The following is a 61116-nucleotide window of genomic DNA, read 5'->3' as shown; positions in this document are numbered from 1 at the left end:
ACACATAAATGCACACAAACACATATCCATGGAATTGCCTCTCTAATTCATTCCCAGAGGTCTTGACCACAGTTCAACAAACGCACACTCACTTCTCTTTCCCGTGCACCTCAGAATTCAGTTGTACCCAGGCTAGCACACCGTGCTATGAGACAGCTGTCCCTCAGCCAGTACACACCCACACAGACGCTAAAGCACAACTATAATGCCATAAATACTCTTACCCTAACTATCTGTACCATTTCCACCATGTACAAATCTGTATGCCAAAGCCTTGATGTCACACAAGAACACTCTTTCCTTTCATCAGTTTCTGTCCTCAGAGGTTTTGTATCTCACAACCCCCCCCCCCCCCCAACCCATTCACCAACCATGTATAGAGATTTAAATTGAGAGAAACTAGGTTGTGGTGGAGGTGAGGGGCCCTAAAAAGGCGGCCCTAAAATACAGTCTCATCTGTGGAGTTCTTTATCCTGTATGAAGTCATGTCAACAATGTAATGCACATTACATATTTATTTACAGTGGTTTTGATAGTTGGTCTGTGAAACCTAGCAGAAATTCTAAAAAGATTCTTCTTCAAATTTTGCCCTCCAGGTGTACGTTACGAATGGGGTCGCTCTTACTGTTATGCATCAGAGTCAGCCCTATAGCATGACACAAAGAGTCAGGACCATCATTTAGGAGAATAGGGCAGGGGCTGTGATAGAAGTGTCTATGACATATATTACATATACATATAGTTAACACCTATGTTCAGTAAGGAACTTTTAAATGGTCTCATTTGGAAACTTACTTTGAATGCCATTGCTAGGAAATGTCCTAGAAATGAATACCATTTCCAATAACAATTTGAATAAATAGCTTTCATCCACATCTGCTGTAATGAGGTGGTTACCCTCAAATGTGTCACCAGACACTGCATTTACTAATCAATGAAAATATTTTTTGAAGTCGCGTAGACACACCCAACCACCCTCACAACACCGGTGGGTCCGGCCAACAACAAACAGTCCCTAGGGCAGTCGGCCAGATGTGTTTTATCTGTGAGGTGAAAGGTCAAGTAGAACAAATCACAGAAAGTCATTAGCGGTAGCAAAACAACTCTCTTTGGCCCCACAGATACGCAGCGGCCTGTTCCCCTCGGCTCCAGTGATGCAAGACCGTAACCACTGAATCAGCCTAATCTGATTTGTTCCTTTATTACACCTCGTTCATGTGGATTAACAATAACGTGGCCACTGGGATTAATAAGCGGAATGAATGTGAAGACAGCTGCAGATGGTCCTGAGGTCGGGCACACGCGCCCTGCAATTAACCGGGATGCTGCCGTTTATGTGTGGAAGAGTAGGCAGAGGACCGGTTATCTGCCCAGTAACAGAAAGACTCTGTGCTGCTGCGTCTTCCGTTCAAGCGCGGGTCTTCCTGTTCCTCATAGGTTGCTATTAACCTTCCATGTTCTACATCCGTACCTGACTGTGGGGAAACTAAAGGACATTCCTTCTAACTCAAGCATCCTCCGAATGAATAAATAATGCAAACAAATGGCGGCAGTCTAGGTGGGCAGTGAATAAAATGCAGCTACATATCACTGAGGAAACGCCAGTCTCGTACTTCACCTTTATTATAGTATTGATCTCAAGCACTTTCAAGGTGCTTCCTGTGGAACCATAATTAACCTAAAGCCTCATACTGCTCTCCCCCTACTCCACTGTTTTTTAACCTGAAGAGTGTGTTGTGATTTACAGTCAGTGGATTATTTGGGGCTCATGTATTACAAAATCCTATACATTTCCTGTGGCAGATTTAAGATGTAGGAGTCTGTAAATACTAATTTGCAAATTAATTATTTAAACATGACATGATGAGAGAATGTTATTTGCTACATTTTGTGTTAGAAGCGTATGTGACTCTGTGGTCTTCATTTTGTGAACAGAATTTTACATCAGATTTAGTTCAAGTTACTATTTAATTGAACAATCCAATTACATCTGTTTAATCCCACCTATTTAACCGTCCTCTCACTATAATTTCAATATCTGCTGTTGGCCAGAACAGGATGGGTTCCCCTTTTGAGTCCCGGCTTCCCTTGAGGTTTCTTCAGGGAGCTTTTTCCTTCTCGCTCCTTCACCATCACACTCAGTCTGCTCATTAGGTGGTCCAGACCTGGATTTCTGTAAAGCTGCTTTGTTGCCGTGCTTCTCATAAAAAGTGCTAAACAAACTGAACTGGACATGGTAAAATTCTGATTGGTTGGTTCAGTATGACAAAGACAGCAGGCAGCATGCATACTGAGACACTTTTTTTTTTTAAATCAAGCACAAGAATGAAGGCAGTAACTTGTTTTTAATGTGGGAAGGAACCTGAGGCCTAATTTTGCCTTTGTGCTTGTCTTTTGGTTTCTGATTGCTGGAATCATTTGAGTCATCTTTTTGAGTTTGCCCTGCACCCACACATCACATCATTTGAACGAGCACACAACAGAGAAATCGGTCGCACCCAACCAGCTGCAGGTACTTTACTGTAATACCGCTTGACAGATCATCTGTAACTGATTGTTGTTACTGTAACTTTGAAAGCACAAGTCAAATATTCGTTGATTGAAGTGCATGTTTGCCACATAGCTCGATTCATTCCAACCAAGCAGTCTACTTTCCTGAAACCACGTTTTAACCTTGAGATGGAAGTGAAGGTATGAGTGTCTCCTGGGTGAACACCAGCACAGATTCCCATTTAATACACTCACAAGGCCCGAATGAGACATGGGCAGTGGGAGTGGGGGGGGGGGGGGGTAGGGGGTGGTGTGGTTGAACTACAATAGCTCAGTAGCACATGCTCTCGAAGCGGGGGGGGGGGGGGTAAGGTGGCACCCGGAGCCCCCAGAGAGCGACTAATGAGGCTGATGATTCACGCGTCATGCACCCTGCAGAGTGGCCCCCATATCTGCCAGGGGGAGGGGGGCTCTCAAGAACATCCGTGCTTTTTCCCCACGCAGTTCTGGGTTTGAGTGAATGAATCAGCATGCGAGGGCTGGGCTGTTGGGGGAAAAAAAAGGAATGACATCCAGTGAGAGGGTATTCAACTTCAGCACTGGATACCCACTACCCAGCTTGTGCTAACACACTCAGTTCATATGCCGTTCTTCTCTCCAACAGGGGAAGCAGGAGTGGTAGAGAAAAATGCTATCAGCTGCCCATGGTCTGCAGAACCCCTAGCATATGACTTTCTTTTTTTCTTTCAAAGAAGAGATTGCAACAAGTTTTAAGTATGTTGTTGATAACATGTTCACCTAAAATCAGTGATGTTTGTTCCACACATAGGTGGAAACAAGCACTCTGAACTAGATCATTTGATTTATTATACAGTTTTGGTAAGCCTACTTCAAAACCCATGAGCTGATGATGGAAATTAACTTCGCAGTATTCTTATATCTGTAAACCTACGGTTTTGCTATATTTGGTTCCAACACACCTTGCTCTAATACCGAGGTGCTCTCGTAAACCTTGATTCGCTGGATTAGGTGCATTATTGGGGCCGGAACTTAACTCTAGCACAGTTGATGATATCTGCTCACGAGGAACAGAAGTTTTTAAGTGAACCTAAACACACGTATCTGTCAAAGCAGGGTAAATATTTTATAGTAAAAAAAAAAAGGTCATTAGTAGTTTCAAAGTAACCCGCGAACCTGAACTTACCTTTGCTCTGCATGGACTATCCCTGAGAGACCGCATAACGTAGCTTGCGAGGCTCAGGAACTAGAGCATACTCATGCTCCAGTCATCTGGGCCACTGTCACTATACCACTCTGCTTTTTGTTTCATTTCGTCAAACAGACCGGCAAATTCCATAAAGGAAAACTGGTGTTCTTGCACCTAGTTCGATTTCTAGCGAGACTTTTAAACCGAAGACATCGATGATTGGGTGCTCTGCAGTCACGCGGTATGCAGTCGCTTTGCCCTGCCTCGAGCTCAGTCCGTGAACGCGAGCTCGCTTGCTTGCCTGTCTGCCAGCGCTAACAGCGGTTCTATCTGGATCCTCCTCACAATTATTGTTAATTGCTGAAACCTTTTTCTTCTTTTCGAGAGACATTTTTCCATCATGGGCGACAAAAAGAGCCCGACCAGGTAAGAGACCGCCAATATTTTGACGTTCTTAAACGATTTATGGTTGTTCGACTGTGTTTCTGTGCCGTTTTGGGGTTGATATTCGGATGCTTTCTCGGGGAGCGTTTCTCCTTTTTCAGTTTGTGTGCTACAGCTCGAATAGTGCAGCTATGGCGGCTTCTCTTCCTACCCTGACTCTACCAGCTAGTCACTCGTAGACAAAGGGAGATTTACAGAGGATACGCCTGGCCTCGTCGGAATTTTTTTGTGTAACTGCCAGCTTCAGTTCGTTCGAAGTTCTTGTTCAAAAGGACATTTTTGACATTGGAATTAATGGTCGATATCGTTAGCTAGCTCGGCTGCTGGCTAATGTTAGCTGGTGAGCCTTAGTACAATCGGACCGTTTTGAGTATTATGTCTATGCTAAGCCGAGTGAGTGTTAGCGCACTGAAAACCTTTGCTAGTTAGCAAGCTAGCCTCTGGAGTCAGGGTTCGGTGGTATGAAAAGCATAATCGGTCACTGCTGTAAGTTGGACTCTGTATTTATGCTACTTTAAATCCTGTAAGACTTGCATATTATTAAGCCTTTGGAGACCCAGCTTACACAATTGGTGAGCACTGTGATATGACAACCGTTAAGTTGACCTTATTTGATTTTTTTGTCTTATTTCCAAGGCCAAAAAGACAAGCCAAACCGACGGCAGATGACGGCTTTTGGGACTGTAGCGTGTGTACGTTCAGAAATAGCGCAGAAGCTTTCAAATGCAGCATCTGCGACGTACGGAAGGGCACATCTACAAGGTATGGCATTATTTACTTGTGTCCTTTACGAAAGGCTGTTGACGCAAATCAGGTTATCAGAAATGCCCTCTACTACGATACGGAATGAAGACCAAGTCGTTTACTTGTTGATTTTGTTGCGTTATGGTAACTACGGTATACCTGAACGCTGTCACTGAGAGCTGATCTTAATTATTTCAAGTTGCAATGCATTTCAAACTGTCGCAGCAGCCTTTTTCATATGCTGGGAAAATTGCAAAATTGTGGCGTGCTTGTGCACTTCTTTGTGTTTCACTGTTGTGTAAAGTAAGCAGGACATCATCTGACTGCCTGATTACAGTTGTGATAGTCTGCTGCTCTTCAGTGTTGCGCCCCACCACTGCAGTTTCGTGCTCAGAAAATGCATAGCTCAAAAAGCAAGCCATTGTCTGCAGTGTAATAAATGGAATATCTGTGTATTGTGTTCACATTTGTGGCCTGTGTTTTAGGGCTTGCATTGGTAATAATCAGCAGAGTTTGACTTTAACGCATGGTCAGGTGGTTTTAATTGTTTTGTTCCTGCAGTTCACCTATTTCAACCTACGAGCCAAAGTATGAGAGACAAGCTGATACCATATAAATATGCGTGTTTGGTTGAAGCTTGAATTATCTTTGTAGTTTTCAGTCGCTCATTCAGAAAGGCATAAATAATTGGCAGTGATAACATACTTCTCTACTGGAACAGCTGTGACACTCAATGTGTGGACACTAACTTTTTATAATGAACCTGATAACCTTAGGTTTTAATAAATTACCGTTAACATTCATTATCCAAGGTCATTTATAAATTCATCAAACAATTTGTAAGTTAAATGTAATAGTTCCTTAAACAACACAATGCACCTACATCAAGTGTTGATTCTGTAATATGTGTAGTTATTGACACTCAACGCTCTACCGAATATGGTGTTTTTGTTTTTCACAAAACCGTCATCACCCTCTTCTCATAAATCGTACAAACAACGAGTCCACACGTCTGTGTGTGGTACTGTGTTTAAGGTTTTTGCGGACTCGCCAACACTTCTCATCAGCTGACTGATGTGGTGTCTATGGTGATGAGTAATATGTGGCCCTGCACAGGAATCCCCATGCTCTAACCTTTTCAGCATTGGTTTTACACTCAACGCGTTACTGACATTTGGGGAAAAGTGCATGTACATGCGTCGAGGGCGGGTGGGGCGCGGGGCAGACAGACACCCAACTAGCAGCGTAACTGTCGATAACGCTAATTTATTCCTTCCTGAGCCGGATGAAACAAAATGAAACATGTAGAGAGGTTCACAGTAAGCAGATGTGTGATTTACGATTCTGAAAGGAAATAATGCGGGACGCGTCAGCACGGCTTGCCGCTTCAACCCCAGCCTCCCACTGCCCTCTGTCTCTCGCCGTCTGCCATAACCCCCGTCAGCCCTGCGAACAGAGACGCGTGATGTCACAGAAGAAAGCCCCTTTGATCTGTGCTGTTAACCTTTGATGGACGTGATTGTTTGCTGATGTAAGGCGCCTGGCTCTCATTTTAATGAGCTCTAATTAGCCACCTTGTCCTCGTTTTGATCTGCTGCAGCGGCTCGTCGCAGAGAGTGCCTCAGAGAGTGCCTCGCAAGCAGCAAAGCGACATGATCAAGTGTTGGTGGTGTTTTCCTCCTCTCGCCTTTCTTGTCCATTTCACTCTCTGAAAAGGCCTTTGTGTTGTGATGACACGTTTCATTTGCCAATCATTTTACCTTTGTAGGTGTAGCGAGTTCAGAGAGTGACCAGCCCTCAGTGAAAGGGCATGCATTTATTGTCTTTTTATGCATCCCTTAGTGATGCTAGATGTTGGGCAGTTTCAGTTTGACATGCTTACAGATTCGGTGCAATGGAGGAAAACATTCTGTCTAAAGTCTCGCTGTCAATGTCCCAGAGTTGTCCTGAGATGACGGTCGTGATTTAAATGGCAGTTACAGGAGTTAATTGTGCTCACCCAAAGCATACCTTCACAAGTTCCTTCACAAGCCCAAATGAGGTCAAATAGATAACAATAATGGACATATTCATTTTTTTCAAGAATGAAGTTGAAGTGTGATTGGTACAAATAGGGGTAAAAATGTTTTAGAAGTGGTGCTTGTGGGTGTATGGGAGCAGGTAGAAACCTTTGCCCTGAGGAGCTGTCTTAAGTACGCTGTCCCCTTCTGCATGCACCACGCAATGGAGACTGCCACCTTGTATTAACATTACCCAAGGTTATCCAGGGTCATGCCGTTCGGTGGGAGCAAGTTGAAGAATCCTGCCACAGGCAAGACACTGGATGAGGGCCAACACAGCTGCCTTTCGTCTCCGAATGTTGGGAATTGGCACACGCAGTGCCGCAGGGCTCAGGCTGTGTGATTTCAGTATGAACCCCAAATATCAGAGCAGCATCAAAGAGACCTCTGGACGGGCCCCCCAAAAAAGTTCCAAACGGCTGCTTGCATACGTGCCACCCGTGGACCATTCAAAATTTGTATTCACTTTTTTTTTTGCCTGCTCCCAGACCACGAACCGCCATGTTTTAACAGCACATCGAAACCCTGAGAGCGGACATGAAGAATGCGACACCTCGCTTCCATATCGCCTTTCATGCTGGCTGCTTCTCAGCATGTGGAACAGTCTCTCGCGAGGTTTCAGGAAGCGTCCATTAGGACTTCTTAAGTTGATGGATGTGCGCGATCGGAGGGGGATGTGCCAGGCGGGCTTTGTGTTACCTTGATCTTGGGCGAGGGTGTACATTACTACTCCTTCCCCTGCAGATTCCTGCCGGCTGGCCCGCTCTGGCCTGCACGCTTGTATGTTTTATGTTTGTTTCGTGCTCACGGGGAGTCTTTGGAGTATAGAGTGGGCTTTCTAAAGTTACATGGAGGCTGTTCCCAAACCCCGCCTTGAGTTTAGGGTTTTTGGGGTTTTTGTTTTTTTTTCCTCCCCCCTTTCAAACATTGTACTTTCCCATATGATCTGCAGCTCACCTCTGCATTCAGATAAGTCACTGAAGTAAATGTATTAATATTATATATCTGTGCCTAATAGTTCATAGTATAAATGCTGTGTCTGTGTAGTTGGGGTTTTGTTAATCTACCTATCCACCACTCTGTTTTCCCCAGAGCAAGACTTGTTGGCTCTCCCTCAGTCTGTCAAACTGCAGGCATACTTTCCAAGCCAGTCATTTGAATGCTATCAGTCTTTGACAAGTGTGATGTTGGTCTACAATGTACAGTCAAACACAATAAACTGCAGTTTGCAGGTGACTGTAATAGAATAGCCAGACAGATGTAATATAAAGTGTATAGGCTAATAACGTAAGAATTTGATGCCATCTACTTGGCAGCAGTGAAGGATTCGTTCATAATTTGATGGGAAATAGAGGTTTTAAGCGCTTCGTTCTGGATGGAATAGGCTAGTATTGATACTTAAACACTACCTGCTCGTGCAAAGAGTATGGTGGCAGGCACAGATGGGTGTATGTGTGCTCATGTGTTTGTTTTAAAATAATTGAGGAGGTTTATAATCCAGGGATTTTTATCTCTTTGACTTGAACACAAATTGTAGAGGATAATGGAATTATATAAGCAGTGCATGCTGTCATACTCCATTTTTGTGTGACACACACACACACACCCCTCCTTAAACATCAACACTTCTGCTTATCCAGCATTATTTGCCTATGTATTTTATATCTGCTTCTGCAAGAATTTTTATGATGCCCTGATGTGTTAATTAGGAGATTAAAACTTGTTAATGAGATCTCAGGAAAATTTGAGTAAACTTGTTTAATAGCCAGAGCAGACATACTACATGAGCAAGTCAGGTGTTAAACACTTCAACAGTGTAAGTACTTCTGTTTGATACCTTCAGTGGTTTAAATGGACTGCTATAGTACTGCTTTCATTCTGTGCTGCACCTGGAAAACATACAAGAAAAAAAAACAATGTAACAAAAGAAAACTTCTAACCAGGAGTGATTTTTATGATGGGCAGGGCTAAGTTTGACTTGTCCATTTTAGCTGGTCTCAAAATTCTAAAAGCTGTGATTGATGGCAGTGCTGCTGCACAAAGTGTCTTTTCAATTTTAGTGTTCCTGAAGCCTTCGAGTCCAGCCACAGTCTAGGAAAGAGCTTTACGTTTGTGCATCGTCCATTTGACATATGGGAAAGCATTCACTTTACCAGTTGGTGCAGGTGGGAGTCTGAGTGTGGGTTATGAAGCGAGCGGAACTAGAGAGATCAGCAGGGAGGGAAGGCGAGGTTAGGCATTTGGCAGGGGGGGGGCGGGTTACGAGACCCAGCAAATGAGTTGGAGCCACACTGCACTTGCCAGCCTGTCCCGTGAATCGGTGCATTGAGAGCGAACCAGATGACGAGGCACCAGGGAGAAGAGGAGGAGAAGAGGAGAGTGGGACCAGGAGAAAGGGGAGAGAGCGAGAGCGAGCGGGAGAGAGCGAGAGCGAGAGCGAGCGAGAGCGAGAGCGAGCGAGAGCGAGCGAGCTGGACCGTGCTGCGTGGGGGTGGGGGTGAGTGTGCAGCACGCTGGGTTTGATGGACGGTGGTGCGGGGATGTGCTCACTCAGCCGAGAGGCTCCCAGAGGGAAGGCAGAATGGAGCACATCATTACCCAGCATAGGGAAGCGCTGGGCTTGCCCTCTCTCTCACACTCACACACACACTCACACTCTCTTTCTCAGCACTCTTTCTCTCTCTCTCTCTCTCTCTCTCTCTCTCTCTCTCTCACACACATGCGCGTATGCACACAGTCTCTCTGACTCTCTCTGTCTTTCTTTCACACGTGCACACACTCAGACTCTTTCTCTCTCACACTTTTTCTCTCTCACTCCCACTCTTTCCCCCCCACCCCTTTTCCTCACTCATTCACTTTTACTCCCCCTCCTGCCACCAAACTTCGACACGACACTTCAGTCATTCAGTGAAACGGAGGGGGAGGTTGTTTATCCGAGCCATGCATGCATGAAACCACAATAGGCGGTGACGTGCAGTGATCATGGATAAATCACGTAAGTGAAACTGTACACAAACAGTGGTATTATACCTATCAAGCCGGTTGACAAGTCACCTTGAAGGTTGCATACAAAATAGACCTTTGAATTGCGAATAATTTGAAGGAGTAGTGCCAGTCCCTTCTCATTAGCCTTTTTCACACAGAATGGTTTTTTTGTTTGTTTGTTGCTTTTTTTTTCCCCTCCCAAGAATCACTTGTGGCATGTGTACTTGTATCAGTTACTTTGTGTAATAGGGTTTAAAACATGGCACAGGGCCAGTCCCTGGAACTAGCTTACCCTTATTCATGTTGTGAGTTGTCCTGAAAGATGTGTTGCATAGCTCTTTGAGGCATTAGTTTTGGGTTTCACACACATGAATGAAACTTGGTGTTGCAATTGCATTCCCAGCTATTATGCTTCAGATTGAGTATAAAAAACGTTTCTTGGTTGGCTGGTGTAATTATTTTTGCTCTCATGCTTGCTAGAATATCCTCTGGTTATGAATGTTGAATTGATGAGTATCTGCTTTTGAGCAAACATGTAGGTTTTTTTTTTCTGCCTCTTCATTATTTCTCATGAGGTTACATTTATATGTGGAACATTTTTATCTTATGTCCTTTATCTTTGTTGCTTGATGACACTCAACTGCACTTGCTTGACCTGTTAATTTTTGGCCTTGGTTCACTGGTGTACGTAGATGAAGTTCTTAACCGTGCTTGACCCTTTTTAATTGCTGGGTGCGTTTGCGCTGAATTCCATTTCTAGCTGTCATTAATGCTCTGATCCAACATTGTTCCGGCACCTTCCTGGGTTGGGCTACATATGAGAGGGTTTATTCTCAACACTTGTATCAAGCAAATTCAATCCTTGGCATTGTTTGTATGCTGCCAGCACTAAGAGGATTAGCACTCTTGTCTTATTACGTGTATCTTTTTGTATTTTCATGGTGATAGTAGACTTGGTGTGCACACACACACACACAGTACACTTCTTGTCTTTGTAATACTGGCACATGTTCTCCTCTGCTTCTCTCTATATTTTAAAGTGTTTTGTGGCTGTAGGCTGTGCTTTTGAGTCAAGATTTCGGTGCAGCAGCGCATGAGCCTAAAGGAATAGCTCGCTATCTTTACCCCTAAAAGTGAATGACAGTACCTTTCCGAGTGACTCTTCATGGTTTTCTTTTGGAGCTGCTTTGTTTTCTTCCTCCCTCATTAGTTTTGCAGGCCAGCCTGGTCTAGACATAAAACATCCTGTGAAATGTTGTCACCGCTAAGCAGAGTGCATTCGCCTTGCCCAGAGCCTGCTCCAAACTCATTGGAAACAGATTCTGTTTACATGCATGCAAGGGTGCGGGGGTCAGCTTGTTCCGCCACAGACCCCGCAAATAAGAGAAAAGCGGGTGAGCCAACGGGCACAGGGAGCCGCTGCTAACGGACCAAAGCTCAGACGTGCTTAATGCTGTCACAGCACCTGGCTGTCAGTGTCTGGCTGTCAGAACCTGGCAGGGAAAAGGTCAGGTGATGGGGGAAGCCCTTCCCTATGGATAGATGATGGAGTTAGCGCTCTGCCTCAGGAGACAGAACATTTACTGTCAGCAAGGGGGAAAAAAAAAAAAACCCTAAGGGTTGACTTTGTCAGTACAAGCTTCTTCATGGTTACTCCTCCTTTTTAACTCGCGGTCCTGTCTTCACTCTGGGAAATGAGATCCTTATCTGTGTTAGGAATTCCCTTTTCTGTGGGATCTGTCGAGCCTGTCATTAACCAGCCCACAGTCGCGATCTCTGAGGAGTTCCCGCAAAGCGAGAGGAGCGCAGAATCCCAGAAGGAGGAAGGGGATGAATGTTTAATGTCCTTCGCCCCGGTCGAGAGAGGCAGCACGCCGGAACCCAGGGCTGTTCTCCAGGTGTTCTCTGCAGGCTTCCATGCGCCGTCTCGGCTTTGGTGAGCAGGCGGCGTGCCACTAATCGTTTAGCGGAATGGCTTATGGGAGCCGAGTCCCAGAGCTTGTTTAACACGCGCCGGAAACCGGAGGCGCCATCATTCCCCTCCCCCCTCAATCCCAGAGCTTAATACACCCTTACTAGAGGATCAGAGCTCTCAGTTAAGTGCAGCACAGGACACTGTGCGGGAGCAGCGCGCTTGCTGTGGCGACGATGTTGGGAGTTTTAGCCCGAGTGGGACCCTTTTAAAGCACAGTGATGCTGAATCTTCAATTCAGGACACGTGAACAGAATAAATGCTGCAAAACATCTTCAGCTGCGCCAGTGGAGGGAATGGAATTCACAGTTGAGAAAGAAACCCTCATCACCCTCATGTCTTTTAACGTCCAAGAGAATTCTGAGGCTATAATGGAATCCTTATGGTGCACAAGCTGCAGGGATGCAACTTGGCTTTGGAGTCCATCCTGGAGTATTTATGTCCTTGAGTATTTATGTCCTGCAGTGTTCTCCTATGTTATTAACAGCTGTCAGTGTGATTGTTTCTACCCTAGACATGGCTATCCTCTTCTGTCGGGTTGCAGTCTCGGGGGCTGTGGTCCACTGTCACATCCCCCTACGCCACACTTGAATTGGAGAGCTGTGTTAATTGAGGGCTTTTCTATAGCCTCTCTTCACTCAAGTGCTCTCTCATTCTGCCACCCGGCTATAGGTGATGTTTCATTTAGCTCTGTCTGGAATGTAGTACTTCAGTGAAACCTTGAGCTAACTTCACTACAACCTTGAGCTATAAATCTTGAGCAAAATCCACTTTGTTCAAATTGCCAGTATGATGGGTGCTGTTTATCTAAAAGGTAAATGGTGGTGTATATATTCAAAAAAATATTCATGTTGGAATAAGTCAGTTTAATCTGAAGGCCTAGCCTCGTTTATAACAAGATTACACTATTTTGCTGCTTTTAGACTCATGTTGGGGCATGCTAGCTTTGTGTATGCACCATATTGCTCCTTTCCTGTCTGCTTGGGCTTTAAGTAGCTTGTGCTAATAGCAGCTATTTTATTGCTTATACTAGTGTCCCACTTCACTCATCCCGTTAGCAGAGAATGAAGGGGAGGTCAGCCTGAGGAACTGTCATTCATCGTCTAATAAGACAGTAGGGAACCAGCAGGTGTGGAGTGTCTGTAGAATTTAGAGCACTTAGAGATGACATAGACCTACTTGCATGCTCTGCTGTTGTCATCTTGCCAAGCGGAATAGATTTTAAGACCTATCATAGTTGTAGAACCAGAAATTTCATCACAGTGCAGTAATGTTCACAAGTCACGTACTGCTGACATTCTTAAAGAAATGTATATTTTACCTGGCAAAAGCTTCATTTTGTTGCCAGCACATGCTCGTATGAGCAGCCCTATAGAGAACGGGTACCTTGGTTAATACGTCACCCAGGAAACAGAACGTGGCTGGCTTGAGCCAGTCATGTGCTGGTCTGTAAATAATGCATTGTGTGGTTTCTGCCATGCTCTGGGAGCTTTTGACAACAGTCCTGACATGCCAGCGCGCTTTCGTGACTGAATTACAACTGGCATTGAATCATCTCTTAAACGCCCGGCCTATTTCTTCCTCTGTGATCTATGCCCGATACAAATCTCAGTACTTGGCAAGAGAACCAGAGCAGGAGGGTGATGGAGATGGAGGTGTGTGTGTGGGGGGGGGGGGGGGGGAAAGCGTTTGATCAAATCAATCACAACCCTGTCCGCCTGCAGCACTCTGCTCCCAGCCTAACCTGAGGTTAGAAGGGATTCTGGCTCCCCCCTGCAGGTTGCCTCCCACGAGTAGCTGTTTAGCAAAAGCTCAGTCTGCGCTTCTGACAAATCCCTTGGTTGGATCAGAGCAGATACCTTGGGGCTGTGCTGCAGAGACTGAGCTGAATGACATTGCTGACCCAGTCCATGCGCCACACTCCTCACAATTAACCTCTGCGTTTTGTTGTTCTTGCTTGCTTGTTTGCTTGTTTACATTTAACAAAAATTGTTAGGTACTGGTGTGGCACATTGAACATGCTCTTGCTTACTTAGTCGCTCGCTCACTCACTCCGTCTCTATCAGTAAGTGGCAAAGCGGGTGGAAAAGCAAGTTCCTTTTATTTAACTCTACTGTGTCTAAATAACATGCAATAAAATTATTTATTAATGTTCTTCAAAACAAAATAACAAAAAGGTCCATATTTATCCCAGCAGCTCTGGGCTAATTTCTGTATTGCCGTCGCCTGAGGGCTCAGACTCATTGAGATTCCCCATTGAGGCTCTATTGATTGTGGCGTTGTGCTGGCCCCTTCGACATGATTCCTTATTATGAGACGACTGATTGCCTTCTGATTGGCTAGCCCCCGTGGGAGAGGTGCCTGTAGCCCATCAGTCATAAGGACGAAGAGAGATATCTCTGCCACAAAAGGGCCCAGGTGGATTCCACAGAAGAGGTAGTGTTATCTGTCCATAAGCTATCCGTAAGATTGAAAGGTCAAGTACAACAGCTTTATCACTCAAGAAGTCTATTGAGTATTTGCATAATTCTTGTCTTCTTCTGACCCTCTTGTAAATTGGCCAAGTCTTTTACACAAGGGAAATTCCTTGGGCAGACTCACTGAAAACGATACCTTTAGAGAAAGTCAGTTAAGTAGTGTATCATCCCATTAGCAAGCAATGGACTTTTTTTCTTGATTACAAGTCAAAGAAGTTTGGGATGAAGTGTTCTTTTAAATGCTCACTTTGCCGCTTAGATCACCTCTCTCTTTTTATATATATATATATATAATTACATTTTTCAAAATTTATTTATTTATTTTTGCCCCTCTCTCCAGTAACTCCTGAACTGTGAACTGTTGCTAAATCCATTTAAAACACGACCCCTAACAAGCCAACAGATAGGAGATAACAAAGTGAGGCAAACTCCGCTGTCAAAATGTTTAGACAATGTTAACGATGCTAGTCGGCTCTTTGGCGAGCTCCCCATTATCCCATCCTCCCCACCCCCCACCCCCTCTTCAGCTGAGATCCTGTGTTACCCCCAGCTGCTGCCAGATGTCAGCCATTATGCTAGGGGAACATGAGCTGGCCCCGGCTGCACACAGCTTTGCCTCAGATCTCAGCCACAGCCCCACGGCTTTTAATTAACTCAACACCGCACCAAGGAGCAAGGGGGAGAGAGATAGACAGCGTGCGCCTGCAGCTAACGGCTGCTGTCTGCTGTCTGTGCTCCCCTGACTATCGGAGAGAGAGAGGTTTTTGCACATGTGTATGGTGAGAAATGAAGACGTTTTGCCCAGAAACGAACACGGCCCGACTCTTTTAGTGTATCACAATACAGCAGTCAATCGCTGTAACTGGATCCGTTTGATCTTGAAATTGTGTTCCGTTTTGATGAAGCATCTCTGTGCCCCTCACTCTCTTCTCAATGCCTTTTGTTCCAGATTCTAAACCTGTTCTAAGAGTGAACACCCCCCCCCCCCGGACGGACACACACACACACACACACACACACACCACCCCCTGGGTTGTAATTAGATTAACGCCTGCCGCTGCATTGCCACAAGTGTCCCTGTGCACCTGTGATCCTCAGCCTCGTTTGTTAAAGGAGTAGAGTGGTGATATTGGCCCTCCGAGAGGGCTGCCCAGCTGGTGTCCTGCACAGACACCCAGCCTACCAGCAGGGAACCTGATCCCGTGCAGACATGCAGATCACTTAACCTCGTGTAGGTTTTAAGGGGGGCCAGGGTAGATGTCCTCCCTAAGGGGCCCTCTTCTTTACTTACTGTTAACTACAGTTTAACAGCAGCTAGAAAACCATGCCAGGAGAAATTGCCTGCTGTGTGCATATGGGACTTTATGTAAGCAGACCTGTTGATCAGGCTTTGAGTAAATGGTCCATTTATGCGCGCTGCTGAAGATTCCGACAGGAACCTACCTGACCCTCTGTTAAGAACTCACTGAGCTGCTGAGGGCCTTTTATCACATGTCCACATCACATGAGCAAATATGGCATTCATTTAAATGTAATCTAATAAAAGTATAAAGTTAATAAAAGTCTAATGTTAGATGTTATTTATTCTGAATGGTAACCCAGGGTTATATGCGAAGACCCCGCATTATCGCTTCAAGCTGGATTTTCATTCTGGCACAGTTTTAATATTCTTGTAAAGAAAACTTCTCAGCTTTGGTAGAGAAAACATTGTCAGATATAGTTCTGAGACTGTTGCAATGGCACCTGCTTGTTTTGCATTGAGTTGTGACATGTGTGTCCCCTATTTAAATGCGATGAATCAGTATGTGTCATCTGAAAATAAGCCATTTCACGACATGTGAAGGGGTGGGCAGCACATGGCAGTATGAATAATAATGAGACCACTGACAGCCCTTCAAAAGCCAAAATAGAATGTCTGGGGCAATATTTCCAAGTGAACAAAAACCTTTTTTCTCTTATTCTTCAAGCATTGTTGCAAGAAATTGAAAGTCAAATTATTATGCACCATTTCTTTTAGAAATATAGGCTGCTTAACAAAGTGGAAATGTGGAGAGCCAGTGTGCCAAATGTCCCTGTTCGGGAGACGTCAGCCTCAGGTCAGGTGAGGAGTGGCGACGTGCTCAGCGAGTTCCACTTTAATGTGAGCTCTGTGCCCTCTGGCTGGCCCCACAGGAAGCCCCGGATAAACTCCCAGCTGGTGGCGCAGCAGGTGGCTCAGCAGTACGCCACTCCTCCCCCGCCCAAGAAAGAGAAGAAGGAGAGGTCTGAGAGGCCAGAGAAGGAGAGAGCGGAGGGCGAGCGGACCGATAGGAACCCGCCTGACCCCGAGCACCCCGCCAAGGACAAGCTCGAGAAGGACCAGATTGACAAGGAGAAGAAAGACAGGGAGAAGGATATCACCCCAGCCATCACCAAGAAACCTAGCAGCAAAAAGATCAGGTAGCGCACGTTGGCCGTGCACACACATGCATGAGCGAGATGCTTCGCTGTTGGTCCTTTTCTAATGTACATCAATTGGTGTGTTGCCATGTTCCCTTTGCAGACCCAAGACAGACATCCATCAAAGCCCACCCAGTGAACGAAACAGCATACAGTCTGGGAAATCGACCACCAAGACTAAGAACTCCCACATCTCAAGGTACCTCTTTTTTTTATTCTGTAGTGCTGGTGTGTTTGTTTTTATGCAAGGTTTTTTATTTATTTATTTATTTTTGTTGTTGTTGTTGTTGTTTATAGTGGAATTTTTTTTTTTAAATTACCACCTTACTAGATTAGTGCCAGGGAAGTAGTTTCTCAATCCCAGTCTCATTAGGATGCTTAATGCCAGCCCATAAAAACCAGAGGTGGTAGTATATTAATAACTGCAGCTTGCAATGCCTCGCGTCAGCTTGAATAGCTACTGTAAGTCATTCTGTCAGTGAACAAAGCTGGCAGACAGCTGCAGCACAACTCAACGTAAGAGCTCCTCTGATTCACAAATGCAGCCCTCCCCCCCACCTCTTCTCTCTCGCCTCTCTTCACTCTCTGAATGAGTGTGAGAGTGTAAGTTAGTCGTGGGCTGAGCTCAAATGAGCAACGCTGCGTAACACTCCCACACACACACACACACACACACACACACACACACACACACACTGCTGGCTGCCTTCCCACATTTCTGTCTCTGCTTCACAATGCCAGCCAGGCTTAATGCGTCACGTTGTCTGCAAGAGATCTGAACAGCTAATGCCAGTCATTGATATATTCAGCGCTGTCTAAATGCAAACTGATTGACACAGCCAAAAATCACTTTTAAGAATCTGCTTTAGTGTTTGCACTTGGTTACTTTAGGGAATTAAACTCCTTGTTTTGGTAATAAGTAGCTACTGAAATAATAAAACTTGCGTGTATCCTGGCTACCTTGCCTTAGAATAACCACATGTAACCACGTTATTGCTATGCATATATTGTGGAGCTGGTGTGTCCTTAATTGAAGCTTCTCTGTGACTGGCAGACCCAAGCTGAAGAACGTGGACCGGAGCACTGCCCAGCAGCTGGCTATCACAGTGGGGAATGTGACAGTGATCATAACGGACTTTAAGGAGAAGAGCCGCTCATCCTCCACCTCCTCGTCCACAGTGACCTCAAGCATGGCCTCAGAGCAGCAGCACCAGAGCTCTGGCTCCGAGAGTATGGACAAGGGCTCGTCCCGCGCCTCCACCCCCAAAGGAGACCTCTCGTTGGGGCATGACGAATCATTCTGAGATGCCCCACGCCCCCATAGGACACTGTGGAGATGCTTGGAGACGCGAGCACCATTTCACTATTTTCCCTTGTGCCCTGCCCCGATTCCAACCCCTTTCACTTTTGATTAGTGACAGAAGGACCAACGTTCCTTTTACACATATACACACACATTCACACCCAAGTGTATGTGTGTGTGTGTGTGTGTGTGTGTGTGTGTGTGTGTATACACACACAGAGACACATTTACCCTCTCGGATTGATTGGCGGAGATCCCATTTCTCTGGACCTTACCATGGTGGATTCTCACAGTCACACCTCAGCAGCACTGGAGTGATAGCAGGGCCTATGGGAACATCTCCTTTACAGCGTCCCACTCTTGTATGTATTGTTTTATATTTGTAAGTGAATATCAGGCTGAATCAACTTTTTTCTTTCTTTTTTTTTTTTTTTTTTTTTTTTTGGTAAGAAAAAAAAAACATCTGCTGTGCACAATACCCACCTACATTTTAATAATTCTTGAACAGCTATGACACTTATTTATTATCTGTTGCATCTTAATACTTTTAGAGATTCGTTTCATCGACGCTACGCTAAGTAGCTCAGCAGATGGCTCCTTTTTACACTTTAAAGGTTTTAAAGAGTCGGACTGGTTTTCTGCCGGAGCCTCCTGAGAAAGCCTTCCACATTGGTGCTAGCTACACTGTGAATTAGATCTCCCACCTTGGGCTGTCTTTCACGCAGTGAGGTCCTTGAGCTTAAGCCCCTCCCCTTCCTGCTCAGCCTCGCACATCACCACCACATATGTGAGCTCCAGGAGGAGTTCTGTCTACTTTTTCATGGTGGTTCTCTTAACTTTACATGTCACCAGGCTAGCTGGGCCCGGTGCCTCAGATGCTTGTCTTTTGACGCTTTGCTTTTTCATTTCAGATAGATAGAGGTCAGCTGGAGTTTATGAACAGCAAAGAGGCATCTGGTGTAGTGTGCATAGTGTAATATTTGGATTGGAAATCCTAAAAAGGAGGTTAAAGTTTATTCTCATGCAACATTGTCAAGGAGTTAATCAGAACCGTTCCTCTTTGTTGACTTGGCTTGTTGTTACTGTTTGGTTTTATTAATGGCGTCAAACGGATATGTTTGACCATTTTTGGTGCTTAGTTATTTATGGAAAATAGTAAAAACACTAAAACATCATTCCGTTGAAACGAATTAATTTCTCTAGTTAAGGGACTAGCCTAACTAGTCAGTGGTTTTTAAATTAGGCCTTTGTACCCATATTCTAATGCACTCAGAGTATGTTCCGGTGTACTTGAATGTTAGTTGTCACACAATCTAAAATTCAGTTAGAATAAAGGAAAGTTAGAATAAAGAACACAGAATGAAGATACTGACTCAAAATAACATAATAACTACTAAATATACCTTTAAAACAAAAATGTCACTGAAAGAAAATGAATCTCTTCAGGACACAATGGCAAAAATGATCTAGTAATGAAAACTCCCTCAAATCAGAAGATCCACATAACTTTTGAATTGTATTAAACCTGTATAAAGTTTGTGTATATTATATGAGTTTTATTTATTGAAGGACCAAAGGAATTTGATATTGATGACATGCTAGAAAAATAACAATTTGAAATGTAATTATCATATGTGTGATATATAATACATTTTAAATAAAGTCTAATATAATCCATATCAACTGTCTAATTCTTGTCCACTTTATAATCAGTGTTTCTGTATACTGAGAAATCCATGAATCACTTTGGAGTCAAACCTGTAAAGGCCACATCTGCATTAGATGTTGTACATTACTGTGTTGATTCTTACAAGACATGGTCAGTTGAGAGGGTCAGATCTGATGCAGCATATTGCCATTTTTAAACATTTATAATCAAGTTGCTTAATCCTTATGCTGAGTAATGGTATAGCACCCGGTTAATATTTAGAATCAAGTGTGAACAGGTGTGAAAGTATCACTCAGAAATGAAGACTTGGTTTTGGTCCTCCAATGATGCAATGAAGTTGAATTTTACACCTTTTTATTTCTTCCAATAGTGATTAATCCTTTGAAATATGTCCTGTTGGGTCAACAGTAGTGCATAGTCCTCTAGTGTTATGTACAAATGAAGGCTTTACCGATTCATTTAATGAGACATTAACCATGTCTTGTTTGTGTATTTGTGATATTAACCAGTGATTGTTGGATTCAGAAAGCATAAGTTGTAACTACCCTCAACCACCCTTGTCACCTGAACTGAGATGATCTGTGCATAGTTCAAAAACAAACTACATGGAATTTATACTGCATTTTGATTACTTTTTTTTTCTTTCAAAGAATATGCAATGTGAACGAAACATGAATGAAGAAAAATGTTTGTTACGCAAAACACAAATCAAAGGGGACATTGATGCTCCAAATGCTTGAGTTTTAGCCTCATTTCAACCCCTGTAGAGTCGCCCAAACTTGCTAAGCAATGTATAGCCTACTTTACATTTCTTATGAATATAGCCATCTTTTCACTTGCCTTACCCGCTATCATAAACAGTTAGCTAATTTTTGTAAAATTGTAAAGAGATGGGGGGGGGGGGGGTTGGGACAATGAATTGTATCTTAATTTATTGAAATTTGAAAAAAAAATCTCAGTTTAAACAATGCTTGTATGTGTAACTCAAACGGTGCAAATGTCAACATAATAGGCTACAAATGGCAATGGAGCTGAACATTTTTCTTTTTTCTTTTCTTTTAATTTTAAAACGCGCAAGCAGTTCTGTTCTTGTGTACGACCAGTAACCTTAATTTACTGTGTAAAGATGGTTACATTTTTTAGCTTCCTTTGTCAGAAACCCAGTTATAGAATGCTTGTTTACTTGTGATATGCAGTAGCATTAACCATGTGAAATTTCAATATAAATGTACAGTACACCGGATTGTTTAATTTGATCCTAATACAACGTTGTTGTGAAAGCGCTTTTACAGTTTGTTTCGTAATAACGTAGGGTCTTAGTGTATTAATCTAACCTTTTCATTTGAACTTTTGTCATGCTTTTAGTTTCTTGCTAGCTGCTGAGTGTATTTGGTAATTGTGTGTGTGTGTGTGTGTGTGTGTGTGTGTGTTAATTTTCCTTGTGTAAATGTATTTGGGGGATTTTGTTTTCTTCTTTTTTTAAATGTTTTAATTTTATTATTTTTTAAAAATTGATCATTGCTCCATGTCTATAGCTACTACAGTGTTCAAATACTACACAGTTTCCGGCATGTGCACGACTTTGCTCTTAGAGGCTACCTTATCATTTTTTCTGCTTCAAATAGAAATGTCTATTTATGCATTTTGCTTGTAGTTTTTCACAAATAAAATGTTCAATTTATCTAAAGTTGTTGTCGTTTTGCTCCTTTAGAATGTAGCTGTTTCCTAAAAAGTAATATCTTGCGACAAGTTAGAACTTAGATCAGTATAACATAACATTTGAGGTTTAGTGGGAAATGAAAGACATGATCTTTTCTCTCTCTCAGCCCTCCACCCCGTTTATCTGTTCTTGTCTGTATTTGTTAGGAGACCTCTGGTTGTTTGCTGGTGAAGCCTAGCGCTCAGCTTCTCAGGCCTGCTGTGAGCTGCATCAGCTGGGATTGAGATATCGGAGTGCGTCGGCTGCCCCCTGTGTAGATCACTGACGTTAGACTTAGGGGAGCCTCCCTCTGTGCTGCCCTCTCTTTGCTCCTTACTCTCTCACTCTCTGACTCTTACTTCCTCTCAGCCTCTGTAGAGCAGTGAGAGCGCCCCAGATTCTGATCCCAGACCTGTCTTTGGCTCTCGGCTCATGCACCAACACTGAGCCCCTAAGGTATACGCTACTAACTCGCTAACGCAGGAATATTCCTTTAAGTCTCCCATGACTTATGATCAGCCGAATCCGTTTTGGTCTATGTGCAAAATTTGTCATTGCCATGCTCACTTAAGAGACTACTCCAGCTTTTCCTCGGGCTGAGTCTTTCCAGCTGCTCTGCCCTGGCTGACTCCATCCTAAGCGAGCCCCAGGGTTCCTCCAGAGAAATGGTGTGCCCCCTCACCAGATGGGGTCTCTTTTTCAGAACCTGTCCTGGTCTGTCCCATAGAGCAAGGAACGTTTACAGATAAGAGAGAGGCTCTTTTATCACAAGGAAGAAATCGGGAGGGATCAGACAATGTTTAACACCAGTGATGGCAGAGGTGTGGAGATGTCAAATAGCATGACAGTATTAAGGGAAGATAGACTGTAAGAGTGTGTGTGTGTGTGTGTGTGCATTTGATGTACCGATGTAGCAGTACAATGGTATGGCAGGGGATCTCAGTCGTCTTTGTGTGTGATAGCTTCCAACACCAACATAAACCAACCAAGTTCTCAAATGTCATCATCATGCTGTATAATCCTCACTTGGAACTAGAAGTCTCACACCGTCAATCTTCACCAAATACTTGGACATCATGAACTTCAAAGCCATGTAATATATTTAGAGTCTAGCTTTCCCATATATCCCTAAGTCGGCAGAAATGTTTGTGATATGGTAAGCATGTATGGATGGCAGAAATAAAGAAATCTTAGAGCAATAAAACCGTGTCGGACCTGTATGACTACAGCAGTGCTGGAAGCAGTTGAGAACCACAATGTTGTAAATCTTCCTAAATGGTGAAAAGAATAAGTAAGGAACTGCAGTAAGCTGGAATTTAAATGATGACCTGAAAAGCATTCAGTGTACTTACTGCAGTATACCTATCCTCAATCTTACACATTAGGTGCAGATAATTAGCAAAAACACTTGGTCTGATGTGTGTGTCAATAGAAAATTGTCTTTTTGTGGGAATTCTAGACCCGTCTTGTCTAGGGTGGCTAATGGATTGATTATTTTTTATAGTTACTTTAAGGAAGGCTAAATTAGGGGTGCAGATATTTGAATAGTTTAACAGCAATGCTGTATTTGTTGAAAAGTTGTAAATGTTAAAGGTTTTACAAAGTCTCTCTTTCAGCTTCTGCTTGGCTTACAAAATAAAACAGGACATGAGAAGATTGTCTTATTAATCCAGATACTGAGTTTGCGTTTGGCCTTAGAGTGGAATTGGATTATTCTAGATTGATGAATGATTTTTGGCTATGGTGTGAAACGTCTGGTATGTTTGAGATGCATTATGCTCTGTTGCTGATGAAAGGAATGTTTGCACATGAAGTTCTGTCTCAGCAAGAGCTGTGTTCTCTATGTAGAATGTGTTCACTGGTGGCTGAGACAGGGATTGGTAGTTGGGGGTAGACTGTGGGTGTAGGTGCAGTGGGAGGTAAACAGTACGATGAATTAAGTTGATGTATTAAAGGCAATGTTCAACCCCCCCCCCCCCCCCCGTTTTTTTTTTTTTTTACTTTAAAACGCTCTTGTAATAAATCCACAAACCCACACCAAATTCCTCATCACAGGCACTGTAAATTGATGAAAAACCAAGCTTCCTTTCCCATCTGTTGCTTTTCAACAGCTGCATAATTTCCTCTGGCATGGCATAGAAATTGGAGTGATTTGAAATTGGACACTTAACAGACAATGCGCGCCATCTTTGTCAAGCTTTGCACTCCAGCTCACTATGTGAATAGACTTCACTGCCCAGTCTGTTTTTGGCTCAGTAAATGGATGCTGCACTGCGTCATAAGTGCAAGCCTCTCTCTGTGTGTGTGTGTGTGTGTGTGTGTGTGTGTGTGTGTGTGTGTGTGTGTGTGTGTGTGTGTGTGTGTGTGTGTGTGTGTGTGTGTGTGTGTGTCTGTCTGTCTGTCTGTCTGTGTGTGTCTGTGTGTGTTAGAATGAGATTTGCAGGACTTTGTTATTGTCTATGAACATATTCGAGAAATTAAAAGGAACAATTACAGAGAGAAAAGGCCAGACAGTCTCGCTTGAATTTCAGCGCAACCTGCGTGCACAGTATAATTTTAACTCATTTGTCTCGCCTTGCCACAACACCTGTGGGCAGACCTTTGTAATTACTTCAAAGGGAGCGATCTTGTTTCTTTTAAAGACTCCGGTCTGTAAAAGGTTTACAGATTTTGCTCACCTGTGGATATCAGTTGACTAGTTTCTGTACAAAAAAGAAAACGATACTCTTAATTCAAAATGTTTGATTTCATAATTTTAATTAAGACCAGTATAATAGGCTCTATGACGATATCTCAGCACCAGTACATGGATCGTTAATGAAAGATACGGAAGCAGTTTTCTTTTCCGACTTTGTATAGCTCACTGTATTTGTTTTGGTCTTATTTCGCAAAACTGTGCTGGGCTTATTTCGCAAAACGGTGCTGATTTGTCACAGTGGGCGCTTTAAATGGAGATTAACAGAATGTTTATGTCAGCAAAAAGCCCAGCTGTCGCTAGACAGTCGCAGAAATGTCCAGTCAGGGTTCTTGATAAATTCTCATGATTATATCCTATCTTAGCCTAAGGAACTCCCAGTAATGTGTGTACGTAGCATGACAGGCAGGCCAAATTGTCTCTAATGTTCTTCATTTTACAATGAGCAAGTCTGTTCGCCAGCCCTTCCTTTCTTGCGCCTAATGCAAGCGGTCTATCATTTTAAGTAATTACCGTGAAATAAATGCTTTCTCATTGCCAGCCAGTGTAATGTGTAATCATTCTTAACCCAGTGGGCGATCTGCACTTATTAAGCGTGTGAACTGCATAATGTTTGGCCGCAGCGAAGACCTAATTAATGGCAATGAATTGCACCGGATGCAGAAATCATTTATCTACACCCTAATCACTCGCATTTTATCCGTCTTGTTCTCATCAGAGGAATCTGCATTGTGTGTGTATGTAAGCGTGATTATGTAGCCTAAGTGTGTATGTAGGTGTATGCTTAACCAGCAAACACTTTCATTGTTGAGTCCACGCTATATACGTGCATGTCGCGACGCAGCCTAATTGTGTAGGATCTCACACTACTAGCCACGGGTTAGGAGCAAGTGAAATTATCGTTTGCTTGTTTACAACTATGACTGAACAAACCATTTTCTAAATTTAATAATCATTATAATAATTACAAAGCTGGTGATCAATGAACTGGACCACTGTTAAGAATAGCTATGCATTATAATTTAATTGCTTATTTACTCCAAGAAATGTTTTTGGCTGCTCATTCAGTTTAGCATATATACAGGTAATGGCTCCAAAGCCTATATGTAAGCCTGTCAAATCATGACTCGGTTATACACACTCTTATCAACTCACCTCTGGCATCACACCCGCACTTCACACCTCTCACTTAGGGACTAGTGTTTGTAAATAAGGCACTTTTGCCTACCCCTATGTCGACCTCAATTCAGTGTGCTGTCCGTCAGCACACAAGCTTTGAATTCAGTAGTCTTGGTTTCCACAAGTACCACTGAATCCTGGAGCGGTTTCGCCGTGGCACTGAGGGTTAGTGCTCGGATAGGTGACGTTTCCCATAAGATTCTGACTGCAATAAATCACGGCCAGTTATGCCTCTGTGGGTCTTCAAAAAGAAGAGGATAAAGACGAAGGAGAAGTAGTAGTAGTAGTAGTAGTAGTAGAAGAAGAAGAAGAAGAAGAAGAAGAAGAAGAACATACTTTCTTCTGTGGTGTGTGTGCTTGCTGACACTTTATTAAGGTTTCCTTATTCTGCAGGCGCAATCAAACATGTTTAGCTGCATAATTGCAGACTCTATGCACATCTATTGACATATACAGCTGTGTGGTATTGATCACTGGTCTTTTTTTTTTTTTTTACCACAGATGACCTGATATTAAGTGGTGGACCACTCTCAACACAACAAGGACAACGACATGGTAGAGACAAACAGCAGTGCCTCTTGCACCACTACGTGCGTCTTAGGTGCAGGAGTTTGTGTTAACGTATTTTCGAGGCTGAGAGTGGTTTGCCACTGTAAAATTACCCAGCCATCAGCCGTCCATCGGTCGGAAACAGACCACTGAAGTGAATGATGGCTAACACAAACTCTGCCCGGGAACAAATGTCAATGAATCTAATCAATAAGTGTTTCTATTAAAATTGGCAATGCATATATATTCCTAATATTAACAGTGAGAAGCAGCCTGTTAATAGAAAAAGTTATTTGTGGTTATTTCGAGTCAAAAGGCACAGAACATTAGTTGTGTAGTCCGTGCATTTGAATTCAGGGGAGCTTTGCATAATACTGTTATTGTGTATGGGTATAAAAGTGTCTGCATTATCACTGCTTCAACTAAACACTCAGTTATTGTTTTGCAGTACAGAAATTCTACCCTCGGTTGAGCAAGGGTTCTATCCGCGCCATTAATACTACGCTCAGTTGGAAAAGCAGAGCCGTTCCAGCGACCGGGCTGGTCGCTAGCGAGTCGCTATTATGCACATTACAAATCATACACTGCGGGAGGAGGAAAGCTGGCCGGCCTGGCCACGTTCCAAACGTGTGTTTCCATTTGGGTCGCTTCCAAGCTAAACCTTTCCCAACCTCAGCCAAGGAGGTCTAATGAGGAAGGGAGGGGAGCGAGAGAGATCGGCGTAAGGCGACGCAAACTCTTTCACTCCGTCCTCCACGGAGATGATGAGCATTTGCTCTGCAGGCGCGACACAAGAATATGGTGCCTCCCGCGCGTGCTGTCATCTTCAACGGCTTTGACGTGGTAATATGAAAATATGAAAATATGAAAACACAAATATAGAGTACTGAATGGCCTACTTCGTAAAAGATTTCTATATGTTTATGAATGTGTTTAGCCCTGTTACACTTGAAGTTAAACATATGAACGATGCTTTTTCAAGAATTTAAAATGAAACGGTTAACACTTTGGTAGACGTGCTCAGTGGTTTATAAGAACACCCAGAGGTGCCTAATAAAGCCATAGCATTCGGACCCTCTGCACAGCTTCAACTTCTGCAACGATCCGAACATCTGTCTGCCTCTCAGAGGATTTCAGCGGCATAGCAACCATTTCAAACCAAACCACAGACAAAGGTAAATATTATGGTCAAGTAAGTTCGTCATAGTTTCAATTCCATAGTTTTCTTTTATTCTTATTTTCCATCGATTTATTGTAGATAAGTACTCATTTGTGTACTATTAATAGGAATAGTATCTATATACCATACCTCTGGAAACTCGACTACAGCAAACCATACAACCATTGAATGCTGTTCTTGCTGTGTTTGCGTTTTGCTTTTTAAAGCGCTCCAGTGTCTTCCTCGGACCAAACAGCTGTGAGTGAGACAACGCGTTCCCGTGTAACCCACACCGAACCTGTTCGCTGCTCGCCGCTGTTTCGTTTGTAATGAGATGCGGAGTTCCGTGCGAGGAGAGCGTTGGATTCATTTCAGGTTTCGCTGAAGTCCGGGGCCCTGCCTCTGAATAAGAGTTTGTGTGAGGACTCGCAGAAACTGCTGGCAACGTTGTTGTGATGCTGTCTGAAATATCAGTGGCTCCAAGTACGGCGTATCGTGCCAACCTGTGCGGCGACCATGCCAGCTGGCTGGGCGCACGTCTCAGCCGCTCCCACTCTCGGCTCCTTAGAGAGGCAAATCGCCTATGTGAGATCACGTTTCAGTGGCACTACAGCCAAGTCCAGATGGAAGTAAGGACACAAATATGAATGCTAGCCTGTGGGGCACCGGATATTCTAAAGCCACGCAGAAGACTGCGACATGCAGATGCAACAATGGCATAAAGCATAACACTTTACATGTTAAATGAAACCTTTGACCATGGTACTGGCTTGATAAACACAAAGACAAATCAACACACTAACATGTAAGTATTGGTGAGCAGACATTTGACAAAGGTAGTTATTTTAAAACAGGATTAAATCTGTTATATAATTACACAGTTACAGACGCAGACATTTCAAGAGAAGCCCGAAGCGCCTGTCCAACCAACCGCACCGTGTCTACCTCTACACCTGATTCCATCAGACGAAGGGAGAAATTATTGGGGTGTGGAGTTAGAAAGGGGGCCACCTCAGACTAGACACCTCTCTGTCATCCCTGCTAGCACGACCCCCCCCCCCCCCCCCCCCCCAAAATAAAAAACCCCTTCCCCATTCCCTTCCCAAAACAGCATTAAGTGAAAGTGATGTCTGTTGGCTTTAAGATAGAAATTGCCTGGGCCTCTCTGGCACATATTTCATCAGCACTCCAGCCCTGCCTCCACTCTTGGAAATTAATAGGCAGGATTTTCTATGAATGTGAAAGCAGGCCAGCAGAGACCGGAGACACGTTGGTGCGCACACAGTGTATGTAGATAGCGGAACGTGCCGGCGAGCGGTAGGGCGGTGGAATTTTGGGGTTGTGTGTTGGAACTCCAAAAGCATAGAAAGGCATGTAGCAGACACTGATTGGCACAGACGTAGCCTATCAGACAAGGGAATGAACGTGTGTGGAATAGAAGAGATGAGTGTGTAGAATAATATGGACGGATGAATGGAATGGTGGGAGGAGTTATTCATATCAAAAGTGCTGTTCGCTCACTGGTTTAGTGGTTTCACTGCTCCAAGCCACACTCGTTCAAGTTACACTTTGATCATTCACGAGTGTGTAGAACATGCAGGACACTAAACAGTACAATGCAGCGGTTCCCCACTGGCATGGAAGACCACACATAATGATACATACATGTAAAAATAAGCAACTAACATGGATTGTGGATGTGTGAATGGGAGACTGCAGTATTTGTATGTTCAGCTGTGTATGAAATGTGCTCAGCTAATGTATCTGAGCAATAGAAAAAGCATAACTGATGCATACAGAAATTGGGGTGGCAGTTTGTATGGAATAGGACAGGTGTGTAACAGAGTTTTGAGGGTGCTTGTAGAACAATTCCTCGTGTAGGGATAGTGTGAAAATGTATAAAACTATGTAAGGCCCTACTGAGACTGTGTGACAGAATGTGTGTGTGTGTGTGTGTGTGTGTGTGTGTGTGTGTGTGTGTGTGTGTATATGTGTGTGTTCCAGTGTTGTGTTCAAGACCACCTTCGGCAAGTCCAAGGCAAGACGAGATCCACATGAGAACAACACCCGATACTAGGAGTCAGAGTTAAGACCGTAAAGAGAAATATTTAAATGAAAGTATTGCTTACAGGTAGTTAATATATGGTCTCTACAACAATAATACACGCACCCTGCATGATTATACGTGTGTGGATATTTGTGTACAACATCACCTTTACCGTTAATTTTACTCAAGATGAGCTTCAACCTCTGAGTCTGAAAAAAGTACCACCACACAAACAAACAAAACCCCACAACCTTATTGCTGGGTAGTTGCTGATTTTCTAATTTTCTACTTCTGCTTTTTGTCAGTATGGCTTATAACACAATAGAATTTGCATACATAAATCACCCCTTTTATTTCAAAAGCCATTCAGCCAGAGTATGTTTGGAAATGAGCCCCCTCCCCCCAACACACACACACACACACACACACACACACACACACACACACACACACACATATGCACCCTCAGGGGAAATAGCTGGAAATCCGGCACAGGTTGGAAAAACAACTGCACATGAGCGTCTGCCCTGCTATTGTGTTGGGGTCAGTAGGCCGTTTAACCCGTCCGAGCTCAGCACTGACATGTCACATGACCTCAGATGAGATTTCTCCTGCTGCTAAATACAAACCTTTTTGTGCATTCCTCTGCTTACTGGGCCATGCTGATACTGCTGTCTGAAAGAATTCTACCCAGCTAAGATAATCTAGATAAGACTGAATGACTCCCAAGCCTTCAAGTCACAAGACATTTACCAGAGCTTTTAAAGTTCTTGGTTTTCAAATGGTAATACAAGGACTGATTTGAAGCAAACTTTTTGCTCTATTTATTTTACTTACTTTTTTCTTTTTTAATCAAATAATGGTCTACGTCTGCCATCTTGTGGTTAAATATTTTCTTCCTTCCTTGCGTTCCTCTTTGCATGAATAGGAATGCACATCCTAATCTCGCTCTCTCTCTCTCTCTCTCTCTCTCTCTCTCTCTCTCTCTCTCTCTCTCTCTCTCTCTCTGTGTGTGTGTGTCGCGCGCGCGTTTTACCAATGGCCACATCGTGTCCCCTCATTTGCCAATCGATTGCGTTGTCAGACGTTGGAGAGTGTGACGAGACGTGATTGATAGTGACACTTGGTGGTGACATGCCCATTTGAGACAGTAAGTGCGCAGTTCCCAGCGTTGCTCATCACCACTGACAGACCACTCGTGCCAGCTAGAGGTGATCATAGCACACCCAGTCTCCCATTCACCCGGCGCGTGCGCCAGCGTCACGAGACAATTCCCTTGCCACAGAAAGCGGATTATGAAGCGGCTCGAGTCCACGGTGTTAGGAACACAGCACATATGTAATTGACAATTAATGTCTCACCCTACTCACGTCAGACGTCAAAAGGTCATGCTTTTGATGTTTTTTCGAGCTTTGACTGATGTAGTGTTCTTAAACGCAATAATTAGTTTATCATTTGAGTTAAAGCAGTCTATTAATTACTATTTTTGCACACTATTAAGTAGTTTAGTATTAGGCGAGGCGCGGTATAGTGGTATACTCGACAAATTCCCAAACCGCACACGCAAATGCGAAAGATTTTCTGTTTGTTCCGGTTTTGAGTTTATAGGGGGCAACAATGTGTTCAATTGTGTTTGTATTATAACTTTCATCCTTGAGAGCCAGAAAGACGAAGAATAAACGTAAATGTCGCGATTACTGTTAAATCACGTGCTGTGATTATTGCCTCACGTGTGATCTCGCTCTCATTTATCAAACTACCCCCTCTCTTAAGGAAGCGGTCGGCCCATTCTTGCTTTTATTAGGTCTAATCGTTTACTGGGTGTGAATTCTTCCACCTCACGTAAAGCTTGCTCTAGTTTCAACACAGAATAGGAATTGATTTGAACTCGGAAAGTAATTAAGGAGTAGAATTTTATTTTTCATATTTGCTAGTTGTTAAATTGGAACCTGTGCAAAAGTAATGCCTTGAAGCATCATAATACAATTAATTGTACCATACCATTGTATTTAAAACCAACTTTCCCCACCAAATTATCGTGACGCTTTAATAATGTATATTTGGTTTGCCTTCCACCGTAAGTCGATTAGGTTCTTACACGTTACTTAAACAGCTATTAGTCTCAGAGGCGAATGCAATCCAGTTCACTATCAGTGAGACCAATATAAATTTACTGTCAGTGAGAAAACGATTCCACACAAGGCCTGCGTTAGCATGTTCAGCCTCATGGACGGGCCGCTTTGGTCAGCAGGATAAGTATAGCGCCTGCGTCATGCGCTGAGGCGACTCGCGGGGGTATCTCCACCCGAAATAAGGCTGTATTTATAGGCTGTCTGAATAATTTATCACCAACTTGGAACTTGGGCCGGCGCAAGCTTGGGCTTCGTAATGGCAGAGAATGTTCCAGAATTTTAGAAAGGCCCTTAATGCGTTCTCCTCGTCTGTCATTTGCCCTTTTCTGAATTGAGATCACTTTTGAACCCCTTTTGCGCTGTTTTTTTTTTAAACCTTTTTTTTTTTTCCCTGGAGCTGGGTGGAGGGTTTAAACCTTTTCGATTTCTTTTTAGGTGACAGCCTGTGCTTTAAACTGTTTTAACCAGAAGCGTTGTAACATTATCTCTCTGTCTCTGTCTCTCTCTCTCTCTCTCTCTCTCTCTCTCTCTCTCTCTCTCTCTCTCTCTCTCTCCAACTCACTCTAAACTGAGAAACGCCTAAACTATTAGCATTTACAGCATTTAGCTGACACCACTGACCAAAGCAACTTACAGAGGTGCTTTAGTGTCTCCATGGAAGTGACAGGCAGCAGAAGATGGAAGTTCATGACACCACCTGAGTTAGAAAAGAGTCTGTTTCTTAAGAGGCCGTCCTTCAAGACTAGCTGCATGAAGATTGCATGATGCAACATGGTGAGAGCGATGCTATCCAGGTTGGAGAGGTCAGGCGTGTTTTTGACTTTGTAGGCAAACATCAGGGTTTAAATTCTGATACAGGAAAGTAAAGGGAGCCAGTGAAGTGAACACTCAAGTGGAGTGATGTGTGAGAATTTGTAAAGATCGAATGTGACTTGTGCAGCTGAATTGTGGATCAGCAGTAAGGGACCTGGTGGCATGTTCTGGGAGAGCTGTCAAGAGAGAGCTGCAGTAGTCCAGTCTCGAGATGACAACAGATTGTTCAAGCAACTGAATGGCTTCTCTGGAAAGAAATGGCCAAATCCTCCTGATTTTGAGCAGGAGAAACCTGCATGTTGGGGTCATTCTAGTAACACGATCAGGGCATGATAGCTGGTTGTCCAAGATCAAACACATAGCCACTATAGTAAGTATATTTCTGATGACATCATAAGACTTGAAAATGAAACAAGTAGAACAACATTTTAATTAATTATTTTTCACCTACTGCTTCCTGCTTTATGTGTGTGTGTGTGTGTGTGTGTGTGTGTGTGTGTGTGTGTGTGTGTGTGTGTATGCACTCACTGTCTAAAAAAGTAGTAAATGTGTTAGATTATCTGTATATAAGTTATATCTTAAATTTATTCATTGGGACAGTCTTATTATATGCTACTTTATCTTGCTGAACAACTCATTTGATGTTAGAAAGAACCAAGGTCATGAAATGGGTGTAAATTGCACTTGACAATGATGAGTAACAGGCAATTGAAAAGTCACTAAATGTCACATGAATATTCAACACACTGCACTGCTCAGCCAGTGCCGGAGCTGGACAACAACAGCTGTGCTCTCACATCTTCATTCTAATTCAACCACATCGGCATAATTATGGAAATATGGTAATTTGGCATCTGTTGCCTGGAGTCATTTCTCTCTTTTTCTCTCTCTGTTCGTGTCTGTCCTTAGTTTCTCCCTCAGCTGGTCTCTCTGGGATTTAAGATGGCTGCCTAATGAACTCAGAACATACGCCTGCGAGATGAAAGAGCAAAGATGGTCATGCTTCATAAATTAACATGATTTCTGTAATTCACACACACACACACACACACACACACACACACACACACACACACACACACACACACACACACACACACACACACGCATGTGTGTAATCAAGAGGTTGTGTGATTGTGATGATCAAGTTTATTGTAAAGAGATTGTATTGTAAGTAGCAACATTCCATGCATGTTAACAATTTAACATATTGACTCCATTTAATTTAAAATTAAAATATGACAAAGAAATAAAAAATTCTGCATTAGTACAATAAGTAAAGAAGACCCATTCAAATTTAAATGAATATCATATTTTATCCATAACCAACCAAGAACAATGGAAAACCATATCATAATGTAAGAAATGTGGGATATTATATGTTTTTTTCCTCAATGCTAAAACTCTGAAGTTTTTGAGTCAAGCTATCAGACTCTACGTACTTCTATGGCACATGGCTATATTTGTTTAAAATCCTTCTTAAATTGGTCACCTTCATTTTTTTCACTTTGAAAGCATCTCATCAGACTTATATGGAAGAGTCATTAGCCTTCAGGCAAGCTGAATTTTTCATTACCCTATCACTAGAATAGAACACAGAACTGCTCCATGTTTTTATCTGAAAAAGTGAATCATTTCACTTATGCAAATAAAAAAATTTACAAAATGTGTGGTGGCAGTGAATATGAATGAATAGAATATGACATTTCGTTTTGGAATTCCTCATTGCACAGTGTACTACCACTCAGACATCCTTAATGTTATCACACCCCAGGTGTTTTATGATAGCTAGTTTTCTAGCTCAATAAACTAGTATTGCTGGTTTTATTGTGGATAGTTAGGTAGCCAATTAATTTTAAGAATAGTCTGTTAGTTCTATAATTTCTGCTGCTTCTCACTCGATTATGGTCATTAACTTGTTAAAAAATCCTACAACCATAATATTTTACATGAAGTGATCCCCGTGATCTAAGGTTACATTGACTTCATTCTACTGACAAAACCAGTAAGCTTGCTATGACAATCATTTCTACTCTGAATGGTTAAATTAAGATACCTAATTGATAAATGACTGTGGGAATGTTGAGGCTAGGAGTCATTAGTGCCCCATTGTCCAACAAGTGGTCACTCTGAACTTTCATTCAAAACATGTTAATGTGTTTTACATTTACTGAAAATGATGCAGTAATTTGGCATAATTTGGCATAATCTCATGCTAATATGCTAACAACCCCCTACACACGTTAACATTTCTGGGTGAAGTGTTCCTTGACAGCATGTGCTGGAACTACAGCAGAATGTGAGATACAACTGCGCAGCAGGTAAAAACTGTGTCCTGACTGAAGTGCAGTTTTTCTCTCTGTAAAGCTCTCCCTATAAAGCCCTTTTACTGAGTGGGAATATGGGGTCGTGCCTAAGACAGATGGTGGGAAACAGACCCAATAATGTGTCCTGTGTCCTCGTGGGCATAAACTCTGTGAAAGACCATCTGTGGCAGCAGCATCACACAGTGCATGTTTGGACTCCGACAGTCTCACCTATTGGTTTCAGGAAGGCAACACTGCGACTTACCAAACTTCTGTTACTGTGTGCACAGTACCTATTTGCAATACTCTTAGAGTATTTTTGCAAATAGGTATTTAAACATAATAAGCATTTGTGCATTTTATCACTTACTCTTTGCTCTGTGGACCTACAATAACCTGATTACTCAAGAATATGAAATTAAAAACCCTCCTGACAGTGTTAACCAGCCATGCCCTCTGCAGAAGCATATATTCAGTAAACAACAGCATCTGGTCAATGGCTAGATGGCTGAGCAGAGACATGTTTTAGGATATTAAGCTTTTAAGTATTAGACCAGTACCAGCTCACTCTTCCAAATCCATTATTCTCAATCATGGTTTTACTGTAGCCAGCAGAAAAGTTTTTGTACTACACAGTGGAGTTGAAAACAGTACTGAATAATCTCATGCTATGTTTTGCTGTGCTTGCAGTTATTACTACTTCTCTTTACTGTCAGATCTGGAGCCACCATGCTGTGTACACACATCTTAAATGATAATTACCGTCTGGCAGGCTGCAAACTGTGAAAGTGATTCAAGATGAGATGATGTGTCACAGTTTCCCCTGTCTCTTTCCTCCGTATTGTGTGCCCCTGTCTAGTCTTTCACTTCAGCCATATGCTTTTGTTTTGTTTCTTTGCTCATCTTTGCCATGTTTTAGTTTCTGTTTTCCTTCCCATCTCCATCCTTTTGTCCTGTTCCTCACCTGTGATGTATTCTGTTCCCCTCACCTGATTGATCTCATTCACCTGTTCCTTGATTCATCAACTTGTGTGTGTATATATACTTCTCTGTTCCACTTTGACTCCAGCCAGCATTGAATTATCTGTTGGTAGGGTTGCTAGTTATTGCCTATGATGTTCCTCCATGCTTTTCTGTTTTCTAGTTTTTTTTCTTAGTCTTTGGGATTTGTGCTTTCTTAGAGTTTGGTTCCTTGTGTGAGTTCTGTGATTATCCCTAGTCTTGTTTTGAATTGAATTTTGTGGTTTTTTGATGCCGTGTTTACCCCTTCTCCAGTTAAGGATTTTAATAAAGGACTATCGCATATGCATCCTGCCTCCTCGCTTGTGTTGCCAGCCCATACATTACATGATGACTTGGGCTGTTAAACACTTTGCACCCTGCGTGCCCTGTAAACTTAACAGTTAAAAGAAAAATAATACAGTAAGAAATATAAAGCATTTAATTACCATCGCACTCAAGTCAAAGTTACATTAGAAGTTCCTTTAGGGGTTTTTCATAACACTGATGGAACCCCTGAAGTTCCTTCCAGTAACCTTTAAAAAGCCTTTAGGAGCTTTAAACACCATGTGCATGAAGTTCCTAGAGGCCCTTTGAAAGAAACCTTTCTAAGATCCCTTTATAAGGCTAATTTGCTGGTTCCAGGTGGCACATTAAGGGGAAACTGCCCAAAATCACATCTGATACCTGATAGTTTTGCCTTGGTCATTTTCTAAATGTGTCAATGGTTTTTTGTATGACTGACAAACGAAATTATAGCCAGTTTAATTGATCCCTCTATGTAAGATAATTGATTTATAAATGTTATTTATCGGTGTTGCTTGAAGAGCCGAGATTGTGGAGAGGGAGCTGATGATGATTTAAGGACTCCGCCCACCTTAACGATTCAGCTTACCTGAGGACAATCGTGGTGTGGCTGCTTTCTTGGCCTTGTGAGAAAGAATTTTGTTTGTTTCATGTTTTGACTTCACGTTTCTTTTTTATCAACAAATTTAGAGTAGTTTTATCAGTGGGGGGAAGATCTCTTTCTATGACGTTTTTAGTTTCTTTTTGTGAAGGGTATGTTTTTACTTTTTGCTGTTGTAATCTTTGTTTGTTTCTTCTTCTTTTAGTTCATTGTGTAAAGAAAGTAACACTTGGCCTATCCTATGATTCTGACTTTTTGGCTTCTAAATGGTTGTGGTATGAACTTGTGGTATGACCTCTAAATGGTTGTGGTATGAACTTGTGGTATGACCTCTAAATGGTTGTGGTATGAACTTGTGGTATGACCTCTAAATGGTTGTGGTATGAACTTGTGGTATGACCTCTAAAGGGTTGTGGTATGAACTTGTGGTATGACCTCTAAAGGGTTGTGGTATGACCTCTAAAGGGTTGTGGTATGAACTTGTGGTATGACCTCTAAAGGGTTGTGGTATGATCAACTGCTAAGCAGCAGTATTAGTATTGAGGGTTGGCTGAGGCTCATCCCTCCGAGTTCTTTTCCCTGGCAGTAACAAAACATTTCAGAGGAAAATGGAACAATAATACAAAAGTGAAAATAATGAAGTGAATTTGTTAATCATTCTTTCTTGTTACTGGTGGTGGGACATGCTCTAGTTTGATTGGTTTTAAAACAGATAATTGGAACATACTGGTAGTATTTGTTTTGCTTGCTGTTGCTGGTTGACTAGTTCAGAGATCAGCAAAAAGACTTTCCATTTTTGTTGAAATCAGGAGGCATTTGCCACAACACCACCATCAGGCACTAGTCTCCATAGGAACAGCCTTTGGTTCTTATATGTTTCTGTATTGCTTGCTCGCTCACTCTCTCTGCTCATCTCAAATTAGTATGGCATGCTGACACCATGCTACATAGCAAAATCGAAGTGTATATCAAAATCTATGTCTTATCCATACTCTTTAGCAAACATATTTCTATGACTATTTGCTTAGCAAACTAGTATAATCAAATGTAGCTTTATTTAGAAGAAATAAATTGTTCATAATTCCATCACATCTAAATCAATCAATATTTATAAAATGTTAAAATATTAAACATATATCAAATTTGAAAATGACATCATTGATGATCAAATAAGTTTAGGCATTAGCAAAATAAAACTAAACCCATTTTATGGTCTGGATGAAATTTTCTAAATATGATGATTGCATCAGTGTTGGCTTCCCGTACTACATACTTGGAATTAACAAGGTGTACATTAGATATTTTGACATTTGTATCCTTGGCCCCGGCAGCTGGCTAACCTCATCAATACAAAAACAAGTATTTCTGACCCAAGGCCAAGCACATACTTCACACTAAAAATAAAATGTATCCCCTTTCTAATCAGGACAAAAACAGAGAGAGGTCATCAGGTCTGCTTGACCTTTACTGGGAGGCTTTGTCATAAATATTTTATAGAGTACGGGTGATCAACTTTGACCATATAGATCTGCTGTCCTACAGAGTTTAGTTTAAACACATCTATCTCTAATATTGAGGTGCTACTGAAAGCCTTGTTGAACTAGATCAGATGTGTTAGATTAGGCCTGGAGCTGAGTAGCTGTAACGGCCCGAGTGCTGCAGGGCGCGGAGCAGGACGTACAATAGCATTAGATCAGGTTTTCCACATTACCTAGTTCCCTAGTGTATTGGTTAGAGTGAGCAGCATCAGAGAACATTTAATTCTGGAGCCAATCTAACATGTCTGATCCAGATCATCAAATCCTTCACAAGTACACACACAAACGACTACTCAAACATTCCTCGACCGCAGTAGAGACTGTAGCCCATCTGCGGCTATGTTTGCATTAGCCATTTTCTAGTCCTTTATCAGTGGTCCAGTGATAAAGTTAGTTGGATGTTTTTGGGTGGTAGTCAGGCCACGGCTAGCTCCACTCCACAACAGTACTGCTGTGTCTGATACACTTGTATGAGTGCAGCACGTAGTACCGTGCCATTATCATGAAAGTGCCACTGTGTTGAAAATGTTTTGCCATTCAAATAGTATCCAGTCAGTAATGGATAAAAAAATGACCATTGAAGAATGTGGTAGAGGGTGGCTGACCAACTGCATATTGGGTTTTTCTAATAATCTATGAAAGTGTTTAATGATTATATATGCAATGTGTGTGTTAATTTTAGTGATAATGAAGACTTCCTCCAGAACATTATGCAAATATGTGAATATTTTCATAACTGTGAGTTTCCTAAGCAAGTCACAGATGATGCTTTGCTTGTGTTTTACCTGTGCAGAGTGGACACACAAGAATTAATAGAATTATAGACAAGAGGCCACTAAGACAACAAGAATTAATTTGGTGCTGACTTATCCTACAAATAGAAACAGTGTCTAATATTACACCTAAACACTTCAAAATCCTTCAGGATGATTCAGAGACTCCATCTCCTTTGAAGGATTCCCCACTAATCTGCAGATGGGACATAAAAGACGTGCTTGTCAAGAGTGAGATAAATTACCAGCTAAATAATAACTATGGTACTATAGCCTCCAACAGCTGTAGGTGTAAAACATGTCATTTTTCAACACAGCAACTAAAATAACTAGCACAAAAGTATCAACTATTATTCCTCCTTATGCATTACTGCATGTATTTCTTGTAATAGACATAATCAGCTTTACATTGGAGAAACCAAGTGAAGGCTTATCAGCTTGTCATTTCCAGTGGCAAGGCACTTTAATGCTACTAGCATTGCCTTAATTACATATCTGTTTGCATTGTCAGTTGTTGCTATGGCTGCCATGAGGTTCGGAAGCTCAAAGAAAAGAAACAGATCTATATTGTCTGAACTTTAGAAACCCACAGAATGAATGCTATGATTTAAATGTGTACATTATAAATACAAACACTTCAGAAGCACTTTTTCTAACATAAACACTTCAGAAGCACCAGAAGCACTTTGCTTGAACAGCTGAAGAAGCACCTCTGTCCGAAACATTCTGTTTCTCTGGAAACCTTGTGTACTTCACAATTTTGAATCTCTCTCTCTCTCTCTCTCTCTCTCTCTCTCTCTCTCTCTATATATATATATATATATATATATATATATATATATGTGTGTGTGTGTGTGTGTGTGTGTGTGTGTGTGTGTGTGTGTGTGTGTGTGTGTGTAAAAAGTGTAAAACAAAAATATATATGTATATATGTGTGTAAGAAGTGTAAACAGTGTAAATGTTTTTGTAGGCATACCTTCCACTCTCTTAGGCCCTCTGCTGAGCTCTCTCTCTCTGTCTGTTTAAGACCTGTGCCAGAACCATTTGAATGTGTTAGAATAGAATGTGTGGTTCCACAGGCTCCAGGGGAATGCTTGACCTCAGGCATCTCTGTGTGTGTGCGTGTGTGTGTGTGGCTGAGTTAGTGTGTTCTCGGCTATATTTATAGCCCTTCTCCATTAAGAACAGTGTTTCTATCTCTTTTTTTTTTTTGGTGCTGGCATTTACGGCTGTGGTACGTAAATAATCAGAAGAAGAAAAATGTTAAACCTTAGAATAGCAAGACACATGGAGCCATAACTGCATTGTACAGAGTCCAGTGCAATGGCATCTCTCCCTCTCTCTCTCTCTTTCCTTCTCCCTCCCTCATTTCCTCTCCCCATATCTCTCCCTCTCCCTCTCTCGCTTCTCTCTCTCACTCTCCCCCCATTATTGAACATCATTAACAAATGAGCGTCCTTGGGAGGTTAATTAAAGAGAACTTCACCCATATCTCAGCAGATGCAAATGTAATTAACTTTTTTTCCTTTTAATTAGCAGCCTATTACAAATCACTTGTGTTCACCTTGTGTTTGAAGACTTCATAGTGGCCAGTACCATTATTAAATACCACATAAAAAAGAGTAGACAGTAAAAGTGATGAATGTGGTGACACTTGGTCTTTGATCTCGGATATTACTGCCTTTACATCAATTGAATATTGATATTGTTTGTGCACAGAGTGGAACATGTAAGCACTTCAAATGCACGTTCGGTTAAGTGACAAGCCGTAATCGTCGCGCATCACTCATGTTGTCAGAAATTCAAGTCCTAACCTTGCTGGCATCAGTATATCACGTCATAAATTGCACCACCGGCAATGAGTAATTCAAAGCTGCACAAAAAATAGTTCCCTTAAAAACTTTCCTTAAATGTCACAGACATAAAAAAGTCATTCATAAGGGAGTGCTCTAAACAATATCTCCAGTGGGATGTTGGTAAATACTGCTGGGCATTGGTAGGAAAAGCAACACTGATGAATGGGACACAGCCCGTGGAAGTGACAGTGACAGAGGAGCAGGGAGTGAGCTTATCGTCTAGAAAAACAAACAGCATCAGCCTTAATAACCTGGCCTCTGGGGCATGTGTAGGAGAAGCCAGAGCGCTGTGTGTTTGTGTGTGTGTGTGTGTGTGTTTGTGTGTGAGTGTTTGTGTGTGTTTGTGTATTTCATTCAATTGCTTGCATATCAGTGCTGATGCATTCTGGGCCCTGTGTGAAACACTTTTCTCTGACATCAAGAAGCATTTGACTGTGAGCGCAAGCTGAAGATCACCAATATGCCACTGTTTGGAGACTTAAGTGCAGAGAGCTACAGTAAACTATAAAATCACATTTGCCATACCCACTAACCTGGTACATTCAGCTTCATGAAATGAAAATTTTGGGGAAGAAAAAAGCATTAGTTCTTTGCATTGTTGCATATCTTCGTGATACTCCATATCTTCAAATGAGGACACTGAAATTTTAAAATGCTGCTTGTTATTCTCTCTCAGACACTGAGCATTAACGAGTGCCTTTTTTAATGCGATATTCAGTCTAGGACTGGAAATCGTCTCCATCAAGTGGCCATAAAACCCCACAGTGCCTTTTCACAGTTTGGTAAACCGCTAAAGTATTGAACAGCGAGTGGGTTTGCTGGCCCAGCAGGTATCCGCTGCAGCTCCTGGAGCCAGATTCTCATTTCTGCTAAACTGTGCCATTTCCGAGCACATCATCCAGTCATGTGAAGAGTCGGCAGAGTGGTGCCCACTTAAACCCTTCTCCATGTCCGATTGGCTGAGCACCAGTCTCTCACGCAGCCTGATGTCCTGCTGTTCATCAAAAATGAGGCAGGAGAGAGCAGATCAGATTGAGAGAGAGAGAGAGAGAGAGAGAGAGAGAGAGAGAGAAAGAGAGAGAGAGAGAGAGAGAGAGAGAGAGAGTATGTCTGTTTTATTTTATCCTGCTGTGACCTGAAAGAGTCACAAAGGAAAGTGCAATTTTACATTCCAGGTCAGTCAGAAAAAAAGAAAAACCCTAAATTCCAGGTGTCTGGAACTCTAGGTGTTTACTATGGGTGATGGTGGAGGTGCTGGTGGGAGACATTCCAGAAGCTTCTTTAGAGAGTTGTTTGTATACTGACTTTACAACCTCTATGTACCTGTTCTATATACCTATTAGAACTCTATCTGGAAAGTTCCAACATTTTTTCATTTTTGTAAACTCAGAAACAAAAATTCTAAGCCAAACAAAAACCCCTGGTGTGACTGTGTTGTTACTGTTAAAAATGCAAAACCATAGAAGACTCAGTAGAGGCTGGGAACCTTCGAGGAAGTTGACTGACAGACAGATCCATCCTGCAGTAACTGGTTGCCCAGATGTCTGCTCCACTTTCAGCAGAAAGAACCTGCACTGCAGCACAGCACGCTGCATCTCCTCAGCCTGAATCTCCATTACAGCCTCAAACCAAAAAAAAAAAGCAAACGAGAATGAAAATCCAACCAGCTTTAACATCAGAAATACCATAAATTATGTTATGAATTCTGAGATACTTGCTCGTGAACTATGCCTTTAGGTTTGAAAATGAAGATTAAAAGCACTCATGCAAAATTCCCCAAATAACATTGCTATATCGTGATATCTTACTGGCATTTGTGGTTCAGTAATGTTTTAATTAAAACAGGAACCTGAATCTGACTGATACAGCTGTGTAGTCAGTTATGTTTATGCAAGGTAATTGCAAACCTGATTTCTCCAAGGATTTGGCGTCCTCGATAATTTATATTCCTCCTTGCTAGACACTATTCTAGTCAACTCGGGGGCCTTTCCTGTGTGATGAGGGAGAGGGAGCTTAGATTTGGTCAGGAAGGGAGAGGAGGGAAAAGTAAAGGTTTGTTCAAGATGAGCTGTGTTGAACCTTGGTCGTCAAAAGCAAGAGTAGTGGGTTGCAGTAGGTGGAGGAGCCGAGAGGCGTCAAGCGGGATAGTTTTACCTGCCACGCCCCACGTGAGCTGGCAGCTCTTGCTGAATACAATAATAAAACATTTCTTTGAAGAATATACCTCTAAATTTAGCATGTGAGCGAATGTTAAAATAATATCCAAGCACACACACACACACACATACACACAAATAGCCTACATGCTGTTTTCACTGCAGGTTCTGGGTATGTTTGTCATTGGAGATTCTAGTCAAAGCAACTCTGTCATCATCAAGTCATCTGGGCTCGCACAGTCAGGAGAAGAGCAACTGCACACACCAGCTCTGAAACCTACAGCCGTCTCGAGATTATAACGCTGAAACTGGCACACAGCGTACCGAGTCACATGGTGATTGGTCTGCATTACGTCACGTTAAGTCAAACATGCCTAGTATGAACTCGAACAATTGACAATGAGTCAAGCTGTGTGTAATGTTGTGTACTTACTAAGTAATGATGGTCGGTGATGTCAGTGAGGGGGTGCATCTGCCCATGGAGCTAGTGAAGCTTTGTGGGGTTAGTGGCATAGTTGCATGGGTAAACAGACTAGATGTGGGTGGAAGGCGATGTATCCATTGTGGATACACAAATCTGGGGAAAGTGGGAAAGAGACAGAGAGACACTGGGTATGGCTGTACACATGGAGAAAGTTGTAATACCATGTCCTGTGCTCCGGAAGATTCAGGCACCTCCGGGTTGTCTCCGGGTCAGGCATTCAGTCCTTTGGCTATATGGCTGTTTCCAAAAGGAAAACAACAGACAGGATCAGGTAGAAGAGTCAGCCTGAATTATTCACCAGTACACCAGTGAAGCAAACTTATGAAAGAAGAGCAGGGGAAGAAAAAAAAAAGTAAGAAAGACTGGTGATTTCTGAGATGTAGACTTTTGTGTTGTCTGTATGGAGCCCTTTGGCAATTTGAAACCAAAGGAAGTGTGGGTAAAATGTGCCCTATATAGTTTCGGCCCTCCAAGCCTGCACCTCAGGATTACCAACATTCATTTGTCACCATTTGCGACTCTGATTAAGAATATACACATATACGCATACAGTGACATTGTTTATAAGACATACATGTTCTTTATATCAGTACACTGTAGTAAAGTGTTCATTAAGCATACATATCATTAAAGACGTTTGTTCTAGTAGACTAATTTACACACACATGCACACGAACTTGGTTAAGATTTTGTTTTGAGGTTGTTTTAAAATTTGGATTTTTTGTTGCTTTAAAAACATTTACATTGATTTTTATTCATCTTATTTTATTTATTTCACAGGGACAGTACCCTTTATGGCAAGGAAAGGGAAGGCAAACTTATTTGTAAAGCACTTTTCATACATTGTGGCAATTCAAAGTGCTTCACATAAGACATAGAAGAATAATAAAGTACAACAAATAAAATTTATCAAAATAAAATTAACTAAAGTTAATTTAAAGAAATAAAACAAAAGATTAAAGAGATAAAACCTGAACTACAATAAATCTGATAAATAAAAATATAAAGTGCATATAATCAAACGAAACATATAAAGAATAACATTAAGAATTAAAAGAAATAAAAATGCCCTGTAGTGCTTAAAAGTTAAAAGTGCAGTGCTACAGGATATGAGGCAATAGTGTTTAACTTGACTGAAAAACCTGGCCAAATAAATACATTTTGAATGTCAGTTTAAAACATCAGTGTTGGGGCTATTCTAATATCCTCTGACAACTGGCTTCATTTAAAATATGCATAATAGCTAAATGCTGCCTCTCCATGCTTAGTTTGTACTTTAGGCAGGACTAACTGACTAGTTCCTAATGATCTGAGAGTTCTGCCAAGCTCATAATATTGTAGCATATCAAACAGATACGTTGGTCCTACGCCATTAAGCAATTTCTAGACCAGTAATAATACCTTAAAGTCAACTCTGTAGCATACTGGTAACCAACGGACTTAAGAATAGGGGTGATGTGTTCTTTTCTTTTCCTCTTAATGAGCTGCATTTTGATTGTCTTTTTTATGAGTTAATTAAGGGGCCATTAGAGTAATCAACCCTGCTAGAGATAAAAGCATGCATGGGTTTCTCTAGGCTTCGTTTTGTCAGAAAATCTCTGATCCTGTTGATATTCTTAAGGTGATAAATTGCCGACTTAGTAACTGATTTGATGTAACTGCTAAAACTGACATCAGAGTCTATTAGTATGCCATGGTCACAAAGCTAGCTCTTTAGCTTTTAGGGTTTTTGCATCCAAAAAGGCAGCAAGTCTGCATATGTCATCACTGTTGCCAAATTTAATAATCTCTGTTTTATCTTTATTCAACTGCAAAGTTGAATAAAGTTTTGGCTAAGCCAGTTAGTGATGTGCTCAAGGCATTTGTGTTCACAAATGTATTAATTTGTCAACCATTGCGAAGAGTATTTTGCTATTGATAATGTTATTCTTGATAATGCTGGACAAAAAGGATTGTATTGCTTTACATATTATTGTAGTGTAATCTTGCAGCCTATCTTTGAAGATTTCTTTGTGAATCAGAAGTTTTGTTTTATGCCATCCAAGTTTACACCTTCCTGCATTCTCTCTTTTGAATTTGAACCATGGTAGCACTTTTCCATGATGATTTATTTTGACATAAAATGGTTTTAGCTTTAGCTGGAGCAAGTTCATCCATAACAATAATAGTTTTTGAGTTGAAGCTGTCCAGTGAAGCATCAACAGACTGAGATGGTTTGTATGGTACCATGCACATTTTTGTCATGAAGAGTGTAGTAGTCTTACAAGTGAGTGAGGCCCACATATCAAAGAACACACAGTAATGATCTGACAAAGCTACGTCCTTAACAGAGGCTATGTTGAGACTTTTTGAGATAACCAAATCTAGAGTGTGACCATATGTGACCCAGAGTGTGACCCAGCCACATACAGAGAGAGTTCAAAAGAGTTCAGTATGACACAGGGATCTCTGGAATAATTGTCCTTGGGATTGTCAATGTTTGTGTTAAAATCACCAACAATTATAAAATGGTTAAAATCAGTAAAATTGAAAGATGTCTATAAATTAATCAATAAAATCTGCATTGTACTTTGGAGGCCTGTAGACTGTTACTAGTAATATTTTTGGCATCGCTATCAGAACTGCACAATGATACTCAAAGGATGTAAAGTGACCAAATGATGACTGTTTGCATCGGAAGGAACCATTAAATAGAGCAGCTGTACCTTCACATTTAGGGCTGGTGCGAGACACATTTATAAAGTTGAAGTTTGGCAGTGCTCACTCAATATGGTTGTGCTGCTGCATTCATTCAACTATGTTTCAGTTAAACACATAAACTCAAACCCACTATCTATAATAAAATCATTAATTAAATGAGATTTGTTTGTGAGTGATCTTATATTGAGAAGAGATGTCTGCTTAGCTCCAAAAGTTAGTTCTCCCTGGTTTTTTTTCTGTTTCTGATAAGCACTGGAATGGGAGAGATTACAAGCATGCTGGGACCAAGCTTCGTTTGAAAACATGTGCTGCTAATGTCGTCACTGTAGCTGCAAGGACTCAAAGAATATTAATGTGTCTCGCTATTGGAGAACGGGGTGTCTTGTTCCACTGGAGTGAATGATGGTCAGTTGTGCTCCTGTAGGCTATGGGGTAGAGAGCGAAGCTTGACTCTTCTTAAGGGAAGGTCTTGTGGATGGAAGTGGCTTTGAGGCAGACGATGAGGTTGCAGGAGGAGCTGGGCTGTTTTTACTGTGGACCTGAGGGCTGGCTGACAGGGAAAGCGATAGCCAAGTCTCAGCCGATACCAGCTTCTCCATTGTTACTGGGAGGTCCAGGTGGGGTGAAGGGGGAGTGGAGATGGAGGCTAGTGTAGAGCTCTCACGAGGTTGCCGTGTCCGCGGAAGCTGATAAGCTCGGTCATCATTGTAGCTCTTATCCAAGGTCTGCAGCTCTGTCTGGGTGCATACAGTGGGGGGAAGATATTATGGCTCTGGAGCGATGAAATCCACTGATGCAAGGGAAGTCCTTGGGTGTTTGTGCCAATGTGTTGCCATTAATAGGGGTGGACAAATCGCACACTGAGAAAATTAAGTTCTCTGTCAGAGTTTTGATATCCCTCTTGTTTGTGTGCAGTCCATCTTGCCTAAAAAATGATCTCTTCCCAAAAATCATGTTAAAGTTGTCAATAAAGTTCTGGCTATTTGACCTACAGCTTTTATGTAACCAAGTGCTTAATCAAAGTAGAATTGAGAATATATTTGTTCTCCATGCAGGCAGAGAACCACTGATAAATGTTTGAACATTGAGGTTGCTAATTGCATTGAAGAGATTATTAAAGTTCCTTTTTTAAATTACTCAGACTCTTGCTTTCTCATGTCATTCTTGCTGACATGCAAAATAATCAGCTTCTTTCTTGTGTAGTCAGCCAGTATTGTTGGCAGCTTTTCATTTAACTCAGAGACTGTGATGTCTGGCTCACGTCGAAGTATGAGTTTCTGATATTTCATGCCATTAACAGAATCATCTCCGATGATGAGGGTCTCTGCTGTGTCTGCAGGCTGAGGTCCTGGGGCTCTTCTGTGGCGTTCAGGCAGACTGGCACTTGCTGTTCTTTCAGTGTTCATTTCATTACCTTTGTGAGGATCCATACTGATACTTTGCAGTGGTACAAATTAAGTGATCATGTTTTTGTGCTGCGGTCTTTGCACTAGTGATAGCTTTAGCGTTAACGTTAGCAGTAGATGAACTGGGGTGGAAGACAAGACTACAGAGCTGTACGTAGCATGGTGTGTGGGTTTGGCTCCAACCCTGACCACTGCTCATTTTTTTCATTCATACTCACGATAGCAGCTCTGTTCATGCGTTCCCCTGGCCCGGCTCTGAGTGTGTCTGTTGCTTACTGCTCCGCTGAGCTCTCTGTCAGTGGTGCCAGCACTCCCACACTCTGGTACTCCCCTCACAGCATAGAAACACCAGCTCTTGAACTTAGATAACAAGCTCATTTCCAACACTGTCATTTTCTGTAGAAGACTGTAAGTTTTAAGTTTTAACAGCACATGTGTTCTGGTACCTGAAGAGCCATTTTCTGATGTTTCATTTGGTATTCAGCACAAACTTTTCCTGTTCCTGTATTTGTAGTAATATTCTTCAAAATAAGAAAATCACAAAGAAAAACACCAACTTTTGGCTTCGTAGTTCTGAGTTGCCTGTAAATAACAAACTCAGACACTCTAGCTTGAAAAATGATATCTGAAAATAAAGAAAAGCAGAGCTAAGCAGAGAAGCACCTGAACAGCAAGGAAGCAAGAAGTGCACGCAAACAACAGAAGTGATTAATCAAGCAGAAGATTTTAATTCTTTTTTTTTGGTTATTTGAAAGCCATGTTCATCATTAATCAACAGAAGAGACTTTTTGCTTATTTGAAAGCCATGTTAATATACATTTTTGTTTGGTATAAGCTCTCTGAAAGTTAGTGGTTAGAGATGCACGTATTCTGTTGGCAGCCCATTTGAACCAAAAACCAAAAACCAAATCAAAAACTTAATTTACCTTGTAGTTTTGATGTGAATATCACTCTTACACCCACACACATACATACATACACCTCACATTCAGTGTGTGTGTGTTTAGCATTAAGTTAGTAAAAAAAAAAAAAAAATTACTCATACATTCACAAGTATGTTAATATTTTACCATCATTACATAGAATAAGTGGAACATACATAGAATAAGTGGAACATACATAGAATAAGTGAAGCATACTTGAGCATACTTGGGCCTTCCTGTGTATAACATTCTCTGCATATTCTCATGTACCGCACAGCCCAAACCTCAGACAATGACTTTTTGGCTATTACCAGATGAGAGGCCTGAAATCACATTCTGCTCACATATGGGTTAAGAGGAATTTCTGATTAGGTGGTATCAAAAAAGCTTTAGTGAATAGTAATCACACATGCTGCCGGGAATGGCAGGGATGACAGGGGTGAAGGATTTTCCATGCTCCCTGACCCAGATCCATGAATGATTACTTCCAGTAAAAGGAGGCCTTCTGAAGATACGCCTGCCGATGTGACGATCAGCCCCAAAGTCTGCGCTCATGATTTTGAGTGCTTGCATGTGCGTTCATGTACTTTCTAGCAAACATGTCCCATTTCTCCAGTGTGCAAAAGCACAGTGTGCAAAGAGCAGAGTAAATGCATATTAAATGCACACTAAATGCAGCCTTCTCCCAGGACTACATCAAAGTGATATTAGGCTAAGAATATCTCACTGTTCAATGTGCCAGTGAAATTTCAATTCCATGCTTGCATTCATTTCAGAAATGGCAGGGGAATTTTGTAGGCACTGAATTTTTCAGTGCAGGCTCTGACCATGCAAACAATTGAAATGTGGCCGTATAAGCATTCATTTCAAAATAACCTAATATAAGCACTTAACAAATAAAATGTTATATAAATATATATATATTATAAATTAAACATAATGTACCATATATGTTCTATTGCAACATAAAAACAACAAGCTTGCAGGGTAGATTTATAGAACAATAACTATATATGTGATGTGTGGGATTTGTAGGCTTTTTGGGAGATTCATGGGATTTTTTGGAGGGAAGTGATGATGGAGTAAAGACTCCACCCACCTTAATGAGTCAGCACACCCGAGGACAATCTGCAGTGCTGGATAAAAGGCTGCTTTTTTGCTTTTTTTGTGCTGCACTCTGGCATTGTACCATCAACATCCAGTTTCAATCCTGCATTGTTTTTCTTTGCAACTGTGAAGTTGCTTATACTTAATCTGTCATAACGTTGCAGGCCATTTAAATGTTTTGCGCTTTTTGTTTCTCTTGACTGCTGGGAAATTATACAGTCCCTTTGCTTGCTAATGTGGCTAGCATTACTACTACCTATATAATATAATGTAATATTTCTCATGTAACATGAATATCTGGTTGATGTTGGCAAACAGCTTGTTTTAGCAAATATTTATAGTACTCAAGCACATAAATTAACTCTGACATTATTGTTTATTTGCTGCTTTTGCATTATCAGCCAGCCAGCAGGCTCAACTCGCCAGAAGATCTTCAGTGTGTGCCAATTGCATACTTAACACCAACTAGTTTTTGAGTATGTAGTATGCATTACAGTCTCAAGTATCAAAGTTGAGCATACTCAAAAATCGACAATCCATACTTAGAACTGGTTGATTTTTCAGTATTGTGCAGTATTGAAAAGAGAAGAACTGGTCACACCTGGAAATTTTTTGAAAAATTGGTGGATGACCATTGCAGTAATAACAGCAGCATCAAAGCTGGTGTATAAATGTGCATGAACCAGATTTTTCTGTAAAGGCAAGTACATTAGTAAATTTAATACATTTTGACACTTTTAGTATGACGTGTCTGAAGCACTTGTTTGGTCTGCAGTGCCACGGAAACCACCTAGTTGTTTAATTGACATAATATTAGTTTCCATGCTGGGGAAACAAACCGAACCTTACCCACAGCATTAGTAAACAGAGCTGTCATTTTCTTCGGGTGTGTCAAAACATTGTGACCATTTCAATTTATTTGTTTTAAGGAAACTCTCTAGACATAGCCTTCAGAGTAATGACTTCATATGATGTATGGCATATCAACAATTTATCACTTCCTGTTAGTACAAAGCAGTACAGTATGTTAATATTTTGTATGCTAACCTGTCAAATACATACTATTAAGATTAGTGTATAGTTTATACCTTATTAGTGTATAGCACACAATTTAGACAAACCCCTTCATGAGACATGTAGTGATTGATAGCAAACTATCATGACAGCTGCCACTGTTGTGATAAACTGTTATCCATTAGTCACTGCACAGTTTGAAATTTCCTTCAAACTGAAAGTTTTCATTCCCTATAGTTTGGAATCTCCCTTAAAATATCTGATTTTTAGGGTATTGCTCTTTGCAGGGAGCTACTAGGCTGATTGGAATCTTTTTATTGTTGTTGTTGCTAAATCCAGAAATACATCACAATGATTAGACATAGTGTTTGCCTAAGAAAGACCAGAGAGTGCAAGCGTGGTAGAACCCTGCCCTATCTCTGTTGTCCCAAATAAGAGTCTCCACTACACGTACATCAGCTACTACTCTAACCCCTGGCCCCTCCTACAGATAACCACGCCAAACTTAACGGACTTTTAGGGTCATTACACAGTGAACACGGTCCTCTCTCCCTTTTCTTGTTATTGGAGGTGCTGGAAGACATGACCATGGGTGTCTCAGTTCCTCCCTCACTCTGTCCTGCTGTCTTGTGCCTCTTCCTTGTCCAAGTTACTAGAGACAATGTGCCAAGTAGATTGATGATACTAGTATTTGTCCAAAAACAAATACCGCAAACTAATGCAAACTAACGTTCATTTTGTGTTCATAGTGTTCATTTTAGCACGATACATTGTAACTGAACTGGTTTCTAGCTAAGGTAGCATAGCATAGTTAGTTTCTGTAGACTGCAGACTGCACACACACACACACAAAAGCCAGGCATATCGTCTTTATAGCCAAGTTCATTTGCTATGTTTTTCCAAATTATGTCTTTCACGTCGTGGCAGCCGATCATCTTGAATGTTGTATGCCAACATCAGAAACAGCTGGGGTTGATCGAGTGAATTCCTGTTACAAATTGAATATAAAGCGAAAAAAATCGCATTTTCTACGTCCGGAAAATCGCGTTTGCTGTGCAAGACTCCATATGTTAAACAGGTGTTCGAAATAGTTTGATGAATTCTTTTCCGAAAAAACTGCGTACACTGTGTAACGGCCTAAAGACACAAACACTGGCTCTCCGTCTTGGAATTGATAATGATAATGTGGCTTGCGTTCAACTGTTTCTGTTTTTTTTTTTTTTATTGTGGGCCTGTGTTTTAGATCGAATTGCTCTCCACGCCATTTTTTGGCAGTACAGCTGTTGTTTAGATTTGCATCTTTGTTTTGCATATATGTGAATGGGCTTAAATCCTATAATTATATCTGAAACTTATGTTCAGTCCACAGTACACGTAGCCCTGATTTTTCACTCGCCGACAGGTTTTGGAGGTCCCAGAGAACTGTCCAGATCGGAGACAAATCAGCGTTCACCCGGTTCTCGAAAACTAGCTCTAGATCGCCATGTGTGAATTGTTCAAACACGACCCGAGAGGTTCGCCGATCGCTCAGAGTATAAATATCTACGATGGATAGATTGATTGAATGACTGTATGCTAAAAATGTATCGACTTTAAAGAGAAAACAACACTCCATCTCCCGCATGATATGATACATTTCTCGCGTGTGATTTCGTGACAAAATGTAGTTTGGAGGCCAGAAGATCTTGTGGTGTGTGATCCCCTGTCGCCGATAAATCATATTGTTTAATCCATATCGACTTCAAGATTCCTGATTTCAAGACAGCGATCTGACTACTTTGAAAGTCATGTCCGTGAAATTAGGTTACTCCCCCTTACATTTTAAAGTCTTAAACACTGAAAATACAGAGTGCATTAGTTACGCCATTGTAATGGGAAGGCAAACAAATTGTACATTTGATCTGAGAACATGAATGATTTGATGCTCTTCCTGTGCATCTCAAGCATGCATTTAAAACAGCCCTCCTGCGAGCTTGTGGAAGAGTGCAGACATGGCCAAGATTAATCAACAACGACAGCTCACTCACACCCAATCATGTGACACGGTTTCAGTCTTCGCTTGCCTTCCACGTCAGCCTGCGTTAGTCACGCCGGCGCACATATGCTGGCACTGCCTACCGTCATAGGCCTGTAAAATCCCAGCAGACGATCTTTATTTAAAAAGCATTTACATATCGTTAGTATAGACGTATTTATTGCACCGCTCAGTAGTTCCTGTGCTTTTAAAATTCTCAGATGGAGTAAATACCCATGCTTGAGAACAATTTAGATGTTGAAAGAAGGGGTGGGGTAGCAAGTTTATCCACTGATTATTTATAACACACTTGAAGCACAGAATGCATTTAATTTGGCACAAGAACCAGAGCTTTTGAAAAGCTGTTGTTATGCTATTTTGTGGCAGGTTGCCCAGCGTTTAATGAGTGTGTGGGTTTTCTCCATTATTAACTGCTACTCTCCCTATTTCATTTTGATCTCTTGAGCTGGCATGCCTAATGTAATGAATGTCTGAGTCTGGTGCAGCATCAGTACTTGAGAGTTACCTACTGAATGTTAACCAGTGATTTATGTCCAAATGAGTTCAGATATAGGCTTCAAGAAGCATTCTGCACAACCACAACTACCAAAGGTGCCAAATGCACTGCTGGATGCTGGCAAATGATTAACATGCAGGTGGCAACATTTCTGTCCCATGGCTGTTTCTCCTCTCTAGTGCATCAGGTGTCAAAAGAATAGCAAAAAGGTGCCACCTATTTCATTGGATTTGACATGAGCAGGTGTTTTGAAAAGTGTGTCCTGGAAAGTGATCCGTTTCCTGGAACAGCCTGAAGCTGGACTAGCAAAGGCTTCTCCCGCACTGCCCTGCCATCCATTACTGCTCCATGAAATGGGTCCAGAATAGCGACTATGGAAATTAGGATCAGGCATGGATTGTCACTATCCTATTGCACACTCTAGGTTTAGCGGGAGCAATATGATACCAGTGAAAAACTGTAGCCCCGTCTTCTGTATTTAAGCAAGGCTTCAGTGGCTATGTTGTATTTAGTTTTTACATACTGGATATTTCCATTCCTGTGTCATGACACTGTCTAACAGAAAATGGACCCTCATAATTTTTAATGACCTATCTAGCTTTTAAAAATGCACCAGGTCAAAAATAGAACATCTGTGGATTTCCTCTAAGTGCTGCTTTGAATAAATAATATAGTATATATTCTTATTCTGACATTAAGAGAATCATCTAGAACTTCCTATTCCATACTTTTTTTGTAGCTAACATTAATGTAACCATAGATACAGTATGTGATTCATGGTCCAGGCTCTGTAGTGAAGTGTGTGTGACAAGATTGAGTGAATGCAAAGTGGATGGATTCAAGGTTGTTCTTTTTGTCCAAATTGATGGATTGGTGTTGTTGACCTCGGGTGTGTGTTGAATGTCCTGGTACAGGACACTAGTGTGACACAACTCAAGGTCACTCATTCTAATTCTTGCATGGGGTGGTGTGGAATTGGATGGGGGCTTTCTGTTTTTTTTTTGTTTGTTTTTTTGGAGGGGTGGGGGGGGGGTTTGCTGTTACTGGCTCTGTACTTCCACATGGTGGATTTAAAAGGTGAAACAATGACTGTGAAGTTAACATGCCACATGCTAGCTTTTCTTTCAGGTGCAATATTTACAGGTGCAATACTGCAGTACTGATCTTAAGTCTCCCAAGAAATTACAACCTGCTTGCTATCTGGGCAATGAATGTTAATTTGGATGTAGAAACACATGAACTGAACGGAGATTAATAGTAATCAAATAAAAAATAACAAGAAGAACCAGATTTGGTTCCCCATTAGCCAGTCGATTTTTAAATAGCACTCTTATCAGAATAATGACTTCAAACACAGTGAAACACAATTAAAGCATACAGAGTAAGCAGAACAAAGTACTGTTCTCAACATAACTGTAGTTGAATGAGATCACCGAGACAGGAAAAAACACACAAAGCAGGCAAAAGAGGACACTTTGAAAGAACTTACCATCAGAGCATCATTTTCTTCATTGTCTTCTTCTTTGTAATGTGTCTATAATTACAATTTCACATTATAATTACATGTTTGAATGCAGTTTTCTTACCATGGGAACACCTTTTCTTCATCGTCTTCTTTAAGTAAATAAACACTTACTGCCATGATAAATACTAAACATCATCATTCATTGGTGGTCAAATTCTTGAACATTGGATGAACTGTTGAATGAGTTAGAAATCAGACATTTGATCTGTATTTCTCCCATTTCTAAGTCTCCTAAATAATCACTGTACCAAAGATCTAGAGTTGAATGTAGATATGGCAGTTATATTCAGAGTCAGCTTCAAATTTATTTATTATACAAGTGCTATAAGAAGCCTTCATAGGAAATGAACTTTTTAGTGGTAATGTGCAAATCAATTGTAGGGGACTCATGATAAAATAAAGCATATGAATGGTGAAAGTTATTTAACATTAGTTATCTAGGCCAATGATTATATTTAAACATAAACGGTCATTGTGTCTCATAGCATCCTCGCAGTTATGAGTGTTATGTAAGGGCATGTTGGATACCTGGGTCTTGTACAACAGACTTGCATTTGCTAGGAAAGGAACGAAAAAAAGAAAGAATGTGGTCGCACATTTTGAATTAGTGCATACAAGGAATGGTGCAATACAAGGATAATCCAGTACAGGAACAGAATTAGAAATGCCTCGGCAAGTTAGAAATGTCCCAGTGAGCATCTGCTCTAAAAACATGGTTTGTCCTTTTGGAGTCTTGTCTCCTTTTATGAACAACTGGTCAGGAAGAAAGTTTGGCCTATCCCGCCCATCTTCCATGCTCATGTTGTTTGTTCCTGGTCTGCATTCTTTATTCGTTATCTATCATTCCAGCTCTAATGCTGTTTGCACATTTAGAAATGTACACCAAGGGGGAAAGAGAGCCAACTCTATGCTGGAATCCAACAACTAATAAAACGTAAAAGTAAAGGAACTCTGTGCGTGTGTGTGTGTGTGTGTGTGTGTGTGTGTGTGTGTGTGTGTGTGTGTGTGTGTGTGTGTGTGCATGTATGTGCGCGTGAGTACATGCATGAGTGATTTTTGTATGTAGTCTCTGTGGCTGCTTCTATGCCTCTAAACAAATTGCCTCAAGGGGATAGATAAAATGTTCAAATTAAATAAAATGAAATGATGTGCCAAGATTTTTTGGTCAAAAACCCAACTACCTCTGCCAGTAAAATCTTGGCGGAAGATCAATGTGACCAAAATCTCCAAACACAGCTTAAAATCAACAAGATTTCAGTAAATAACTGATGGAAAAAGAAGTCTGTTTTTGTCCTGGCCATCACCCTTGACCAAAATGAACTGTCAGTGAGGACAAACCAAAGGTCATTAGTGTCAAAGGAAGAACACACTAAAAAGAATATGGATTGTATTTAATCCCATTATTGCTTTAGGTTTAGTCAAAGGATTTGACACTTTATCAGAATTGTTTTATCTTATATATTAAATATTTCATTTATTCCATAATCCAGAAATTAGGAAAATAGAAAGGTTTAGAAAAGTCTAGTTCACATCTCAGCCTTCACAACCCATCCACTACTCTCACTTTCCCCTCCCACATTTCTTTATCTCCCTGCTTTTCTACTCTTCCCCCCACCACCTTGCAGTATCCCCCCCCTCCCCCGATCTCTGGATCTTGGCGGGGTGCCCATGTGTGAAACAGCCTCACAGAGCTCTGGTCCAGTCAGCGTAGGGCCCCATCACTAGTGTCTAATTGGGCTCAGTGCGTCAAAAAGGGGAAAGCATGCACGAGAGCTTCACAGAGGAGCCTGCAATTGACACTGTTGGTCCTCCTACACCCACGCGTACCAGAAGCCTGACGAGCACTGACCACAGTGTTTTTGTTTGCTTAAGCTGAGTTAGCTGGAAGCCTTTGTGGGGAAGTTCGGGAGGATGTGGTTTGCGCTGCGAATGTTCGCACAGCCATCGGGGCACGTCATGATTCTGTGGTTCCTGCCACGCAGTGGTTGATGACGTGCCAAGAATGTTCTCTTTGACAGATCGAAGGCTGGCCTTGCTGTGGTTGCTGAGTGCCTGCAGTACTTATTCCAGCGGCATGGTATGTCCTGTCCTTCTCTGCTGACATCTCTAGCCAAGGCTACTATATTTCCTGTCAGGCACACATGAGTTTCAACATAATAAACCAGGGGTTTTCTTTCTATTACTTCTATTTATATGTGTTTAAGAAATTATACAGGAAATACACATTAGAAATCTACCAGCTATATTTGGAGCATACTGTATCATAGTTCTGGAGAACTAGTATATAGCCCCATTCTCTAACATGTGCTGGAATTAATCACTGGCTGTAATTAATGAAGAACTCTCTTCTGCTGACACTCCTGGACCCTCATTCTCCCTCCACCATCTTTCCTATTCACCATTGCTTTAATGCTAAAAATTCCCATAATCCCAACTGGCAACTCCAGAAATGAAATGTAGGGAGAGAACGTGAGAGAGATTCTAAGAGCTTAGTATAGAGACCATGTATAGCCTTGCAAGAGATAATGGCAAGATTGCAGACTCACTGGGTGTATTCATCATGAACAGTGATTCTATTCCCAATTCAGGATGTAGAAAGCCCTCCCCACCCTAACATTGACACACCCCATTGCAGATATGGTTATGGCTGCAGTAAAGAAGGCCTTTTTACAACACATTTAATTATTTAATATAAAGACAAGTACTTGACAGACACCACACCTTGAGGCCAAATGACCATATTCAGTCAGCTCAAATGAAAACCTACCAGCATACAACTGCTACAAAACATAGCCATAGCTCGATATCAAGTAACACTACAATCATAACTGGCTTCCAGAAACACTCTTTAGGGGTGATTTCCAATGATACATAAGACAACCAGCCACACTCACAAACGAGTGTGATTTATGGTAATTAGCTACCCACAGCCAAACCCACGAAGACGGGTTGAACTGCTCAGACAGATTCTGCTCCCGCCCAGCATGTGGCTCCAGATCATATGCGGGTTCCTGCGGGACCAGCTGCTGAGAGTTCACTGAGGCCTGTGGCAGCCATTCCCACGACCACGCCCAAATGCACGCCTACGATCAGCAAATGGCACGCAGTCCCAGTGCAGTTCATTTGGCAGCACACTGCCTGCTGCCAACCATGCCTGCTGCCCAGCAGTGGAGCGGGTTTCTGGCCAGCCCTTGGGGCAGTCCCATCACGGCTGTTGGCACACGGTTACATCATGAGTGTGAAATGGACTGCAGGATACATACAAGCCTGCTGAATCTAGACTGGGAGAGCAGGTACAGCACAGGACTTCAATTAACATTGGCACAGTGTTAAACAATGTTAACAGTGGCGATTATGCCACATTCCTGGGTTATTAACGACCTTGATATAATTGAGGGTACTCATGCAAAGAGGATTTGTCATTTAGCCACATGTTACTGGAAATACTGATTTACATACCACTGTCCGAAAAAGAGGGAGTTGAGCTCTAAGCTGAATTTTAACTAGAGGCCTGTCTGATGGGTGCATCTTTCGCACCAATGAACTGGAAGCCTGATGTTATCCATGTAAACAAATCCTTGCTGGTAGTCAGCTTGCCATGCTGTTGAAGTCCTAGGGTGTCTATGGTTACACAGTGATGACGGCTGACACCCACTTCCTCCCTGCCTGCCTGGAAAGTGCCAAACACCCACACTGATCCATCCAGAGAGAGAGAGAGAGAGAGAGAGAGAGAGAGAGAGAGAGAGAGAGAGAGAGAGAGAGAGAGAGAGACAGACAGAGACAGAAGAGGGAGAAAAGGAGAGAAAGGATGTGTGAGAGAAAAGGGAGAGGGAGAAAAAAATGAAAAAAGAAGAAGGTAGAATGAGAGAGAAAGGGGGGAAATAGAGATAGAAGAGGGGGAGAGAGCTGGGAAGAGAAAAGAACAATTAGAAGGTAACTTTTTGATGCAAAAAATCACAGAACTTGTCATGTTGTCAGCATCATGACTGATAACTGAACAATGTATCCAGTTTGCATATGTGCACTCAATTCTAGCCAATTGTCCAGCACTGCTTTGTACCATAAAAGACAGTTAAAGTCAAGCTATAGGTGGCATTTACCTTTAAAAATACATTTTATTTTAACATGGTATTAACAATTTTCAAAATGCATTTAGACTCACGCAACTAAAATATGTTATATAAAAGATGTTATTGTTTATAATTTGTTTATAATTATATAATGAATTATAATGACTTAAATAATCTGCCAAAAAACAACCATTCCAGGACTCCTCGGGTCCTTTAGGGACAATGCTGGTTGGTTACACAGTCCTATTCTATTCTGCATTAAACTTTTAAATCCTCCTCTGAAGCATCAGTTGGTGCTGTCTTCTGCAGAACTACCATGCAGTACATCAAGATTTTAAAGCATGCGTTGTGCAGTCTTTCGTGTTGTTACAGGATTATGGCAAAGGGAGATTATGGACCTCTCATTATCAAGTCACGCTGTACGCAGAGATAGCTGAGTGAGCATTAATATATATGCTGAGGGTGCTAATGGAGCATGAGCAGGTCTGGTGTAGCAATATGCTATATGCATCAGGCGAGGTGGGCGTTGTTGAAACCCTGCTCCATATGGCATGATCTCACTTCTCCCCATCTCTTCCGTCCTGCCAAAATTGAAGAGGTGGGTGCTGGTGACCCAACGAGGAAGCAGAAGAGTGGCGGGATGCAGGCCAAGTCTGGTAAACAGAGAGGTAGAAGGAGAGGAAGGGAGAGGGAGAGAGAGAGAGAGACAAAGAGAGACTCCCATGAGCGGACACTCTAATTTTTGAATAAGATAAGCTTTCTGCAGAGGTGCTCTTGACAGTTATGCTTTGTAGAAGGTAAACTACCCATAGAGCAGCAGTAATCCTCATCATTAATGTTACCACAGACATCTCATATTAAAACCCAGTAAGTTAGAATTAAACTCCAACAAAGCTACTAGCCAGTCTTAGTGTGGGGTGATCAAGTCTGGTCCTGGTGAGCTACTGCCCTTCAGATTACTTCCAACTGTAATCTAACCCACATGATCCAGTGATGCAGGTCCTTTAGTAACATTTTAATATTAGAGCCAGGCTTGCTAGATTAGGGTTGGAGCTATACTTAACAGGGTGGTAGATCTCTAGGACGGCAGTTGGGCGCCCTTGGTCTAAGGGCAAAAAGCTACAATCGCATTACACCACATACAAACAGAGAGGAAATGCATATGTTTACTTATTACTTCTGTTCTGGACAGTCAGCAGCAGTTGCAACAGCAGGTGAGTTTTTCCCTGACCCAATCAGGCGAGCTTTTCCCTGACCCAATCAGGCGAGCCACATGTTACTGGAAATACTGATTTACATACCACTGTCCGAAAAAGAGGGAGTTGAGCTCTAAGCTGAATTTTAACTAGAGGCCTGTCTGATGGGTGCATCTTTCGCACCAATGAACTGGAAGCCTGATGTTATCCATGTAAACAAATCCTTGCTGGTAGTCAGCTTGCCATGCTGTTGAAGTCCTAGGGTGTCTATGGTTACACAGTGATTAACAGGGTGGTAGATCTCTAGGACGGCAGTTGGGCGCCCTTGGTCTAAGGGCAAAAAGCTACAATCGCATTACACCACATACAAACAGAGAGGAAATGCATATGTTTACTTATTACTTCTGTTCTGGACAGTCAGCAGCAGTTGCAACAGCAGGTGAGTTTTTCCCTGACCCAATCAGGCGAGCTTTTCCCTGACCCAATCAGGCGAGCCACATGTTACTGGAAATACTGATTTACATACCACTGTCCGAAAAAGAGGGAGTTGAGCTTTTCCCTGACCCAATCAGGCGAGCTTTTCCCTGACCCAATCAGCCATTGCATGCAGCTCTATAACAGATGAATGCAGCAAAACTATGAAACTGTTTGGTTGATAAAAACTTGATGAAACCGTTCATATGATGATAGGTAACACCAGAAATGACTGAAGCAGGATTTTGTTCTGCAGTTACTCAAAAATAGCTTCAGTTGTAGATTTGCAAGGCAAATCTGCTCTAGGATGCCTGCAGTTTGTAAGAGAGCATTTTCTCCCCTACCAATCTTGGCCTTGGCCTTGACCCTTTGTTCTTAATGTACAAGGACACCACAGCTGCATATGTCACACTATCATTGATGAACCACAGGTTCTTTGGAAATCTTTTCACAATTTGGTCTTCGATTTATGTGTCCATGATCCATTATGAAAACATTCAGTCTAATCGTAATAAGAAGGACCTCAGGTGTGGGAGAGAGGTTTCCTTCTTTAAAGGTGAAACTGTATTTTAGCCTTGACAAAATGTGAGGGCTATAAGCAGGAAAGATCACCAGGAACTGATTATGTGGGTGATATCTGGTCTGTTCATTAAGACTGTAAATTTCTAAGTATTCATGTAGTGTAATTTCTCACCAGCATGATAAAAATGTAATATGAAACAAGAAATAGAAATAGAAATGCATCTATTTAAGCTCAGTTTCTGTAGTTTTTTTTTTCTTTATAGCTCTCTGCTCTGCCCCCACCCCATTTTTGCAGTTGATGAAAATGTTTTAGTGACTCACTGAGTTTGAATAGAGAACAGTGTTTATTAATCAACCTTCAAAGATGATCACAATTTGGAGGCCACGTTCCACTCCCCCGAATGCGTGTACACACACACACACACACACACACACACACACACACACACACACACACACACACACACACACACACACACACACACACATTACGAGCCAGTCCTTTTCATTGCACCTTGAAAAAGTACTTAATTTTTCTATTCATTTTTTTTAACAACTACTACCCC

The 61116-nt window shown here is 41.8% G+C and overlaps 2 protein-coding genes across 2 annotated transcripts in view; both read left to right on the top strand.

Moving 5' to 3' along the window:
* Window positions 1-3985: 3985 nt before the first annotated feature.
* rybpb (RING1 and YY1 binding protein b) lies at window positions 3986-21477 on the top strand. The gene is made up of 5 exons (XM_026999679.3): window positions 3986-4123; window positions 4778-4903; window positions 16552-16818; window positions 16922-17017; window positions 17873-21477. Exons 1-5 carry the CDS (start codon window positions 4098-4100, stop codon window positions 18120-18122), a joined length of 765 nt encoding a protein of 254 aa, XP_026855480.1. The 5' UTR covers window positions 3986-4097; the 3' UTR covers window positions 18123-21477.
* A 39491-nt stretch (window positions 21478-60968) lies between these two features.
* Window positions 60969-61116, top strand: part of prok2 (prokineticin 2) — a 2990-nt gene continuing 2842 nt past the window's right edge. Inside the window, exon 1 of the mRNA XM_026999645.3 lies at window positions 60969-61116. This exon is cut by the window's right edge and continues 137 nt beyond it. The gene's annotated coding sequence lies outside the window, so the exon portion shown is untranslated.

This window comes from Electrophorus electricus, chromosome 7 (assembly GCF_041902795.1).
Source record: "Electrophorus electricus isolate QZ-2024a chromosome 7, ASM4190279v1, whole genome shotgun sequence".
NCBI classification, from domain to species: Eukaryota; Metazoa; Chordata; class Actinopteri; order Gymnotiformes; family Gymnotidae; genus Electrophorus; species Electrophorus electricus.
The sequence above is the reverse complement of the archived record's forward strand: the minus strand, read 5'-3'. Positions and strand labels throughout refer to the sequence as shown.

Bases quoted from the DNA above. Each gene is read 5' to 3' on its own strand.
- rybpb (XM_026999679.3), top strand. From the start codon at position 4,098: ATGGGCGACAAAAAGAGCCCGACCAG. The intron at 4,904-16,551 runs GTATGGCATTAT...CTGGCCCCACAG, and splicing joins CGGAAGGGCACATCTACAAG to GAAGCCCCGGATAAACTCCC. The intron at 16,819-16,921 runs GTAGCGCACGTT...TTCCCTTTGCAG, and splicing joins CCTAGCAGCAAAAAGATCAG to ACCCAAGACAGACATCCATC.